Source organism: Gastrolobium bilobum, unplaced genomic scaffold (genome assembly GCF_033153095.1).
Source record: "Gastrolobium bilobum isolate Gb01-03AN ecotype WA unplaced genomic scaffold, APGP_CSIRO_Gbil_v1 utg11809, whole genome shotgun sequence".
In the NCBI taxonomy this organism is placed as follows: Eukaryota; Viridiplantae; Streptophyta; class Magnoliopsida; order Fabales; family Fabaceae; genus Gastrolobium; species Gastrolobium bilobum.
Window position 1 is genome coordinate 107339 of NW_026897907.1, and position 60948 is coordinate 168286.

General features: G+C 33.3%; 3 protein-coding genes and 1 long non-coding RNA gene across 4 annotated transcripts; 2 read left to right on the forward strand and 2 right to left on the reverse strand.

Annotated features, from left to right (window-relative positions):
• Window positions 1–2077: 2077 nt before the first annotated feature.
• LOC133311334 (3-deoxy-manno-octulosonate cytidylyltransferase, mitochondrial) lies at window positions 2078–6948 on the reverse strand. The gene is made up of 8 exons (XM_061512357.1): window positions 6595–6948; window positions 5076–5121; window positions 4392–4478; window positions 4186–4310; window positions 3779–3918; window positions 3581–3632; window positions 3355–3465; window positions 2078–2554 (listed from the first exon to the last, which is right to left on the reverse strand). The coding sequence occupies exons 1-8, from the start codon at window positions 6868–6870 to the stop codon at window positions 2462–2464; spliced, it is 930 nt and encodes a 309-aa protein (XP_061368341.1). The 5' UTR covers window positions 6871–6948; the 3' UTR covers window positions 2078–2461.
• A 30473-nt stretch (window positions 6949–37421) lies between these two features.
• LOC133311320 (uncharacterized) lies at window positions 37422–39390 on the forward strand. Its single transcript, XR_009751550.1, has 3 exons — window positions 37422–37526; window positions 37609–37703; window positions 39273–39390. It is a non-coding gene; the product is annotated as an uncharacterized LOC133311320 (long non-coding RNA).
• An 11288-nt stretch (window positions 39391–50678) lies between these two features.
• On the reverse strand, window positions 50679–53388 carry LOC133311321 (uncharacterized). Its single transcript, XM_061512343.1, has 5 exons — window positions 52948–53388; window positions 52205–52882; window positions 51828–52162; window positions 51531–51630; window positions 50679–51488 (listed from the first exon to the last, which is right to left on the reverse strand). Exons 1-5 carry the CDS (start codon window positions 53386–53388, stop codon window positions 50679–50681), a joined length of 2364 nt encoding a protein of 787 aa, XP_061368327.1.
• Window positions 53389–57526: 4138 nt separating this feature from the next.
• LOC133311322 (putative RING-H2 finger protein ATL19) lies at window positions 57527–58132 on the forward strand. Its single transcript, XM_061512344.1, has one exon. The coding sequence runs from the start codon at window positions 57527–57529 to the stop codon at window positions 58130–58132; it is 606 nt and encodes a 201-aa protein (XP_061368328.1).
• Window positions 58133–60948: the final 2816 nt, after the last annotated feature.

Below are 60948 nucleotides of genomic sequence, written 5' to 3' on the forward strand. Positions count from 1 at the left end.
GTACTGATAAATATATCTAATATATTTGGAAATGATTTATGGATGTGTTGATATATATATATATATATATATATATATGTGTGTGTGTGTGTGTGTGTGTGTGTGTGTGTGTGTGCAGGTGTGATAATGTGTACCTATATGAGATGGCGGTGCCTGAGTATAGGGTGTGAGGGGAATCTTTATACATTTGGTATGTTGCAAACGTGCACAATGCATACTTTATTCTCTGGCCCGTAGATATTGATATTGCACATATTAGATGCTATATATCCAACATTATGCATATTATTATTCTATTGCACTTAGTATGCCTGTAAGTAAACTTAGGGCGAAGTGATCCTTCAAGAACCCTAGTTTACTGAGATTGTCATCTCATCTCGTTTGAGAAACATTTTTCAGGTGCTGATATTCATGAGATGAATGCTTCTCGAGGCAAGAGGCCGACTTAGATATTTTAACATGACATGCATAGATCTTATTTTATATGCTTGTATATACTTGGGACATGATTATTATATGTCAGACTATGTATGTTTTATTTGATGTGAGCATAAGGGTTATTTATGCCACAATTAAATAATCTTGTGTTATTGTTGATTCGAGGACATCTTACACCATGAGTATGGATGTTGTCATGACTACTTGATAGACTACTTGATGTAGGAACATGATTAGTATGTTATTTAATGATGTGAGGCAAGATTTGTAATGATTGACATTATTTCATATATTGCAATACATAAGGTAAAAAGGAAAAAAATGTATACATTGAAAAGATATCACATAAATGGATAATTCAATATAGAACTTTTGCGTTTATTTAATTAAACATGCTACGCATTTTATCATTTGTATGATAATATACAAGCGGCCGACGAGATGTTACAACTTTTGTCTGTAATTTTTTAATAGAGTTAAACATCTTGATAGAATATTCCATTTACATTTTTCTTTCTTGAATTCTTAATGATAATTTTTTAAATAGCATTTTAGTAATAAACTTTTTTAACATATAGTCTTGCGCCTTTTTTTTCCTTTTGTTCGTCCCCTTTTCATATTATTAGTTTTTACAAATTTAATTTTCTGAATAGTATAATGCAATCATAATCACGGATGAATTTTATATAATGGCACTACCCTCTAAACTACTATAAATCAATATCCTTCATGATGTATTATTTATATCAGCAAAATTGTCCTTTTAAAGAATACAAATTGTGTCATTTTAGTTTTTAACACTATATATTACAAATAGTACATAATTATAATAAGAAAAATTACTTTTTTTCTCTCCTCAATCATTTTTAGCTAACGTGAAAAGAGAAGAAAAAATAACTTTTCATTTTTTAACTATGAAAAATATTTTTCTCATTTCATTGGAGATAATTATCTCATTTTATACATTGGTCGAATTTTGTGTCAGCTTTTTTCATCTCTTTTTTCTTTTGTTTTAAAGTGTGGACCCCACATTTTTATCTCACACATGAAAAAACTATCTCAAACAACATGAGATTAGTAACTTTTTATAACTATATACTACCTGTAATACATAATGTTAAAAACTAAGTGAACAGATACTTAACCCATTATTTATATGGGTTTTATAAGAATAATGTAAGAAAAATTTGTTATGTTATGCTGAAACAAAAAAATTTGTGGGGCCCACTATTTCTTTGAAAAAAAAAAGAAAAAATGCTGGTGGCAATTTCTATGTATGTGCGTGGCGTGGAATTGCTTTACTGCAGCAACATGACAAAACAATTCCCCTATTTATATTAGGCTTTAATATTTCTAAAGTGAATGTAGATAAATTATCTACATTCGCTCTCAAAACGACGTCGTTTTGAGTTAAAAATTTATAATAAAAAAGACTATGATAACTTTGAAATAAATTATAATTACAAAAATATTTTAATTTTCGCCTCAAAATAACGTCATTTTGGACTCAATCAATATAAATAATTATCTACATTGACCGTAGAAAAAGCGAAACCTTTATATTAACCTAAACTAATAATCATATCAACAAAGTCCCAATGCAGTTTTTCTAAGATAAAGAGATTCATACATACCTGTCATTATATGTATATCTAAAATTTTCAATCTCATTTGTATCGTACATTAACACTCGTACATGAAAAAGACAACTAATCCTATTGCCAAAAAACAAAAAAATGACTTAGCATTAAACCCCAACCCCAACTAACTAGGATAATTCTAGTACACAATTTTACCGTTTACATATTTCAGTGAGATTATTTCCGGATTCAAACTCATAACTTTAGAATAATATTACCACTCCAAGCTCGTCCTCCTAAATCTAAGTCCGACTGCTGATGCTAAAACAATAACATACATTATAAACTATAACACTCCAACTATGTCGAAAGCAACAAAAAGAATCTGAGAGGTGTTGTGCTAATGGTTAATTTGCAGATAGTTTCATTGCAAAACCGAGAGTTCAAGACAAGTTCCTCTCCCGCATTAGAGATTCTATCTTTTCAACATCTTCAGGAGTGTCAACACCATGGGCATCGTGGTCAACCTTTATTACCTACAATAGATAACAAAAATTAACTGAGACATCTTTACAAGGTAAAGTGCACAACAATGATATGAATGGTGTCATCCCACATGAGATAATTAAAACTTCTGTTATCAGCTACAACTCAGAGCATATAATATTACAGTAATTAGTAGCAGCAATAATCTTGAGGTAAATGTCACTCAAAGTTAGAAGACCATTTTATGAAGAGTCAATTTTTTTTATTCCAAGGCATTTATATTAATGAATTTTAGTGGAACTGTGAGAATTTTCTTTTTTCTACATTCTTATGCAAATTCTTATACACTAACCACCCACGTGAACAATGAACTAACAATATTAAGTCCTAACAATACTCCTACCGACTACTGCAATTTCTTGGCATGTGTATAGTTCCTTCTCATAACAACTTGTCACTCCATTGTAGAACACATCTAAGTACACCTCAACCAAATTTTTGGAAGCTATAATCAGGAACAATTCCACTTTAGAAGGAATTCAAGATTACTGAGTGCAGATGAACATGATAGTAATACTAAAACACCTTATCCACTATAGCTAACACCAAGTTTTCAGTTCAACAATCAGACAATTTTTTCGGTTGTCATCAGTGGCTAAAAGCTATAAAGTGTTTATTTGAATATCTGAGAACCTGAAGATAAGATGGTTTCGGACATCTCACATCTAATGGTAAGTTGGCAACCAGACCTTATAATCGGATTTGAACGTTAAAATAGTCAAGGGAAAAACGTGCAAGTCAGTCAGATATACATAAATTATTAAGGACTTGTATTAAAAGCTGATGGTACCTTCATCTTATAGCCATTCTCAAGGACTTTAAGTTGCTCCAAATCCTCCTCGAGTTGCAATGGAGTAGGTTGAAGATCTGGGTATATCTTTAGAAATTTTGCATCATAGCTCTGGTAGAGATGTGTAGACAGAAAAACATTAACTCACAATGAAGCAAATAATGGTAACAGACTAATGAACAACAAACAATGTTTGTTATTACGGCCAATTAATTAACTATAGTACCTGAATCCCAAGATGAAGCAAATAGGGGAACTGTTGATTGACCTTCCCTGACCTGTAGCATGAATGCAGACATTTATCCAGTTTTACAGAATATATTCATTACAGAAAAATATATACGACAATTTCACAAAAAGTTGTTTTGTAAATGCAGGAGCAACTAAGACTGAAAATCAGAACTTTAAAATATTTCTGATTTACTTGTTGAATGGGATCAATCCTCGTGAAAAATAGATGGCATAACCATGATTATCTACCACACATTTCACTCTATTTGGATCATGTGCATCTTCAGGCTTTAAAGATGTGACTGCAGTGCTGAACACTGCATCTGGAGCAGCCTGTAAGGAACATGATAGGTCACATTAGGACCGGAAGAATATAAATCCAACAATGAGATATATATCATAATATTTCCTTTTGGCCATTAAGTTATATACTTCAATGCAAAGATTTTCAAGATAACCTGGTGCTATATTAAATGAGTGATTTGGAACAATTGATTCACCATTTTGATCAGAACATTAGTGCACATAGAACAATATTTGCATTTTTCAAGGTACAAAAAGAATCAATTAAAAAAATAAAAAATAAATAATAAATCTTACCTGCAAAGCTTTGACAACACCATCTATTATTTCAGGTTCAATAAGAGGCTCATCACCCTGAATGTTGACAACAATATCATATTTTTTCCCAAGCTTCTGTAGGGCTTCATTGCAGCGCTCAGTACCTATTAAGCCAAAATAAAGTATGAAACATTGCAGGGAAAAAAAAATCTTGAATGGCTACAAAATGCAAATAACTTGCTTACCATTTCGGCAAGATTCTGATGTCATTATGACATCAGCTCCAAATTGTCTACAGCAGTCAGCAATCTTTTCATCATCAGTTGCCACAACTAGAACCAGAAAAAATTACCAATCAGACATCAAAAAGCAACACAGATGTGCACATGCATGTAAGCATCTACCAAATTGTATTATTGCAAAACTATTTATTTTGTTCTTGAATATGATACACCAGATGACATGCACAAGAATGCATTGAAATCTGCCTATACCACAATCCAAACCAAATCATGATGTTTTTGAATTAGTTTGTCAAGAAAGTCTGAAAAGAAAGCAATGCATAGTTGTTAGATCTTGGAAACATTGAGAATTTCTTCCATTTGAAAAGCCAGCAAGGGGTTTTACATTAATGAACACATGCAGACCAGTACAAGTTGAAATAAAATGCAAATCATTTACTCATCCAGTTCCAGGACATGATTGTGTATAAATAGTGTCACTATTCAATGCCCCTCAGAAGCAACACATATTGGACATGCATATGAAAACAGAATTAAAACTTCAGTTACCCTCAAAGCAAAAATCTCCATTTACCTTAATAAGGACTTCTGTGGCCAAGTGCAACAAATAAGATGTGAATCTAAGTCAAGTTTATATATTAAAGCTATTCATGCAAGATTGGAGGAAGGTCATATGGGTAGACCTACCAACATGATCCAATGTAGCAGCCAGCTTTGCCCTTTCCCATGTTCTCTGTAAAATTTAGCTAAAAGTAGGTAAAATACGTCATAATTTAACTATTGGAGACCAAAAATTAAAAGAAAAAGGTGCTGGGAATAGTTTACTCTAATATGAACAATTTTTTTTTGTAAAGAACCAATTCAACTCAAAACCTTGAATTGGTTCTTTACATGGTATCAGAGCCATTCGCTGTTTCACACTCTGAATTAGTTCATACTTACACATGCATGGCTTAATCTTTGAGACAAGCATATGACTACTGGCAGGATCAACTAGGTATACCATCAAACAAACTATAACTGATTTAATGAGCTATTCTGCGAATGGCTCTAATACTATGTAAAGAACCAATTCAACCTAAAACCTTAAGGTTTTGGGTTTAATTGGTTCTTTACACTATTCAATTAAATAATGTATAAACAAAGTACTTAGCAAGTTCCGAAAGAAATATACAAGCAACACAAGTGCAATAGACAAGAGATGTAAAAACATGAGATTTAGGATTAAATCTAGAGAGAGTTCCCATCAAATCAGTATGGTTCGTGTTATGCATGTGTTCACCTTCATTATTCATTTAACTTTTCACAATGTAGGTTTCACACGGAAATATTATTTTCTATTTTCCTCAAATAGAATGATAACCACATGTTGAGTTTGATGCAAATTCCGTGTTAACTCTGTAGTCATCAATAGCTTTATTGATCCAATTATTGAAACTAATGAAGCGAAGTTATTGAATAAAGACAAATAAAACTAACCAGCCTGCAAAGGAAGGTTCAAATTTGTCAAAACTTACAGAAAAATGCCATAAACTTAACCTATTACCCATCAAAACTTCAACACATAGTTCCTTATTTTTAATTATGAAACCACACATTCTAAGCCAAATACATTTGAAATTTTCTACATCAAAATAGAAAGCTGATTGAATCAACGCCATGTCATTATTGTGAACTTTATGAACAAAGTAGATGAACAAGTAAAACAGAAGGGTGCAACTTTTTCAAAAGATTAAAGCAAAAGAGTCACAATTTTTATTTATAAAGTAATCTTCAACTTCAATTCACAAACAAAAGCTATCACCAATCCTGTCCTCTGAAGATCCAGAATGCAAACTATGTTTGCATCAATTTTTATGCAACATTTATTATTAGTATTATTATTATTATTATTATTGGTACATAATCCCTTTCTAATCATATCAAAACATTCTCAAAAACGAAAATCGATCCTTCACCCCTTTTATTCACTTCCCAACATCTGATATAAATGGTAAATTAAAAATTGTTCAAGAGAATTCACAAAAAATCACCATTTCAACTTAAAAAAAAAAAAAAAAAAAGCAAACTGAGTCTAACATGAGAAAGGAAAAATCACCACCAAAGAGCATTAAAAAAAAAAAAAAAAGGTTGAAATTACCAGACATAATTTAGAAAAAAAATTATAAAGAAAACTGAAATTTAGAAGAGAGGAAGAAGGAAAGACCTGGATCATGGGCTTGCCAAGGATTTGAACAAGAGGCTTTCCCTGGAACCGAGACGAAGCGAATCGGGCTGGTATGATACCGACGACCCGGCTCCGAAATTTGTTGAATCGGGTCAGGTAAGCGCGAGCCCCGGCAGCTGCTGCAATTGCAACTCCTACAACAATGCCATGCACGATCCATGCCTTTGCGTTGTTGGAAGAGCCAAACGACGATGCTGATGAAGAAGAAGAAGAAGAAGAAGAAGAAGAAGATGAAGCTGAGGAACAAATTGCCATGGCACCAAGAAGGAGAAGAAGAAAGAAGACACAGTGGCAAATTCGACAATAATTCCAGATCTGCCCCACTTGACAAATTATGGTCTTATGTTAGTATTTTTAGCGATCCTGCACCACCCAAAATTGGGTGTTTGTTAATATAAATGGGAGTGTAAAAATAAAAATAAAATAAAAAATTACGAGAGAAAGAAAAGGAAAAGAAAAATTAATATTAGATAGTCCCTCAGCGTATTAAACTTTTCCCTTATGTTGTATTACGGTATAAGACTGTTTCACTTTTGCTTTTTCTTTTTCTTTTTTAAGGGAAAAGTTTAAATATTCATGTGATCTGTTTTTAAATCACTTATTCTTTTTTTTTATAATATTTTTTTTTGTATTTTTTTAATCCAAATTTCTCATAACAGTATTAGAGTTAATTTTTAATTAACATGGCTATTATATTATTTTTGTATTTTTATAAAGATACAATTCACTTATCTTGTGTCATCTTCTTCAGTTTGTTTTTAAATCACTTATAACTATATTTTTTTATTATTTATCTTTATTTTATTTTTCATCTAAATTCATTCTTAACAATATGGGTGGGGGATGAGAGCATGTGTTCGAATCTCCTCAGTATTACCTTTAAGAGGGATTTAAAGCCTTAATCTTGGACCCATCTCGAATCAGATTAGTTGCGAAGCGATGGACCGATTAAAATATTTCAAAAAAAAAGAGAGAGTTAATTTTTAAATAGTATGACTATTATATCCTTATTATTAAGATACAGTTCAACTACTTGTATAATATTCTTCCCTAGCTTTATAAGAGTGTTTTATTATACAAAATTTCACGAGTTTTAAATAAAATTTATAAAAGTTCCTGTAATAAAGTAATAAGAACAAAAAACAAACAAACCATTAAAAGTTAAAATATATAGTTGAGTCAGTTGTAGTTGAGCCATTATTTTTTGGCATAAAATTTTACTTTAATAGCTTTCATTAATTAATAGTTTATAAATTCATTTGTTTACTCAATAACACTAACTAATTAAATAAAGATACAAGTAATCGTACAACTCGTGCAGTCAACATGCAACTATAACTTTTCGTTTTTTTATAATGTAACTATAAATTTCTTATTTTTTTAAAATACAATAAATATTAAAAAAAAATTGTTCCTCCTTATCCGAGGATTAGAGATATTTCTTTTATTTTTTATTTTTTCCACACATATCCTTTTTTTTCGTAAAAAAAATCTTTGGCAGAATTGTTTATTTACAAGCCCTTATGAATAAAATCAAGCTTGTCAATATGAAAGCTTCAATTTTTACCTTGCACTATTATAGGTGTAGTTGAGCCATTATTTTTTGGCACAAAATTTGCTATAATAGCTTGAAATTTTATGCATAAAATATTTGGGCAGGCAGGAAGAAAAATTTAATATCTTATTAAAGTAACATCACAAATTTTGTCTAAAGAGAAATTTTGTATGGTAAAACATTATTGCAAAATTTGGGGAAGAAGATAACACAAGGTAGTTGAGATATATCTTTGTAAGAAGGGTTGAATAAGTCATATTAATTAGAAACTCTAACAATGTTGAGCAGGGAATTGAGTGAGTGAAAAATATACAAAAGGTAACTGATTCAAAGGCAAACCATGAGGGTTATTTAAACTTTTCCCTTTTTTTTAAAGAGTTTAATCTCTCTCATATAAAATTATCTCATAGACAAAAAAAAGTATGTGAGACTCAATTTTTTTTTTTTTGTCTCTCTTTTTCATATGCCCCACATATGTTCAGAAATAATTTTATTTTCTACAATATGACAAATATCAAACCTTTTTTAAATTACCATGAAATTTATTTACCACTTTTCATAAATAAATAAGTTGTACTTTTTTAAGCATTTTTTAATATATATTTTTTACAAAAGTATTTCTGTAAGCATTTATGTAAAATTAGCCTAGAACACCATAATTATTATTCATTTTTCACTTTTATTGAGCACCTGAGATTTCAAATGAGCAAGATGTTATTCACCAAAGCTTTACTCAGGGACAACGCCCATACTTTTATCAAAACAAAAGTTGCTGGAATGACACCTCTCCAAAGTCGCTATAACTGCCAGCATGTTTGGTGATGCCATGTGGCACATTTTCTGAGGCCACCAAACTCGTTGCTAGATGCAGCGAGTTTAGTGGTAAAAAAGCTCTGCCCTTTTCTGCAAAAATGTGACATGTGGCATCAGGAGACAAACTCGCTACAGGGTAAAGTGAGTAAAGTCTGCAACGGTCAAAAATTTTGAATGCATTTTTAACACGTGGCAACTCCTGGCTATACTCGCTATCAGTAGTAGTGAGTACAGTCACAACGGTCAGATGACCTTACTCGTTACGAGCTATTTTGCCTTTTGTTTTGCTTTCCACGCCTTCCCGCATGATATACTCACATGTTTGCCTCCTGTTTTGCCTTCCACGCCTTCCTGTATGATATATGAAACTCATGATTTGTTGCTATCCTTTCTTGGATTAGAGCAATTTTAATATTGGGCACCTTCCTTATCATTTCTGTATGATAACAAAAAATTATGTATTTATAACTATTCGTAAATAAACCCTAAAAATTTTATAGTTGTCATACCTATATCATTGAACAAATGAATTTAGAGTCCAACTGCTTGTGATCTTGGGAAAGAGTTTGGCTAACGCATGTATGTTCATTAACCCATTAGTCGATAACCCATTCAGTGCTGCCCTTTTTCATGCGTGCCATCACCCTTTACGGACAACCGTCATTCTAATTTTCACATAGAATAATCAATCTTTTGATATCAACTTTTTTAACAACGGTTGTGTGATAGTCTGCATGCAAAACTGCTTTACTGCCATCTGCACTTCGTGCTTGCACTGAAACACTGGTCCTTATACATCTCTTGATCAATCTGTGTAATACCCCATTCCGGACTGATTTGTTAACACGCATATGGTACTAAAGTGCAGCGTAAATTAATGCTGAAGCAAAAAACTATACTATATGTTTCATGTTTATTCTAGATAATTGCGTGAACTAACTTTTTACTCTTCTTTTCCAGAAAATTCCTAATTGTATAATCTCATACCCACACAACAATCATACTCAAATCCCTGTGAACCATAATGAAAGGTCAATGACTACCCAAATATGATAACATGTACCATTCTAAATAGAATCTTACGAACAATATAACATCTGAAAATTGGACAACCCAGGGAATAGTTCCCACAATTTAAAGGGTACCTAAAACTCAGAAAAATCCATATAGACATATAATACATAGTCCAACCAATGGACATAGAATCCATCTATGGATTCAAACATAAAGTGGCTTCATCTAACATCCTTTATAGTTTATTACTATTATAGAGAATATTACATTATTTCTTAAAGTGTATTCTAATAATAATAATGATAATAAATGAAAATATAAAAAAATTAAATTTAGGAGAATTAATTAGTTAAAACTAACATCCTTCATTTATATAAACATGGATGTGGATTCGTACTGAAACTTATATATGCTACCAATTTTACAACATAGTCTACTTTCTAACCTACATCACTATTTTACACATATCCTATATCCTACATCAAATTACATCACTTCATTATATATTTTACATCCTAAAATCACACACTAATACATGATTCTCATTTAGTCTAAAGTATATGCATAAGTCTCCACCTTGTCCAGATAGAGTACATATACGGCTCCCTGATTTCCCATCACAATGTAGTATTCCCAATGGTCATCATAAATATAAATAGTAATATTTCATCCTTCTTCGTAAAAAGATAAGCTAAGCATCTGGAAAGGTTAGCAAAACAAATAAAATGCGAGAAAATCTCAATAACATTGAGGTTTTCTAACTATAACCATTCCAGCCGTAATAACGAAAAATATCACTGTCAAGTAATTTTATAAAATAATAACAAAAACAACCACAAATAATAAATTGTGCAATATTTTGTTGAAGCTAATTTAATTCCCAATTCATTGGGTCTTCTGCATGTGAAAAGTTATGTTATGACAAAGCTCAAGCCATGATAAGGCGTTCCTTATCCTATATCTATCTGAACCTAAACCTTTACAGGTCAATTCACAACAGTATCATATAGTAAAAAAATATACAATCTAATAAGAGGTAGGTTATACTTACAATCTTTTTTTTTTACAACCTCTTACAATCATATCTTAACACCGTTAATTTTCGCCAATCAACGGTTATGATTTTCGCAAATTAAATTCATTAATTAATTATTAATTCACAATAAATGATAATCGTTGATTGACGGAAATCAACGGTATTAATGCATGGTCGTAAGAGGTTGTAAAAAAAAATGTTGTAAGTATAACTTTTCTCATCTGATAATATTCACTACAAAATAAATCTAATTTAAGAAAGAAAAGAGACGAAGGGAATGATTTATTTATACACTCAACATTACCTCCACGCCAACTTCCTTCGCTGAAAAAAACTTTCTCTTCCCATTCTCTTGTTCTTTCGTATTCTTTTCTTACGGTTTTCTACTATGCACATCTATTTATAGTAGTCTTTTATGATTATTTTATTGTTTTCTTTTGCTTTAATATAATATTTTGACAATATATTCTTCTTTCAAATATTTGCATGTGGCATTCTAAATCACACCTTCTTTCCTTTAAATCATAGTTACTTGGTTGACTAATATTCTAAGACTAAAAAGCTTCTTCTGTCACTGCAAGAACCATCTTCTTCTGCTACTCTCACATTAAAAATTAGATTTCTTTTCTTTTCTTTTTTTAAATACGACAGGGCCAATTTTCTTGAGTCAGCTGTATAAAAAATTCTTGTACAGTAGCGGAAGAAGTATAAAACCCATATTCTAAATAGTTGAATTCCTTAACTATACATCTAGTTGCTTTGTAGTTAGATTTTAACTTATTTTACTATTACAATTTCGTTCCTCTTTTTTCTTTTTCTTTCTTGTTTCTTTTTTTTTTTTCTAACTTAAGATTGTGTACTATTTTTATCTTTTAGTTACATGTCCTTTTTGACAACTTTATTTATTTTTATTTATTTTGTTTTGTTGCTTTTTTATTTTAGCAATAAGAAAAATTAACATGTTCTTAATTACATATCTCAAATACCATCTTTAAAATTTCCAATATTAATATCTATTACCCTATTATTTACTATAATCATTTATTGTTATTTTAAATATCATATATGTATTTTGTTTTATTTTTTGTTTGTTTGTTTTTCATTTCTTATATTTATATTATATGTTATTACTATTAGATTATTTTATTATATATATATATATTTACTTATTATTATTAGTATTATATTATTTTTTATTTATAATTTTATTACTTTGATTATTATTATTATTATTTGATCCGGATAAAATATAGGCCCAGTGACATACGGAGAAGCCCAAACCCATTAAGGATCCAGAGCAAGCGTGATGGACAAACATAGCCATAAGATGCGATGCACTCATCGCGCTGGACAAGACACGATGCCCATATCGCGGATAAAACCCCCTTAAGGAAGCTATCCTAAGGCCCAAGGCAATCCCACCGCGCATTTATTCCTGCAGCCCAAACCAGGCCATAACGCCTTACTAAGGCGGCATCATAACCGCTATATAAACAAATGGTACAACACCAAGGTACGATCATCCTTTACAGTAATAACATAAAAACTCCTGCCTTTGATACTGACTTAAGCATCGGAGTGTCTTCGCAGGTACCCCTCATTCGGATCCAACGCGCTACAACAAAGGATAGAGACAATCTCACTTCCACTTCATACCCAAAACCAAGGACAACAATCCACTTCTCAACCGTGTGGGATTAGGCTCGATACATATTGGCCAGCCAATATTGTATTTGGTTTGATCATTATTATTATTATTATTATTGTCTTTTATTTGAGTATTGCACTTTATGCCAGCATTCAAATATTCTAACAGATCAACAAACATTCATATATATATATATATATATATATATATATATATATATATATATATATATATATATAGTAGCGGAAATAGAAAATTTTATTTATGTGTGCATATTTAATCCAAATATTTAGTGGAGGAGATTTGGGGGCAGTGCTTCCGAAAAAAAAATTAAACAAAGTTTTAAATGCATTAAAAAATAAAAGAATATAAAAAATAATTTTATATCCCTTATATTACATGAACCAAATTTTTTTCATGTTAAGAAAAATACAAGACCAATTTCATTCATATAATATGAGGGATATAATCCTCAAACAATAAAAGAAAAAAAAACTTGAACTTAACATAAAAAAATAGTAATCAACTTAATGATATAAAACCACTAAAACATAAACAGTAAATAAGATGCATTTCTTTCTTAATGTTTGTGCTTTATTTCTGGTAATACAGTCACTAAAATTGCTCCTTAAGTGACACTCATAATTAATTAAAATATATATCTTTTCTTTACTAAAAAAAATGTATGACCAAATTTATGTATGCACTTGCACACATAGAAACTTAAAGCCTAGTTTTTACAACTTGACATCACTTGAAATGATGTAAGAAATGACTTTCAAACACCACATAAGACTAAACATGCTTCCAACCCATTTCTCCATTAAATGGCCAAAAATTATATACTATGTAATTGTTGTGGAAATTGTAATCAATTAAATCAACCACACAAATACGTAAGTGCACGTGTCACAAGTAATATACGGATGTGTGAGTCCAAGTATCATTTCCACGAAGATAAGTATAAAATGTGAACTATTTAAGTAAAAAAAATTAGGAAAATGATTGATTTTGATGACTAGGTTTATAAAATAAAAGACAATTAATAATAACAAAATAGTAAATTAAATTCAAAGGTTTAAAGATGACGGATGAGATATAGGTCAGGTTCAATTTTCCTGATACAGAAATACTGAAACGATGCTATAACGATGCTTTATCAATGCTTAATTAGTAACCGAACACTAAGGTATGCTGGGACTTTTGGCCAAACTAACATATATACCCAATAACTAATTCCCACATCTCTATGGTCAAACCAATTACTGAATTGTTAAAGTTCAAGTTCAAAGGTTATGTGGTGTGAATGATCTCTCTACCCATAATTTAATCAAGTTAACTTTCTTAACCTAATTAATCCACACAATTCAACAAGGGTCTGGATTCGGAAACCTCTCGGCCCCAACCTCCTCAATATCATATATGTATCTCTCGACATGCATACATGAATAAGAATAAGCAAACTCGTTGAAAAACTAATTAAACATTAATAAAAACAAAGTTTAGGCATACATCTCAATGTTACATCATAGGTACTTTCTCACCTAACCTATAGAGCAATTTAGCTCATAATGGAATTAAAGAAAATAGAGAAAAAGAAGAAAGAACTCATTGGAAAATAGAAAAGATGATGAAAAGAAATGCTGTTGTAAAACTCTGGCACAGTCTTGCTCCAGCAGCTCTTCCTCTTCCAAGAATCTTACTTTCTCTCTCTAAAATGACCCTTCTGACTTGACTTCGCTTCCTTTGACTTATTGACCTCTTTCTTGCTTGTTCTAACCTTTCTGAATCCATGGGGGACTCGCCTTTTTATAGGAAACGTGGTTGGATAATTAGTTCTCACTTTTGGAGTGAAATTCCATGAATTGTGCTACTGCAGCCTTATCTTATCTATATTTTCTTGGGCTGTTGGCACTTGGTTGGATAAGATCTTTATCTTCTTGAATTTCTTGTACCAATATTGTTGTTGACTGAATACGAGTTTGTTGTCCTTGTTCCTTGGGATTTTGGGATAAGAATTAATCTTCAAGATCGTCCTTGATCTTTGCTTGCTGGTGTTTCATCCAATTGTTGGGGAATAACTAACTTTTGAATTTCAAAAATTCAGTTGTTCCCTTGTCCACGTTGTCATGTTGTATCGATTGCTATATCATTACTTCGTCAGCTTCTCTGCTACAGCATTCCGACGTCAATTTTTTCTGCAAAGACAAACACTCAACAAGTCATCTTTTCTTACACAAAATCAAGGAATATTGTCTTTTTTCCATACTTAGTCATCTCAAAGAGCTTAATCATAAATATACAACAATTATCTCAATTATCATGCAAACAAGACAACTTATATGGAATTTATGCAGCAAATTCATCATAAAAATACAAAATTAACTTCATTTAGGAGAGTTAACAGTAATCATCATAAAAAGTTATACAAAAGCTATGATTTCTTATCTTAATTATACTTAGTGTTGTGTAACAGCTCATTACATATCGGTGTTGTTAACATTGATTATGATATTAAGCGCAGTTACAATCACAACAGTTCATTTAAAAATGAGAGTAAACTTTTTCCTTTTCATTACGTAAGCATTTAAAAATAATAATAAAATGTAATGATAAAAGTTGTGATCATAACTGAAATCTAAATGCAGAATAATTAAAATAAATGCCTAAATATCATATCGTGCTTCTCTTAAGTCACTAAGGGGTTCCCATAAGCCCACTTAGCATAAATCTCACTTTTACGGTTTTTACAAAATCGAACATGGTTCAGTCTTTTGAACATTGTGCAAAATCAACATGCTACAAACCTCTCATCTTTTAGTATGTTATTTTAGACTCAATTAAATTTCCAACAAGATATCACAGGCCCAATAAAGTTCTTGTTTGCTCTGGTTATCACCGTTTGAAGTTGGACAAACAAAACTGCCAGCCAACCCAAAACAGGGCACCAAATATACCTTACCATTTCTACGATTCTGGACAAACCACTCAACCAATTACTCTCAAAATGTCATACAATAAACTAGACACCTTAAGCTTTAATTTTACATATCATGATCCTAATTTGAGTAAGAGTTGAGGTGAGAATAATTTTCCCAAAACTGAAACCCGACAGCCCCCATGTGCAGGGCATTCTGGACAGTCTTCACTCAATTAAGTCTACAGGTCGCTACACAGCCTCAAATACTACAAAATTTTGATACCATATAGTTGACATCTCAAGCTTCAAAATGATGTATGGCACGTCTCTATTGGACCTCTGTGGAGGGAGATATTCTCTCCTAAAGTTATCCTAAAAACTGCCATTTTAGTATAAATTTCGGCAGCGTCTCCTTCGTTTATTCAACCTATCTCACTTTATCAAAAGTGTGTTATTATGCCTCAAGGGTACCTAATAAACAAGGGTGGCACTCAAGGACCAATAATGCCTTAGTGCTCTTACAACCCACAATAATTCACCATATTCTCGTCCATTTACAATCCATTTGCTAACTTTGTCAAAACTTAAATCATTTCAATCACATTATTCCTTTTGCATGCATTATTAACATCAAGTATAAAATCATATCCTAGAATAGGCTTATTGCTCTTTCATCACATACATGCTTTAAATATTATACAACGTCCATAGTTTACAAATTTACAATCCTCCAAACGGTAAATATAAATACAAATAAATCCTCAAAATACAACATAATAAACCATCAACTAGACTTAGGCAAAATATGGCATGAACAAATATGACAGGATGCATACTCCCAAAGCAATATACAATGTTCATGCCCTAATATAGCCTATGCCAAAAGTGGCCTCAAAATACAAAAATAATCTCTAACTCCAGGTGCTCATCCTATGGGCCTCTTGCCCACGACTCCAGTCCCACTGAAACTACTTGAAATAAAGCCCAAAACACGAGGTGAGATATACGAATATATCTCAGTAACTCAGAGATTCTGGAGATCACTCCGCCCAATTACTCACTCAAATGTAATATCAATAATGAATCATAACAACCAAAATGGGATAAAGCAAGGGATTTAGTGAAGTAGGGATGCATAGGGAGAAAACATACGATGAAGCTGGAATGGTCATTGCCAAAACCACGCAACATCCGGCCTATTGACCTCGGCATATAGCCTATGGGCTCTCATCCAAGAATGTGTTCCCAGAATATCATCCAAGGCATCCATCACCAATACACCTGAGACTTTCCTAGAGTGCTCCTCAACGGATAACAGCTTTATGACCCCAGGTCAACTGGAACTCCCTCACGGAGACCTATCCAGTGGAAGTCCGTAACACCATAAGGCAAACTATCTATTGACCAGAGATACGATACATCTTGTGTACCCAATACACACACAAATGCATGAGCATGTTATGACTACATTGCTGACATACAACCTCCAACCACTACCCCCAAGGGGCATGGTGGAGCACACACGGGAATTAACCCCAGTACTAAAGGATTACCTTATTGAAGCTCTCTCACTAGGCAGCTCCAAAGCAAGATACACCTGAACTTGGTCCAACCAGAAATGCTTACCCAACAGGTCATTCTATCAATTAGAACCACATAAAACCATACACTTGATTATTCAAGCACTCTTGCAATTTAACATAAATAATTACCACAATCCTTTTGGTCAAGCACCAAAGGCAATCCACCAAGCTCACTGCTCAAAGTTCAAGTCCGTGGGAGGCAACCTACAGTGATCACACAAGGATCATCAATTCAAGTTGAATTGCAAAGAACATACCCACACACACACATAGGTTTGGCCATCATGGCCTAAAATCCCCAATCATGTTGTTAATTTTCTTTCAAGGTTCCTATGGCTTCCCAAGCTCACCACAACACCAATTCAAGTCCTTAATTCCATTCCATTACAACTCAACATCATTTTCCCTAATTTCTTCCTCTAGGCCGAATTCAAGCACTACACCCATCCAATGATTTTTCTTCCAATTCAAATGCATCACACCAACACATAATCTATTTAAACTTAGCTCCAATCCTCACAACACCAATTCCATGAATTTTACATCATCCTTCCTTATTTCCCCTCACTTGGCCAAAATCTACAAGCATGTATACCCAAGGGTTTTCAATTCAATTCCTATAATTAACCCATACAATTACTTCACAACTCAATTTACAATCCCACCACAATTCCAATTCACAAAGTCATGCATATCCATCACAAAATTGGCCCAAGTTATCATACTTTTCATCAATAACTTATATGATCTCAATCATCATAAAACATCATTCTAAGCCACTTTTATCTCATACACATTTTCAATTTGAGGTCCCCAACCACATCAATCCATACAAGCATGCTCTAGGATTCATGAATTAAATCCAACAAATTATAAAATGAAATATGTTGAAACTTACCCATAATCAAGGCCTAGTATAATAACCCTAATTACATGATTTTTAAATTAGAGGGTTATGATGAGGACATTATGGTCATAAATAGAATGAGAATGAAATTCTAAGAATGAGAATGAAATTCTAATAATAAATTGTAGAATAGCTCCAGTACAGTGAATTTAAGTTAGAGAGCTATCCTAATGATATGAATATCATAAATGATGTAAGCATAAGATTTGATCAAGTTTGATACCCATATTGGGGGTATTCTGAACAGTTGAGTTTTGAACTGTTGTTTTTGACTGCTGACGCAGTAACAGTCTGTAGAATAGCTCCAATCTAGCAAATCTGAGTTAGATAGCTAATCTAATGATATAAACATCATGAATGAGGTTAGTATATGAAATGGTGAAGATTGATACCCATATTGGGGTACTTCTGAAAAGTCACTTTTACCAGATATTTTGTACTGCTGTTGCAGCAACCGATAGAATCTCAGAATGGAAGAAAGATTAAATAATGGAATGAAAGCCCTATATATGCCTAAAAAGTAATAATTAGACCAAAAATGTTAAAGTTAAGAAAATTATGAAATTCGGGTACAGTTAGGAACACCGGTAAAGCATACAGTGCAATTCAACTGCGGTAAGTGGATATGTGATCTACTAATTGAATTTGTAAGTTAAGAACATGATAATAACACAAAATTAATATTAATTACTTAAATTTGGGATCTTGGGGATTTTCGAATAAAAATTTAATAACAGTTCAAAGAAAAATTACACCGGGTGTCACGAAATAACAGAAAGCCACTTAATGACATGGAATAAACCCTAAAAACATAAGGGACCCTTTCCCTCATTTCTGATCAGCACCCTAGCAGCCCCCTCTCTCTCTAAGTTTGAGTTTTCAAATTTTCTCCACCTTCTCTCTAAGATTCCACCACCAAAACTCCATCAAATCACCAAACTTTTTTCACAAAACTTGTTCCTCTCATCCTCCTCTTCAAGAACATACCATTTTTGTTCTTGGAAGACAAAATTTTGTGGCTGAACCTCCTTTATACAGCAGCTCCATTTCCTTCATTTTATGGCAAAAAAATGGTGGTTGAAGCTCTTTGTTGAAGAACACAATTCCCTTGGTCATTCCTTGAGTTCCTAGTGTAAGTTCCTTACATTTTCTTCTTGAAAAACCCTACCTTTACTCTTTTAAATTCATGTTCTTGGTTCTAAATCCTTGAATATTTCATGAAGATGTGTTCTTGGTGAAAAAGAAGCATTCTTGGCAAGAAAAGGTTGGAGCGTGAACTAAAGGAGTCATCTTGGAGACGTAAGGCTTGAATCCATGAAAAAGATGACTCCAAACCCTTCATCCTCCCACTTTCCATTTCGGTAATAATGATTATACGTTGATAATGGTGTTGTAAATTATTAAAAATGGGGTCTTGATGGTTAAATGTGTTGGTGGAAGTCTAAAACCCAAGAAAGATGAAGACTTGTAAGAAAAAGTGTCACATTTGGCTTGTGTGTGAGTTGTTCTTGATGTGGATGAACTAAGAATCATAAAAAACCCATGCTTTGATTCTGTCCTCTTCATTAATATTAGGGTTTAATGGTTAAAATTAATATAGATGACACCTTTGGGGACTAAAGACATAAAGGACTTAATTAAACCATGAAAGTTTATTAAAAAGACAAGTAAAAACCTTAATCTTATGACTATGCAATTAAGCCATATAGATATATATATTAGGGTTTGATATTTTAAAATGGCTCTATGACTTAAATAGGACACTAATGAAGGGATTAAGTGAGTGGATTAAGCATAATTGATTAATTAACTCTTAAAAACCTAAAATTTGACCTAATTAGGGTTTAGGACCATTAATCATGTAATTAGTGAAGTAAATGAACTAATGCATAAGTGAGGATGTCAAATTACATAAGGGATATAAATAAATACAAAACCCTAAATTCATGTTCACTTAGTGTTTCCAACTCAACCTAATTAGGATGTGCTAATTAAACACACTTTGGTTAAATGACCAATTTTTAGGCTACCTTGAGAAAGCATATCTCCCTCCACAGAGGTCCAATAGGGATGTACCATACATCATTTCGAAGATTGAGATGTCAGCTATGTGGTGTCAAAATTTGGTACCATTTGAAGATGTGTATCATTCTATAGGTCCGATTGAGTGGAGACTACTCAGGGAGGCCATGTGTAGGGGCTGTACGTGGCTGCTTCTTCCACAAATTGTTTTCTCCCTCATATCTTACTCAAATTAGGCTCATGATATATCCAATTAAATCTGAAGGTGTCTCATGATATATCCAATTAAATCTGAAGGTGTCTAGTTTTCTGTATACAAATTTTAGAGCAATTGGTTTAGTATATGTTCCAAAATCTCAGAAATGGTGAGAGATGTTTGGGGCTCTGTTTGGGGATGGCAGACAATTTTGCTTGTCCAACTTCAAACGGTGATAACCAAAGCTAAAAACTTCCAAATGAGGCATGTGATACCTTGTTGGAAAGATAATTGAGTCTAGATTAGCATACTAAAAGATGAGAATTTTATAACAAGCGAGTTGCACACAGTGACTAGAAAACATAAACGTGTACAGTTATAGGAAAATCGTAAAAGTGAGATTTAGGCTAAATGGGTTTATGCAAACCTTAGTAACTTATAATAATTAATGTTCATGGTTATGAATGACATATATTGATGATAAATGTCTTGATTAGTTGTAAGTGAATTTGAAAATGCCTTAATGTAAGAGAGTTTGTTAATGGACTAAGTGTCTAATGAGTTATTGTGGACTTAGGGAACAATTTCTTATGCACTAAAAACGTGTAATTAAGTAATAAATGGTCTAGACTTGTAATGGGCATATTATTGGCATGTAAGAATGAAATATGGAATCATTAAGTTATTGAGTAATAATGATGTAAATGATTCCTGCTTTAGGTTTGCTTAGAGGACTTGGCACTTGAGGATTTATTGGAGCATACGTGTTTTACTGTTGGAGTTGGGCTTGTGATAAGCTCAGTGAGGTAAGCTCCTAGTTCCGGTTGCTCCTCTCTCTTGTGGTCCCACCATGATGGTCGGCATTATGGTTGTATTGTATGGAAGTATGCGGTATAATGTATATGTGCATTCATTCACATTCATGTAGATGTTATATGATTCTTGATGTTATGATGATGTATTGATGATATATTTTATGAGAATCCTGGCCAGTGATTATGGTATGCAAGTTGCCTATGACTTGACTCTGGGAGCTATTTCATACAGAGGTTATGTTGACTGTCTATGGCTTGACCTTAGAGTCACACATGTGTAACCGTCTATGGCTTTGACCCTGGGGTTACACAAGGTTAAACATCATTCAAAATAAAATAAGAAAAGAAGAAGAAGATGAAAAGAAAAGAATGCAGAATTTCGAATTTCAAAGAAAACTTCAAACAATTGTTCAACTCAAAATATGACTGCCGAAGGGTTTCCTAACGTTTCCCTTAAAAAACCCACATTCAGAACGAGTTAAGGTTTCACCTCTTCGGCCCATACATAAAATAAAAAATTAATAAAATAAAATAAAACATTAAAACATGGCGTTGGACCCTAAACACATTGGGTTTTAATCTAATTTACAAGTCCAATCGTCAAAATAAAATTCCAGCAAAAATATGTCATCTTGAGCTCAGATTTAGACCATCTTCCCGTCCGAATTAGGCTTCAGTAGATGAAATAGAGATTGTATCCCTTCCTGTTAGCTGCAAAACACAACAAGAAAGGAGTCAATCGGACATCTGTAGAGTGAGATATGGCTAAAATAAGAAAGTAGTGTAAATTTAGAAAATTCTAACGAAAATCAATTATACACAATTAAAATCTAAAATTCTGATTTGACCCAAAAGACATTTATTTAACTCAAATAAATCCTAAAAATACCAACTAAGAGTAATAAACAAGTGTACAAAATGTGTTATCAGTAATCCCATGTGTCTTTAGTCATTTTAAGGGGGGTAGGTCCCGCTGCCACCTCGCGCGATTCAAATTAATTCAAATCTCCCGCTTAAACTACTAAACGTCCATTAATTTCTAGACTATTTAGAAAATTCAAATTTTAACATTCACCAATGTCTTTTAGTTGTCCTTGATCATATGAATCCGGAGTTTTCCGGTCGTTCGGTGAAATCACAGTTTGAAGCTGTTATGTGCACTGTGGGCACACTTTCCCAAAAACCCTAATTTCAATCAATTTTCATCAAAAATCATAATTCTTAGTCCTATGTACCATTTATAACTTATTTCCAAATTTAGAGCTCAAAATTCATTCGGCACGCTTTTCGGTGCAGTGAAAATCAAGAACATTCAAGAATAATCAAGAACGCAAGAAAAATATATGAATAAAGATTGTAATACGAAGTTGTAGCCAGGATACACTTCACCTTTGATCCTCATGTAGAAATTTGAATTAATTCTTATCATTAATTAACTCAATAGTGCATACAATTCATCTTTCTCTAATCAATTAGTTAAACCTTAATGTCTTAATGTGTTTAACCCTTTAACTCAACTAGAATCCTAGTGTCCTAGTAATTCCTCTTGAATCAAGCATTAAGTGGATGAATTCAAAAGTCTGCAATTCATACAAGCCTATGTTTAGATCACGCACAAATTGTTATTTTACCCTTGTCGGGATTAAAACCCCAATATGCCTATTGTGAGCTTTAACCCTCAAAACCCTATAAAATTGATCAGATCTAATAAAGATATGGAAAAATTCATTCAAGGTAAAAAAAACTAATTGAATTAAAATAATTATAAAAATAATTCAGAAATCATGAAGGGTTCACATCGGATCCATGATCCTAATTACATAAGAAAATTAGCCTGACATATCTGACTTAAACAATTCAAAATAATAAAAAGAATTCATGATAGGAAAAGAAAATAAGCTGAAGATGAAAGAAAGAATCAATTGTCTTCAATCTTCAAATTCTTCGAAATCCTGATCTCCAGCGTGAGCTTCCAAGAACTCTCTCAATTTCTTGATTTCTCACAACTCCTCAGCCAAAGATCTCCCCTTTTTTATAACTTTCAGGTCAAATCTACCTTTATCTCCATCAAATCTTCGCATAGAATCCTCTTCAGGATACAATTTGATTTATCTTTGAAAATAATTTCGTTCTTCTGGCGCAAGTGGTGTCACATCCGCGCTAGAAGCGCGGTGAAACAGAAGAATTATGTTATTCTTCTTCATTATTAATTGATGATTTATGGTTGTGCTTGTCGTCTCTAATGATGTGTTACATTTTATTTTATTTTTGATATAATTGTAGCACTGGTAATACATTAACGATAAACATATTTAATATACAATATATTCTCGATAAAAATTTCTTAAGACTTTTTATACACCATATTAGGCACACAATGAGAGACAAAATTTCAATATTCATTTGTTGAATAACAAGGAAAAAAAATTGTCATTGCTATTGCAAATGTCAATAACATGCTCATCTCACTAAAAGCATGCAAATGTATCACAAAGTTTTAATGAATTGTATGCATATAAATTTGGCTTTAAGGTTTCTACTTTGAATGTAGATAAGTTATTTAGATTCACCTCCAAAACGACGTCATTTTAGGTTCAATGTAGATAACTTATATACATTGACTGCAGAAAAAATGAACTCTATAAATTTTTGATATGATAATCCTTCTTAAGAATCACCTTCGAATGTTTGTTAAAAGTTTATATGATTTTTTTAAAATCTTATAAATTCATATTGCGCTTTCAAATCTTATAAATTCTATTAAAATCATTTAAAATCCAATCTTATAAAATCTTGATTGTAAAAAAGTCTTTTAAAAAGTCTTTAAAGTCACTACAATTTTAAATAGTCTTTTTAAAATTTATAAGATTTTTTATCTCAAAATAGTATTTTAAAATCCTAATCCAATACACCCCCTTAAAAAGTTGATTTAGTAACAATTTTTTTGAAAGACTAATGTAGTGACACGTTAATTTTTTTAGAAACTAATTTAGTAACAAAACTATTTAAAAGGCTAAAGTGATGACATTTTAATCTTTTATAGATAAAGTAAAGGGTTTACCCTATTCTTTGATATCAATTTTCCTTTAATAAAAATAATTCTATGTTTCCACCAAAATAAAATAAAATAATTCTATATAACCCTTCAATTACAATTAAAAAAAGTGAAATTAAGTCCCTAGGAAAATTCAAACAGCTTGATATAATTCAAAATTTTGTAATTGGGTCTTCGATTTCGATAAATTTGTAATTGGATTCTTAAATTCATTTTTTGCTTTAACAACATGATTTTAATGGAACAATCAAATACTCCATCCTAGGTGTATTGCGTTAAACTTGCTATGAAAGTACATTAGTGCATGCTAATGTTGCGACACCTTAGAGTCCATGCACCTTGTTACAAGCCCAAATGATGTTGTTGCAAGTCTAAACAAAGCTGGCCCAAGTGAAACCTGATGCAGAATTATAGGGAAAGTAGGCTTTCAAGAAAATGCGGAAGTTTTCTGCTATATTATTATTCTTCAACAATCAAAAGTCTTCTTTCACATCCTTCTAACGAACCTTTTAATTAGACAATACAAAAAGTAACTGACAATAAAGGACCATCAATGGTCTTTAAAACTAATACAAAACGGAAATAACCATAAACCAAATATAAAAGTCACGCAAACTGAAACGTCTGCAATTATTAAAATTCATAAAAGGCCTTAAAACTAAAACATCTGCAATTATAATAACTTATGGTGACTCAAGTGCATCATCCTCCCCCGCTAGGAAAAGAGTCGCCCTCGAATTGCGTCGTCTTTATTGACGTCAACTTCTTTAGGTGGTAATCATGGCGGCAATTCTTCCGGCATTACATCTGCGAATTCTGTCAGTTCTGAAATTTCTGACTTGGACAGCAGAGAATTCTTCGCTTCCTTCCTCCAATCTGAAGGTGCTAGTGTAATAAGGTGACTATCCTTTTTGAAGGTGTAAGTATTTTTGAAACCATCATGTTTTGTCTTTTTATCAAACTGCCATGGCCTGCCTAATAAAATGTGACAAGCATCCATAGGAATGACATCACACCATACTTCATCTGAATATCTTTTCCTAATTGAAAAACACATGAGGCATCTTTTGGTTACCTTCACTTGATTCCCTTTTTTTAGCCAAGATAGCTTATACGGTTGTGGGTGTTCTTCTATTTTCAGCCTCAATTTTTCTACCATAGTGGTAGAAACCACATTTTCACAACTCCCTCTGTCTATAATCACACTGCATACTTTCCCCCCGCTAGTGCGCTTAGTATGGAAAATGTTGTTTCGAAACCATGTTTCATAATTCACCATATCCACATTCAAGACCCTCCAAATGACTAGTGATTCTCCGGTATCAGCATAGACGATCTCTACCTCTTCAGATTCTGCTTCTTCTTGTTCATCTACATTGTCATAGATTGGTTCTTCATAAAAAAATTGGAGCCTCTGCAAACGTCACAATCTGTTTATTTGGACAATCTGCAGCAAAATGTCCAATTCCTTGGCACTTGAAACATCTCTTCCCTGTACTACTTCCTTTGCTCGACCCCTCCTTGTTGGGAATTTTTTTTGAGGCGTAGAACTCTTTCCAGTAAGTGAAGTTGTTGATGAACTCACTGATTTAGCTCCAAATTCCTTTTTAGGAAATCTTGTTTGAAACTTCGAATTGTCACCCTTTCTTTTACATTGTCCTTCCACCTTTAAGGACAGATTGTACTTCATAAGACCAATATTGTTGTAGGTACACAACATCAAAAATTTCATCCCGCAATCCACCTAGATATCGAGCAATCACTTGTTCATCTTCTTCGACCATGTCAGAACGCATTCGAAGACGATCAAATTTAGTGGTGTACTGTTCCACCGTAAGGTCATGTTGCCTGAAATTTTGATACTCAATAAATGCCTCTTGTCTATATTGAGCGGGCAAAAATTTTTGTAGCAGCAATTTCTTCATCTTGTCCCACCTTTGAATCTTAGACTTTCCATCTCTGATTCTTTGTTTCTTGACATGTTCCCACTAGATTGAGACATGTTTCCTCAATTTAATTGCCACTAATTTCACCTTTTGCTCATCTGTGAGGTTTTTTAAATCAAAAACCCTCTCGACAGTGTGTAACCAGTTGATGAATACATCAGGGAGAGTTGATCCCTCAAATTCTGGAATCTCGATCTTCATCCCAAAATTGGATGTGAAGGGCTGATCACCGGTTCGACCTCTCCTTGGTCTTTCGCGGTTCCAAAATAGATTTTCGTCCTCCTCTTCCTCTGGAGATGAAAGTTCAGATTCATGTCTCCCTTCTGACCCGTGCAACTGTGCCTCTGCAAGCAGTTGTTCGAGTTCTTGGATCCGTCTGTCCTTTTCCTCAATTTCAGCATCTCTCGTATCAATATAATAATCGTCATCGGTAGGTTGACCGCGTCCTCTGCTGCCACGACCTCTTCGTCCACGACCACGACCTCTGCGATTTTCCTGCTCAGCCATTATAGGGAAAGTAGGCTTTCAGAAAAATACAGAAGTTTTCTGCTATATTATTATTCTTCAACAATCAAAAGTCTTCTTTCACATCCTCCTAACAAGCCTTTTAATCAGACAATACAAAATGTAACTGACAATAAAGGACCATCAATGGTCTTAAAATCTAATACAAAACAAAAATAACCATAAACCAAACATAAAAGTCATGCAAACTGAAACATCTGCAATTATTAAAATTCATAAAAGGCCTTAAAACTAAAACATCTGCATTATAATAACTTATGGTGACTCAAGTGCATCAGAACCATTAGAAGAAGAGTGAAACCAGTATCATTAAAAGATTACAAGTGAAGACAGTTAGAATAGTTAAATGCTGACATGTGTATTAGGTGGTTAGTTTGTTAGGGAACACGTGGGTTATATACATGTACATAAACTCCTTGTTGTAATGTTTTTGATTCATTGTGAATAATACAGAAGTTACTTTTCCTCTCTTATTCCTCTTCCTTTTCTCTTCATTTTCGATACTGATTGTACCATTTGGTGCTTTCACTTTGAACTCTAAATCACCATGAGAATTCAAGAAGTTGCCGAAAAACTATAACCTAAATTTCAATCAGAAATTAAATCTACTCATTCTGATCTCACCCAAAAACTCGATTAACTTACTGAGTCAGTTCTTGGTTTGGATGCTCGATTGTGTGAATTCATGTCTCATCCTCTTAATTCCACCCCAACCAGTTCCAAAAATCATAATTCCAACTTATACCTAAATCATCCTCATTTTCACACACCTAAAACATTGGAAGAGAGAGTCTTGAAGTCTATCAAAGTAGAGATTCCTCTTTTCAGTGGTTCTGATCCTAATAATTTGATTTTCAAAGCTGGAATGTTTTTTCATATGCAACATGTTCCTCCTTCCATGAAAGTTCAGCTTGCAGGGTTAAAAATAGAGGGTCAAGTCGCTCCATGGTTTTAATGGATGTATACCACTGAGTTAATCAACCAATGGGATGATTTCACATCTGCGTTAAGACAGAGATTTAGAGCTTCAACTTTCATTGATATTAAAAAGGCTTTTTCGAAGCTTTCTAAATCTGGTACTTTGTTGGAATACATTACGTGCTTTGAATGATGAATCAAGTTCCTGGGTTTAGAAATAATGTTTTAATGAGTTTTTTCATCTCTGGCCTTCAATCGAATCTCATGGGTGCAATCCAACTCCAATGGCCAACTTCTCTCCACCATGCAATGCAACTTGCTTATGCTTTTGATACACATTATGAGCATTTGTGTTGCTCTTTGTCAAATACTATAAGAAGCCTTTTTTTAATTTTTCTCAAGTTATAACCCATTTTAAATAATCCACTTCCACCACACACAACCAACCTTCGAACCCAGTTACTACTCATAACCAACCTTCCTCCTTAGCCAATACAACTAAACCAAACCCATTTACCATGTCATCAACCCTTCCAATAAAGAAACTAACAACAACAAAAATTCAGAGACGCAGAGAATTGGGGTTGTGTTACAACTATGAAGAAAAGTGGAATTCCAAACATAGATGTAAAGCAAAAATGCTTCTTTTGATTGGAGATTTGGAGGATAAATAGCAAGAACTGGAAAAGGAAATTCTTTGGTCCCCAGAAGCTAAGGAGGTATGCATTCTTTATCAGGTTCCCTCAATTAGAGCTTTGCTTTTGATTGTTATTATTTTCATTCATAAACTACGCGTGTTGGTTGATTCTGGTAGTTCACACAATTTCATTAATTGTGAGTTAGCTTCAAGTTAAATATACATATGATTCACTCATAGGAAATTATGATTTTTTGTTGTGTTAAAGAAAGTGTCTTGGGGTTCAATTGTTGATTCAAAATCATGTATTTGTTGTTGATTTCTGGGTCTTGGAATTACATGACATCAGCATCATACTAGACATGACTTGGTTAGCTAGCTTGGGTCATGTCACTCATGACTATGTGCAACAATCTATAGAATTTATGATGGACAGTCAGTTGATCAAATTGCAAGAAGTCCTTGATCAACACCCTACGACTACAACCTGTTGTGCTAATTTGTCATAAGCTGATGTGCAGATAGTCCCTGAACTTAAAGCTCTCAAACTTACTCTTCAACCAGAATTATGGAGTATTTTAGATAAATACAAAGTTGTTTGTCAAACACTTCAGACATTACCCCTTTCAGAGGTATGGAACATTCTATCAGAGTATCCATTTGCTGGAAGGTGCAAAACCAGTGAGTATTAAACCTTGCAAGTTCCCTCATCATCGAAAAGCTGAACTGGAAAAATAAGTTTCTGATTTTCTATCATCTGGATTTATTCAACACAGCATCAGTTCTTTCTCATATTCAATTTTATTGGTTAAGATGAAAAATGGCTTATGATGTATATGCATTGATTATCGGGTCCTTAATGCCATTACAGTGCCTGATCGCTTCCCTATACCTACAATTGATGAGCTATTGGACGAATTACTATGTGCTTCGATTTTCAATAAGCTAGACCTTAGAGTTGGGTACCACCAAATCTGAATGCTACCACAAGATGTTCACAAGACTGCTTTCAGAACTCATGAGGGTCATTATCAGTTTCTTGTGATGCCATTTGATTTGACAAATGCCCCTGCAACCTTCCAAGCTGTCATGAATCATATTTTTTGCCCTTATTTGAGGAAGTTTTTCATTGTCTTCTTTGATGACATCCTTATATATTGTGCCACATTATATGATCATATTCTTCATTTGGAATTAAGGGGGTATCTGGTACAGGAAAAAAAAATTTACCCGGGAATCATGACTGTTGGGAATATGGTGGGAATGTTACCAAAAAGTTGTTTGGTGGGCTAAAATTTTCCTAAGAATGTTAGATTAATTTTTTTGATGCTTTTTTTAGTTTATTGTAAAATATTGTTGGAATCTTGGATAGAGGGTATATTTGCCTCAAATTTTGCTAAACATTTTCCCCCTGTGTAGAAAAAAATACCACAACTTGGATAATATTTGCTCATGGGAATCTGTAGTGTAAAACTAAATGATGGGGAAAAAAAATTTCTGGGAATATTTTTACTCTTCCTCCTGCCAAACGTGAGAAAATAATTTTCCCCACCTCACTTTACCAGGATTTCAAAAAAAAAAAATCGCGTAACAAACAGCACCTAACACTTTTATGTTTGCAGCAACACAATTCTTTTGTTAAACTTAGAAAATGTGCATTCAGGGGTCTGAGATCTCTTATTTGAGACATATTGTTTATGTTGATGGAGTAAAGGCTGATCCTAAAAGATTGATGCAATGGTAGATTGGCCTCAACCTCATTCAATTAAACAGTTGCACGCCTTCCTTGGTTTGACTAGTTATTACAAGAAGTTTGTGAATCAACATGCTACTATTGCTTAACCTCTTATTGACATGTTGAAATCAGTAAAACTATCTTGGTCACTTGAAGCAAATGCTGCCTTTTTGAAACTGAAATGTGCTATGAGCTCCACTATGTATTAGGCTTACCTAAAGTTTTTGCTCCTTTTGTTGTGGAAACTGATGCATCTAATTTGGGAATTAGTGTTGTTCTGGTTCAGAATGGCAGGTCTATTTCATTTTTAGCAAAAAACTGGGTTTCCAAATGTCCAAGACATCCACTTATGTTCGAGAACTGTATGCTGATGGGACGTAAATTTGTTCCCATCTAAGCCCATTTTGATGGCAAAATATCACACGTTCCCTCAACTGATGAGCAACTTCAGCATGAAAATCACTTGTTTTACACATTTGTGATAAAAACACAGTGGGGGAACGTATAGAAATGTATTCCTTTAAAATATATTAAAAAGGGAACAGACTGAGATGCATTTAATGCACCTGCTCCACTCATTTAATACCTATGTACACTTTGCAGGAAACATGGATATAAAGTCTTCTAAAAGCAGAGGAAGTGCACCACTTAAGCCCCAGGAAACGTGAAGAGCAGAGAATCAAGAGTTCTCATTGGCCAAAGAAGAAAGCAAGGCATGGGGGGACTGCAAAAAATGGCTAATCATCAACAAATCCTGTCCCATCCAGCAATTTGCACAGCTTCTATACTCTGCTGCCACCGACCCGTCCCTTCACGCAAGAACCCAACTCCAAAGGATTTCCAAGATTGCCACTCCTCTTCCACCTATAAATAGGACGCCCCACACACAAAAACATCATCGAATCTTAGAGGAATTGAAGTCCTAAAGGAAGAGATCACCTAGTAGTAATAGTAGCTTAGTTTTATTTTATTTAAGTTGTAACTGTAATTAAGTGACAACCCTCTTTCTCTTCTCTGTATCAACCCCTAAGACTCCTCACGAGCATCAACCATCCTTCTCCATTTTCTGTTTTCGTTGTAAACTGTCTTTTAATTTAATATAAGTATTTTTCTCTTCATTCCATTCGTTATCTCTAAACTGAATCTCGGGTCTATGAGATTTCAGTTTGGAATAATTATGTTTAAAATATCAGCCATGAGCTGAATTATCTGTGGAACGGGTAAACTGCAAAACTCTTAAAGAACTATTTTCAAAACTCTTGACTGAAGCTTTTTGTATTTCTTTGGCTAAGCGAGCTATATTCATTGTGTATCAATGGAAATTGAACACATACTAAGAAAGGAACTTCCATAAGGAAGGGATTTCAGACAGCTCAGCCATTGGGGGAAGGTAGTGTTATGGAAAAAACACTATTGGTCACCTTAGGAATAAGGGGCCACTTCGTCCATTTTAAGGTTCTGTACTGAGTACCTGTTGGAGTCAAGGGAGCCATAGGAATATGGAAACTTGTGAGCCGTCTAGTGCATGAGCTGAGGAATCAGAGTTGGCAGATAAGAAACTGGGACAAAGCCAAAAAGTGCTAGGTCATGAGCAGAGAAAATAACTATTTAAGAGTGGATCAGTGAAACCGTTCCTTCTGTTAAACTGTTTTAAAACCATCACCATGTTGTCTCTTGATTATAGTTATTTCTGTTTAGTAGTTTTACTTTATTTAATCTTGTACCTATTTTATCTTACCTTCTTCTAAACAGGAAGGACCACATACATAACGCAGCGAGTAATTGTTTGCCATCAGATTGAACCTACTGTTCCTGAGGAACGTTGTCAAAACAGTAGGAACGTTTGACCAGACAGTTCATTTACTAACTTTTCTTCTCTTTTCATTCTTTATAAAACAGTGTAAGACAATATTCAGAGTTCTATCCTCGTGGGAACGATAATCTGGGCATTAATACACCCAGTATTACTTTATGCGTGCACTTGCGCACTTGGGTTGCAAGTGAGGGAACGAATATGTGTTCTATAAGAACAGAGGAAAGTCCCCTATCAGAACTTATATTTTTCCACCATCAGCAAATCACCCAACATATGCCATAATAGAGGCAGTAAAAAAATGGAGACATTAATCTCTTGAGGGCTCATTTTATAGTCAGAACTGACCATCAAAGTATCTGTGAATTGCTTTCCCATACCAATCAAACTCATGAGCAACACTAGTATGTCGATAAACTTTTGGGCTATTCTTTTTCCATTGAATATAAGCTTGGTACATCTAATGTTGTGGCCGATGCTTTGCTAAACCAAATTTTGAGCTCATTGACCGGATAAAGACAAAGAATGGGTCTGATCCAGAGCTATTTTCCTTGCATCAAAAGTTGCCTGATGGTCTTTTACTTGATTCATATTTCTCCTACAAGGATGGTATCATTTACCACAAGGGGCATTTTTATTTAGGGTCTCAATCCTTTTGGAGACAAAACTCATAGAAGAAGCACATTACACTCTATTGGGTGGATATGCTGGATCCCTTAGAATATTTCTCTATTTATCTACTTCTTTCCATTGGAAGCATATGCGTAGAGATGTCACTATTTTTATCCAAGAATGCACAACGGGTCAGTAGATTAAAACATCTACATCAGCACCCTTGGGTTTACTTCACCCATTTCCAATTCTGGAAGTTATTTTTAAGGAATTAACACTGGATTTTATTACTAGTTTTCCTCATTTGAATGGCCTTTCTATAGCTCTAGTGGTTGTGGACCGTTTATCAAAGTATACACACTTTGTTGGTCTACAACAATTGTTTAAAGCAGTTGTTGTGGCTCAAGTTTTGTTTGAACAAATCATCAGGCTACATGATTTTCCCCATCCCCTTGTTTCTGATTAAGACCCGATTTTCATGAGTAAGTTCTAGCAAAAATTGTTCTCATTGAGTGGTACCAAGCTCAAGATAAGGTACAACTACCATCCCTAAATCGATGGTCAATCTGAAATGACCAACTGTTATTTTGAGCAGTATTTGAGGGCATTTTGCTCTGAGCAACATCAACATATGTCTTTATTTCTTCGCTGGGCAGAATTGCACTACAATTCTTTAGTGCACTCGGCAATTGGCATGTCCCTATTTCAAATAGTTTATGGGCGTCTTCCACCAATGATACCATATTATCCTCGTGAAAAGCAACCTGCTGTGTGCTCAAAATAGCATGAAGAACCAAGCTGATAGGCATCGACGTGATATCACTTTTGCTGAGGGAGACTTAGTGCTGATCAAATTACAACCTATCGTCAGCTTTCTGTGATTCATAGATCTAATTTAAAGCTTGCTAAACGCTTCTATGGCCTCTTTGCTATTAAAAAGGTCATTAGTTCGATGGCTTATCAGTTGGATTTACCTGCCACTTCGAAGATTCTTCCCACGTTTTTTGTTTGAAGCCATTTTGTGCTAAGTCAGTTGTTCCTTTACCTCCTCAATGTGCTGACAATAAACCAATGCAGCTTCACATTGTAATCCTGGCAACTTATACTATTCCTGTTGGTGGCAAGGACTAGTAGCAATTCCTGGTCCAGTGGTCTAAGACAGTTCCTGAGCATGCTAGTTGGGAGTCAAAGAAAGTTTTGAGTGCAACCTACCCACATCTTGACCTTGAGGACAAGGTCTCTCTAGAGGGGGGCAGTTGTTACAAGCCCAAATGATGTTGTTGCAAGTCCAAACGAAGCTGGCCCAAGTAGACCCATCAAAAGAAGAGTGAAACCAACATGTTTAAAATATCACAAGTGAAAACTGTTAGAATAGTTAAATGCTGACATGTATAGGAGGTTAGTTTGTTAGGGAACACATGGGTTACATATCTGCATATAAACTCTATGTTGTAATGTTTTGGATTCATTACAAATAATACAAAAATTACTTTTCCTCTCTGATTCTTTTTCCCTTTCTCTTCATTTTTGATATTGATTGTATCACACCTCTCTCTCTCTCTTTCACAATTTCTTTTGTTCACAATTAAGAAGCACAAGGCTACTTTAACTTTATTAATTGATCATATCATTTTTAAGTAATTTGTAATCTGAAATGATTGTGTATTCATGTATGATTTAATACTCAAGATTTATTCATCTGCTCTTTATTTGCCCTTTTATAGAAAAGGAAAATGGTCAATAGCAATACATAAAATCAAAGGTCTAAAATGAGATAAAAAAAAGTTTTATACTATTGGTATGCATTCTGTTTTGTCATGCTTATTTTTAAATCATGACAAGGGGTTTAATACTTTCAACTGCAGAAGTCACCGCTACTTTGATTGATACTTGTTCTCCAGGAAAAATCAGTATAGATTAATGTCTTTGGATCATAACACAATAAAAGCAGGAATAATCTATTATATAGAACCAAAAAAGCTGATGTGTCAAACTCTCATGCAGTTTCAGCTTTGTGTTCACACTTGCATGTCAATTTAAAAAAAAAATACATAATAAGTTTTTAATTAAATCAAAAATTGAAATTAAGAAATTAGTGGGAGACATCTAATTAACGACCCACTATCATTTTTACATTGGAACCTATAAGGTTTTTAAAAGACAAATAAATAAATAATAATAAAATAAATCAAAATTCAAAATTAAGGAATTAGTGGGAGACATCAAATTAATGTCCAACTATCATTTCTACATTGGAATTGTAAGGTTTTTAGTTGGAAATTATTGAAAAGTGGAAAGTCTATTAATGATATTGAAAATTATACTACCTAAAAAAAAACTTTTCAGTTCCTCCCCTCTCTCAATTACTTTTATAAATACCAAATTCTAAAATGGCATCTTTATTTTTCTCAACGCCTTTCTCAGCTTTGATTCTTCACCCAAACCCCATCCTTTCCTTTCCCCTCATCCACTCTCATTTTGTTTCTCATTTTCTTGAACATTAGTCACGGACCCAGTTACCTTTTTCTAGTCAAAGAGGAAGCAAGATGGGATCTTTAGCAAAGAAGGGATCAGACAAAAAAATTATTTGAAACAGCTCCAGCAACACCCTTTGAGAACCAAGGTCCCTCTTCTTTATTTATTACTGCATTTATCTAATTTTTAATTTCCCTTTACATGGCTTATTTTCCTTGCTTCTTTTTTTATCCATTTTCATTGACCCATTATTTTGTTAGTCCTAAAAGAGCTACCTTTAATGGTTCACGTAATAGATTAGTTATAGGTGGCTAGCGACTAGCATCTTGGAAGAATTTATAAGAAACAGTCTAAAGGTCCAACCTTGCACGCGAAAGTTAAAATCTATGGGTCACAAGCCTGAGTGTGCTTTGTGGGAGCGGTATGTAGATCAAGTATAAACTTTCTTAGCATATAATCAGTCTCATCAAAATGTGGAAAAAGGATTTTAGGAGTTTTTTTATAGTTCTTTCTTATTTTATGCTTATGTTTTAGGGTTATCAGTGAGGAAAACGTAAAAAATGCATAATGATGGAAAAGGAAAAGATCAAGGCTTTATAACGGTGAAAGCAGTGTTATTAAAACCGGATCGGACCGGCTGGTTCAACCCGGAAACCGCTAAACCGGACATGTAACCGGCCGAGTTACACAACGGATCGGTAATGCAATTGAACCGGTACGGACCGGGTTGACCCAACCGCTTTTATCAAAACCGGTAAACAACCAGCGACTCGACCCGGAAGAATAAAACGGTTTTTTAACACCCAAGGCCACGTGGCTGTTGTAATCACATTGCACTTAAAGCATGTCCAACAGTTTATAAACGTTATACTTCTCCCTGATTTGGTCGATGTGGTACCTTTAAATCTCATGGCATCGCCAACTACACATGGAAAGCCTAATAGAAGTGTTTCAAAGCCAGATATTGGTAGAAGCCCAAGACACGATGTCCTGTTAAGATTTTCACCTTCCTCTGCATGTTTTTGGTTGAGTTAGAGTATAATATATTTAAACTTGATGAAAAAAATCTGGTTGATTTATTGCAAGAAACAACCTCCCCTAACGCACAAGGAAAAACACAGGTCTCAGGGGCTGCATCTCGCTTTTCTCGTTTTGGTTTTGGCTCACAACTCGTTTCGGTTTTATTATGATGAAAAGCTGAAGAGATGGGTAGAGGAAGGTGCTGAACTTCCAGCTGAAGAAGCTGCACTGCCACCACCTCCAACAACTGCTGCTTTCCAGAATGGTTCAAACGAGTACAACTTGAAATATGCATTGAAGACTGAAGGTTCACCTCCTAATGAGGGCTCTAACATAAGAAATCCAAGTCCTGAACTTTCTTCAGGGATGCCACCGATACCACCTAGCTCAAATCAATTCTCTGCCCGCGGACGCATGAGTGTAGGCGGGGGTTTACTTTGTTTTTTTTTTTTGGTAATCAGTTTACTTTGTTTTTAATTATTTGGGGAACAACATATTTTGCGTGTATTGTTAATATAAAAAGTCATATTATTTCAAAATTGGGAAAAGAGGTAATGGAAAATTGTTATTATATGTTGTTATTATATGTTCCTCAACAAAGAAAAATAATTATTTAGGTGTATATTAATCAGATTATTAAATTAATATTTTTAATATTTATTTTTTATATATAACCGGTTCAAGCGGTTCAACCAGTGACCCACTGGTTTAACTAGTGACCCATTATAACAACCCTCATTAGTAAGTTAAGGGAAAGGAATTAATTAGGTGGTTAACTAGATTAAATACTTATTCAATGAAATTGTGAGAGTTAAATTAATAGATTCAGGTGATAAATAATAAGAGAATACAAGTCTAATAGGATTCAAATATAATTATTATATATAACTAAGAACATAAATATTTATATAGAGTAAGTTTGTGTTTACCTTGGTAATTAGGCCTAAATATAAATTAGGTTGAATAATTAATTAGTTTAGAGAAATTAGTAAGTTCAAAGTATCTTTAAATTATTTAAATGATGCTTGGATTAATTATTAAAATTAAGGAAAAGATGGATTAATTATTAAGCAATAAGATGAGTTTTGATTAGTAAAAAGTCAAACAATATTCTTAGTCTTAATTATTTAAGTTGCAATGTTGTGTCTTCTTTAAATTGTCATGTACGTAACTTTAGTAAAAAAGATGAGGAAATTTGATAGAATTGAACCAATAAATATTTAAGATGATACTTGATTAGTCAAATGAAGAATTAAAGAACCAATATTATTTAATGTTGACAAATCTATATTTGGTGGAATTGAGTACTTTATCACCAAGTTTCATTAAAAGTCATTCACCAAATTGTTGTACGCTGCTTCGTGAAGTTTTTATGCTTTCTTTTCTTTCTTGTCACTTATGTGGGCCGTAGAGTTTAGGAAGAAAGCAACAAGCAAATAGTTTGGTTGTTTAAACCAATGAGAAAGTGACATGTTAGTCAAAAAAATAAATAAATAAACTAATACTACTTGACTTCAATTAGGCGGTCCCTTTTCCTTCGTTCTTTTTTTTCACGCTGCACTCCCCCTTCTTTCTTCTTCCTTAGTTCGTGACCTTCAATGGAGAAAGGGCAAGAGAGAACTTGATGAGTTAGTCACCACTTCATCTAGACTGCAACATAGAAAAGGTAGCTTAGCACCCTATCATCCTAACCCACCATTTTTCTAACTTTGGGAAGCTTTAAATCTCTTCTTTTCTCCTCTATACAGCAGCGCCTGCACTTGGAAAAGGGGGAGGAAATGGATTGATTTCATAGTTCTAAGCTTAGGCAAGTCATCACTAGTTCTTGGTTAGGTTATCTAAGGTATTAAACCTTCACTTCCTTGATTAAATTCTTAGAAATGATGATGATATTACATGATATAGGGCTGTTTATGATGTGTTTTACATTAATTATTTGATGAGTTTTATGTATGGTTGTTGGTTGTTTAAAGATTTGATGTCAAACTAAACATAGGAAAGCTTTAAATTAACAAAGGAAATTGTTGTGAGTACAAGGAACCAATTGGCCATGGCATGAAAATTTATGTAAACCAAGTGTTTGTTAAAATGTCTAGGTGAAGCTACGATTTTAATTGATCAAATAAGGATTGGTTTAATAAATATTGAGTGAAAGTTAAAAGATACCCTTGGAACTCTAGTGTAAGCAACACAACCACACACTTTATGATTAGTGAGGATTGTTATATTAATTATGAAAGTTGATATAAAGGATGATAGGAACATATATGGTTGATGAACAAAGTAAGCTATAATGTGTTTAAGTGGTGCAACCATGTGTTTGTTAGATTGTCTAAAAGAAATATTGATTTCAAGTGGTTGTTTGATGGTTGCTTTAATTAAATTAAGTGGAAATTGTGAAGGAAAGTTTATAGAATTATATATGGGCCAATTCGGCCAAGTGAGGTAAGATACACAAGACATGTTTTGATTTTGTTCTTATGTGAGTGGGTGACAAAAATATATATTAGAAGGTTACTTAGCATGAAACAAGTTGGTATTAATGTAGTGAAGTTGATAGAATTCTCAATATGTCTTATAGTTACTATTCGGGTATGGTAGTTTAAATAGGTACATGATGTGTTTGATTAATTTTGCATATGAATTCATGTTCAATGATTTGGTTAAGATTGATGAGAATAAAGAATAAAGAGTAGAGGTGGTGAGAAGATCCTTAAAAATCCATAAGTACCAATCGGCTATTTCATGAAAGTGGATGGAATTATTTTGTCATTAAGCTAAATGGTGTTGGAGATTCCTTGAATATGATGTAATTGATTGAAAGCTTGAAAGAAAATTATGGAATCATTAAATAGGCCAATCAGCCATACAGTGCAAAGAATGATTATTGATCATATATGTATACTTAAAGAATGCTTGTTTTATAATATAAAAGTTGATGAATTGTGGTGGAACTTACATGGACACATTTCGGTTATACATGTATTTAGGCCAAGGAATGGTGTTAATTAATATTATGAGTGTGTGATGTTCCTCGCAATTGTTAGTAACATGAAGTATGAATTAACTAAGATAAAATGGTAAGTCCATGGGTATGTAACTATTCGACCAGTATGTATTACATGGCTAAAGAAATTGATGTTAGTTTTATGTCAAGTTAATGGAATTATAGTCTACGAATGCTTTCACAAGAGTTAAGCTAAGTAAACATGATGAAATTATATATGTATGAGTTCGGTTAGTATGAGAAGTGAATTAGAATGAGATTAGATGAATTGTAATAAATAAGGAATATGGATAGGATCTTATAAATCACTAAGTTAATGATCGAATGTAACCTACAGAATGTTGTTTACGTGTATTACAAGTAATGTAATTAACTGTCATTAACAATACATTATAATGGTACCAGTGAAAACCAAGGGGTGTGAATCCAAGGGATTCGAATCAAGTGAGGCGGACTATGCGTGGATAGCTAATTGCACAAACTTCTTGGATAACAAGTTGTAGAGACGAAAAGCGTTCAGGTAAGCTTTCGGTTTAGGAGTCTTCTCTGTCTTTAATTGTTCCGCCATGATCAGTGGCGATTATGGTTTCCGTATGGATATAATTGTTGTTAATGTTGATACTTTGCGTAGTTGCATTCATATAGTGCATGCATATGACATTATTTATGTTATGACAAGTTAATATGATATGATCTTCAATAAGATAAAGCCTTGGAAGCATAAGTTATGGTTTTCTGAACAGAGGAAACATTTATGGATATGATCACGGTGTATATAAGGTATAGCCGAGGAAACTTTAGTTCTCTGATCATTATGAGTATGCTATTGAATATGATACGATATTACGAATATAAGATGAAAGCCTTATTTATACATAAGACATGAACGTAATTAAGATTAATAAGAAAGCACGTTATAAGAATAAATGAGAATTATCAGAAAATATATATGATACGGAAATTCTAATATGGATTATATGGTGTTATCTATGTCTTGGTACTTGACATTTTCTGGCAGGAAGTGGACTCTTGGGTGGAGACTGCTCCATAAACCCCAAGTTTATTGAGATTCATTCTCACCCCGCGTTATGGGGACATATTTCAGGTATCGCAGCAGTTGACGATGGTTCTCGGGGCAAGAGGCCCGTGGTTGAGGAGTAGATATGAGCATGGATGTTGCCTACTTATTTTGGGAGTCTGTTGTATTTATATTTACACTATGATGTATTATGTTTATGTAGGTTGATGTAGGATGTTGTAGTTATGACACATAGCCACCTTTTAATGTGATATATGTGGAGTTATGGATCATGCATGTATATTACTGTATATGATATGGAATTGTTGTATATTGTGGGTTGTAAGAGTCCCAAGGCATTGTTGGTCCTTGTGTGTGCCACCCACTGATTATTAGGTACCATTTGAGGTCATAGACCACTTGTACAAATTTGGGAAATGTTGGAAAAACAAAGGAAACTCTGGCGAATTTTCTGTAGAATTGGCAGATTTTAGACGAACTTCGGGAGAGCATATCTCCCTCCACAGAGGTCCGATAGGGAAATTCCATACACCATTTTGAAGCTTGGGATGTCCCCTACATGGTGGTAAAATATGAGGTTGTTCTGAGCTAGGCGCTGGACTTGGGAGGGCTGTGAACACAGCTGCCCTATTTGCCCTGCACTTGGGGGCTGTTCTGGCCGGTTTTTGAGGAATTGTTTCCCGCTTCGTTTCTCAGTAAAATTAAGCGTATGATATATCAAATTGAAGGTTGAGTTGTCTAGTTTGTAGCATAAAAATTTGATAATAATTGGATGAGTGGATTTTCTGAAGAAATTCGTGGAGTGAGAGAGGTTTTGAGCTGTTTTGGGGTTGGTTGGCTGTTTTGCTTATCCAACTTCAAACGGCGATAACTGGAGCAAACGAGCTCCGATTAAAGCGTGTAATAGCTTTTTAGAAAGGGAATTAAGTAAGAAAAAAAATATAATTCGAGAGGAAAGTCTGGTTTTAAGCGGTGTGTTCGCAAAAAAATATTTAGTGAACCATGTTCGAAAAGGTAAAAACATAAAGTTGAGAAATTGGCTAAGTGGGTTTATGGGAACCCCTTAGTGACTTATAATATGTAAAGTAAGATGTAAAAATAGTTAAAATAAGTATTCCGCAAGAGTTTACAGTTACGGTCACAGCTTTTAATTATTACGCTTTTTATTGTTTTAAATGCTCGCGTAATAATTCGAAAAAGTTTATTTGCATTTTTACAAATGAACTGTTGTGATTGTAACTGCGCTTAATATCATAAATAAATGTTAACAATACCGGTGTACAACGGGCTGTTACACCCATCAACCCAGTACCCCGACCGAGTCATTGACCGGTCCAGGTTTTATAACATTGGGTGAAAGCAAGCAATCTACCATGAAACCAATATCATCAATGAATTTAAGGTTAAGAAGAAGAAGAACGGTTTCTGCGTATATTAGGTGGAAGATGAAGATATGGTTACCTTCTTTCGATTTTTCAATTTTTCGATTTTGCAGCTTCCCACTTTTTTCTTTTATTTGAATATGCAACATGTAATTGTGGCTTCGTAATAATCAAAAGGATATATTATTATATATTCTTTCATTTTCTTATTTATTCTTTATTTTTTCTCCACCGAATATAATTATTAATATCCTTTGTATATCCAAAAAAATAATGAATTTTTTTATTTTTTGTATGACTTTTATGATGTATCCTTTGTTTATCTTTTTATTTTCTTTTTATTCTCTAGATAAATTAAATAATATTCAAAACTTATTTCGATAAAACTTTCAAAAATTTAATATCCTTTAAATGTGAATAAAATATTGAAATTCCAAAAACATCTCATAATAAAAGAAAATAACATTTGAAATTGTGCAAATAACCTAAAATTTCTGTTTGTTTATTATTTTTGTTTCTTTATATTTCCATCTTCTCAAACTCTACTTCTGTAATATTTAAGTTAAAATTGTGCAAATAAAGGAAAATAACTTTTGAAATTATGCAAATAACTTAAAATTTCTATTTGTTTATTATTTTTGTTTCTTTATATTTTCATCTTCTCAAGCTCTACTTCTGTAATATTTTCAAATAAAAAATGGTATAAAACAAAAATACATATTAAATAGAACACATGCAAACCCAAAAATATGATCCAAGTAATTCATCATATAGGATATGATTTGGAATTTCTATTGTAAACCTGAATGGGTTAAAAGATTCAAGGAATTCCGATTATAATTCTGATTGCGTGGAAAATTTCAAAGGTCACTGTAGACATTTTCAAAACACAAAGTAATTATATTATGAGGAGTCTTTTAACAGTTAATGAAAAATAACAGTAATTAATATACCTATTAGGAATAAGTTATTTACTGTGTAATTGCTAATGCTAATAATGAGATGCCAATTCGATGAATAAAAGTGGGTTGTTAATCTTAAGATGAATGAGATATGAATGGAATCCTCATAAAAATGGAAGTTGCCGAAGCTCATAATGATAAGATGGAAAATGAAAAATAATTATACGAGATATAGAATTTAAAATCATAAATGAATGAAAAAAAATTTATTTTAATTCAAAATTTAAAATATTTAAACTAAATAGTTTGTGCGAAAAGAGTTTAGCATTAATTAGTGGCAAACATGTGCATTAATATCTCATTTCTTTTTTAAAATTCAAAATTTGGAGTTGATATAGGTGAAAAAAAGGGTTTAACATCTTCTAGTAGGAGACAACTGTATTAAATCTCCGTTATTTTCTCCATGGGAATTGTTAACCCTTATTTTAAAAAAATATTGAATGCTTTTTTTCATAATTATCGAAAAATCAAAAGACCCAAAAAATTGCTGAAGTTGCATATATATATATATATATATATATATATATATATATATATATATGAGAAAAATATTTCTCAAGTTGCTTGGGATATATTTATCTCCGGCCAGCTCAAAACTACGTCATTTTGTTTATTTATTTCCTTGTATCAATATTCACCTTTGAATGATTATGATTTCCATTTTCTCTCTCTTCCTTCGTCACCATTGATCCATCTTCGTACGATTATGATTTAGTGGCCGAAGATATGTGAAACCAAAGAAGAGTTCATTTTTACAAGGGTTTTGATGATAACAAACAAGCTTAGAAGCGAAGTCAAAAATAAGACAACTCGCAACAATCAAAAGTCCAAGGAAGCAATTCAACAAGACAACAAGAGCAAATCATTCAACACACATGATCAAGATCAAAGATCAAGATTGCAACATATCCTTGAGAGCTTAGATCTAAATGTAAAGGTAATTGATTAATGATGCATAAATGAGCTCAAAGGATATTTAACTCTATGCATGCATTATCCATGTTGTAACATCCCGAGCGCTGACGAGGGCGGGGAGTGATCGCCGATGCGCAAGGGCACGGACAAGGAGCGGCTCCTGGCAGGCTTCCAGCGGCGGAGGTACATGAATGAATCAAATAACACCGGAAAGAGAGGGATTCAAGAGATTGTGCTGGTAGAGGACAACACATCTAAGGATAACTTATAAGAATTAATTGGTACTACCTATACTAACAAGATGCATCTACTTTTCGGTAGCACTGGATCGGAAGAACTCCACAGTTAAGCGTGCTTGACTTGGAACAATTCAGGGATGGGTGAACTCCTGGGAAGTTTTCCCGGGAAGTGTGTGAGTGAGGACAAAGCACGCTAAAAAGTCTCGTGTTAGTGTGTGAGGATAGTCGTTGATCCTTGTAAGTTGCCAGGCGTTACACATGTCATCAATCACTTGAAAGCTTTAATATTTATGAAAAAGACCCTTGACATATTTCGTAACCTCAAAACGTTTTCAACAAGTCAAGGAATTACATTAAAAGTTATTAGACACAAATATAAATGCTTTACAACTCAAAAAACTGCACTGTTGATGTTCTGTCAAGAAAGTATTCGAATACTTTCTTGACTGTATTCGAATACTTGTGTTGTGAACAAAGTATTTGAATACCTTGAGAAAAGTATTCGAATACCAGATGAAGTATTCGAATACTTCACGAAAATTATTCGAATACTTACTGGACAGTAAGCAGTCTAACGGCTATAAACAGCTAGTTTCGTGCCAACACCTATATATACTCATTTATTACGAATCAGCAAGCCTAGGTTTACTGTTCCATTGGTTTGGGAATCATTATTGATCATTTTCATTGAATCAAACTCATTCATTGCTGGTTCTTACTCATATTGATCATAAAACTCCTTTGAGCTTCACTCTTGTGTCATTAATCAATACCCATAAGCATTAGCGGACCTACATAGTTTTTTATGTGTGCAAGTGCAGACACAAAAAAAAAAATTCATTTGAAATAACTTTAAGAGTAAAGTACCTTTTGGTCCTCAACAAAAGTCACAGGGCCCATTTTAATCGATTAGAAAAAGAGTAAATACCTTTTTTGGTCCTCAGCAAATTTTACGATGCTCGTTTTAGTCCCTAGCAAATAAAAAGGCCCATCGTGGTCCCTAAGAAATACAAAATGAACCCATTTTAGTCCTTTTGAGGACTAATATGGGCCTTTTTTGAAATTGTGAGGGACCACGATTTCAACTAAATTAGTCCATTTTGAATTTCTTAGGGACCACAATGTGCCTTTTTATTTGCTAGGGACTAAATCGGGCATCGTAAAATTTGCTGAGGACCAAAAAGGGTATTTACTCTTAGAAAAGAAAATTGACTTGTGACCCTTTGAAATTTAAAATAGACACAGTTAGTCGAAATTGTGATCTTTCTGAGATTCAAATAAGACCCATGTTAGTCTCTCAAAAAAAATAACATAGGTCTATTTTAAATTTCAGAGGGATCACAGATCGACTTTTTTTTTTCCTAAGGGATTAAATTGGGCCCCAAGATATTTGTTGAGGAGCTAAAATGTACTTTACTCTAGCTTGAAATAGCATTTAAAAAATGAAATAACATAGCTTGATATATGTGAATAGTTTTATTTTCTCTTCTTGTTTATATTCTTTTATTTTTTAATGTATTTAAAAATTTCTTTTAAAAAAGGTTTTTGGAGGCAGTGCAACCCCCGCCGCGCCACTAAGTGTGCAGACATAAATAAAATTTTCTGAGTCCGCCACTGCCCATAAGCTTCAACTTGTATAATCTTTACTTCAAGAGTACATATCCATCTCTAAACACTCTTATTCTGTTTATTTGAGTTAAGGGTAGTGAGACCCTAGTGAAAAGGTTGCAGCGGTTTGTCAACCACCCTTGAAGCTTGATAATTAGTGGAAAGTTGAACGACCGGCTTCAATCTGGACATAGGTCACGGTGGTGGTGATCGAACCAGGATATATCGTGTTTGCAATCTCTCTAACTTTTTATCTCTTTACATAAGCATTATTTGAATACTTGAGCTTATTTAAATTTACACTTTGCATACTACTTGCTTGTATTAATTTCTATTCGTTAAGTTTTGCTTGTGAAAAAATCATATTAACTCAAGAAAATCTTTTTCAAGAAAGAAAGTGAGGCATTTTGAAAAATAATTTTTAAAACTCAATTCATCCCCCCCCCCCCCCTCTTGAGTTTGAGGTCACTTGTCCAACGAGATAAAGTTATCTCAAACAACTTGAGAAATAATAAGTCATATATATATATGGTAAGATCATTTCTGCAGTCGTTTTACGTACAACACGACATGTGTATGGTTATGATTCTCCACATTTAATGCTTTCATCCTTTGTATGGTTATGATTCTCCACATTTAATGCTTTCAAATATATATTTGGCAAGTATTTGATTGTTGCACGTACAGCAGCTATAGAAATGTAAACCCATATATATATATATATATATATATATATATAGACATGATCAACTTACACCGGTGTAATAGTAATACCTCTTACACTCAATCTTAATCGTTGATTTCCGTTCATCAAACGACTATAATTAATTAGATTATTCTCATTAATTAATTATTAATTATAACCGTTAGATATTCGATAATCAACGGTTAAGATTGAGTGTAAGAGTAATTGAGTGTAAGAGTTATTACTCTTACACCAATGTAAGAAGATCATGCATCATATATATATATATATATATATATATATATATATATAGGGTGAGGATCATTTTACACCAGTGTAACTTACACTCTCAATCTTGTCCGTTAATCCCACTTATATCTAAGGGTTCTAATTTTTTAGTAACGTGAGTCATTGGATACAAGTGGATCAATGATCAAGATTGAGTGTAAGACTTCTAACTCTTACACCGGTGTAAGAATATCATGCCCCATATATATATATATATATATATATATATATATATATATATATATATATATATAGGTAGGTAGGTAGGTAGGTTCTTTTTACACTAGTGTAAGACTAATAAGTCTTACACCACATCTCAACCGCTGATGGACGAAAATCATCGGTTGGTATTTGTAGTGTAATTAATAATTAATTAATATTAACTAATTTGTATGTTATGATCTTTGGAAGTACTGAAATCAACACTTGAGATATGGTGTAAGACTTATTAGTCTTACACCGGTGTAAAATGATCCTGATCCATGTAATATATATATATATATATATATATATATATATATATATATATATATATATATATAGGGGCAGGATATTCTTACACCGGTGTAAGAGTTAGAAATCTTACACTCAATCTTGACCATTGATCCACTTGTATCTAATGGCTCACATTACTAAAAAATTTGAGCCCTTAGATTTAAGTGGGATTAACGGAGAAGATTAAGAGTCTAACTTACACTAGTGTAAAATGATCCTGACCCATATATATATATATATATATATATATATATATATATATATATATATATATATATATATCGAAAAACAAAATCATAATTATCAGAAAACCAACAGATGTTTAGAAAACATGCAAGTCAAAAATGTGTGGAATCTTAATTATATTAATGATGTCTTTTTGTATCATTTGAAGTTTTAAATTTTGAATTTTTAAAAAAAAAAAACGCAAACAAACATATTGAATGAAATTTGAAAAGGCAAAGAAGATCATTAGTCGTGTCATTCAAGTAAATGCATTAAAAAATCAAAATGATTAAAAAACAATGATAGCCAAAAATGTTAGGAATATTAATGTTATTAATGGCCTTCTGTATTATTTGGATTTTCAATTTTCAATTTTTTTTTTTAAAAAATAAACAAATAGATTGAATTTTATTTGAAACCATTAATTTAGGTCATTACTTCGTGCCATTTCAGTAATTAAGTGCATTGAAAAAATGAGATGATTAAAAAAAATGATGATAGCCAAAAAATTTGAAATTTTAATGTTATTAATGATGACCTTCTGTATCATTTGGAATTTTAATTTTTGGCTTTTAAAAAAAAATAAAATAAACAGATTGAATTGAATTTGAAAATCATTAATGCAAGTTATTAGTTGGATATGTTTGAATGTGCTAACTGATGTTAGTATTTTACAAACTACTTTAATATTTCCTACTACTTAATTTTTGCATTTGAAATTATTAAGCCTATTATTAATATTTATTATTATGTTTATTGGGTAAAATTATTTAATATTTAAAATTCAATTTTTTTATATTTGAATTTTAGACTCTTTTTTTTCTGTGAACTGAAGGGGAAAACCCCACAGAGCCTAAACAAAGGAAATTCTACGCAAAGAGCTAGACGCTAAAAAATCAGCTAAATACAGAAGCCAAATCCCAGAAGGAGGGGAAAAAAAGAGAAAAATTTTTGTTGTAACGAATGATCCAGCAGGTACTTAGATAACCAGTCCGCGCATCTATTACTTTCCCTGTAAGCATGAACCAGCTGAATCTCCCAATCCTTTAGTAACCATGCTCGAATACGAGTCACCAAACGGGACTCTCGAGCTGCTCCACCAGCTTTGGTGAGCAAAGTGATAACAGAAAAAGAATCACTTTCAAGAATAATATGTTTCCAACCTCCAGCCCAAGCAACTTCTAGACCTTTAAGAACACCCCAAAGCAAAACCTTGAAGCCAAATGACCAGAAGCATCCCGAACTACCCCACCACAAGCTGCTCCCCCACCATAATTTCTAGCAGCCCCATCTGTGTTTAATTTTAGCCAGCCATTAACAGGAGGAGACCTACAAATTGAAACAGCAGCATAATTCTTCGTGGAACCCGAATTATGATTAAAATCCCAAACAGACTCATATTCTAAAACAGCGGTCTTAATCGTTTGAGCATTATAAGCTTGACCCTCCGATAAATTCCCATGCACAATAGCATTCCTCCATCTCCAAGCAAACCAGATAGTTGTAGCAAAAATAGTGGCCCATGGAACATTGAGACACACACAAGAACTGATTCGTAGATTCTGCAGAAGCCACAGATTTAAATCAACAGCAAAAAAATCAGGAACAAAATTATGGGGGATCAACTCGTTCCAAACTTGTTTAATTTTAACACAATCCCTTGCCATATGAAGTATTGACTCATCCCCCATTTCACATAAAGGACAATAAGAAGGAGTTAAATGGCAAGCAGCAAGCCAGCTTCTGGTCGGTAACCTATCGTAAGCAATCTTCCACATTAGAAAATTGATACGATGAAGGCCTTTAATTTTCCAAACAAGCTTCCAAATCTCTTCATCATGAGTGCCATCTGCATCTTGATTCAGCACAGCAAAATAGATAAGCTTCACTGATATATCATTCGATTTGTTTAGATTCCAAATCATACTATCCGCGCCATGAGATGCATGTGGAGGGATCATACTCTTAATGGTTTGTATAGTATCATCTGGGAGTATGTTTCTCATAGCTTCAACGTTCCAATCTCCATCATGGGTGACATAATCTCTTACTGTTTTTCCTCTATCCGCTATCTGAATAGTATCCATAGCAATGCTAGACAAGTTGTTACTATGGTGAAGCCATTTATCCTCCCAGAAGATGATTGAATTCCCATCCCCAACTTCCCACACTAATCTGTGATGGAGCTTGTGCCAAACTTTACACATGTGCTTCCACAACCAAGAATCCCCATTTTTCGCAATGAAATGCTCAGAATAATTTTCCAATCTGCCATATTTTGCCTTTAGAACTTGCACCCAAAGTTGATTCGGGCAACTCATATAGGACCAAATAAGTTTACCAAGAAAGGCCTCATTCATTGTCGACATCTTCCTCAAACCCAAACCCCCTCTATCTTTAGGAGCCAAAATTGAATCACACCCAATAAGATGCATATTCTTCTTATTCTCAGAATCCCCCCAGATAAACGCAAGCTGTAACTTTTCCAATTGATCACACACCGATTTGGGAAGCATAGTATTCTGCATATGAAAGTAGGGAATCATCGACAACACTGATTGGGTTAAAGTTACCCTACCAGCTTGAGAAAGCATTTTACCTTGCCAACTTGAGAGTCTCATCTTAACTCTCTCAATGATATCAGAATAAAGATTCTTTGTAACTCGACCATGCTGAATCATCGCCCCTAGGTACCTGCCCATATTTGTAATCCTCTTGAAACCACTCTCCTCAGTAATCTTTGCAGCAATATCTTCTGGGGTATTTATAGAAAAGAAAATACTAGTCTTGTGATCACTAACCTTTTCACCAGATACTTCACTAAACAGATTCAGGCAACGAAGAAGAACTTGAAGTTGATCTTCTGATGCTTCTAGGAACAACATCAAGTCTCTGCAAAGAGCAGATGAGACACCTTAGGACCATCTCTTCCTGCATACATAGGCTTCCAAATACCACTAGCAACAGCCGTATTGATGATATGAGAAAGTTTTTCCATTGCTAGAACAAATAAATAAGGAGACAATGGATCACCTTGTCTCACACCTCGAGATGGTTGGAACTCATCAGAAAGGCAACCATTCCAAACTAGCTTGGTTTTTGGCGTTGTTACAGCAGCCATTATCAACTTTACCATTGTTGTTGGAATATTAATCTCATCTAGCACTTTTCGAATAAAGTTCCAATTCAGCCGATCGTATGCTTTGTCTAAATCCACCTTCACAGCCATATAGCATTTCCTACCTCGCATTTTCCTCATTGAGTGAACTAGCTCTTGGACAACTATGATATTGTCTTGTATATGCCGACAGGGAACAAAACTAGATTGAGCTGGGGAAATAATTTCTGCCATGATAGGCTTAAGTCTTCTCACAACTAGCTTACTAATCACTTTGTAAATAACTGGGCAAAGGGATATGGGGCGGTACTGACTCATATGAGTAGGAGTGTGAATTTTAGGGATCAAAACCAAAAGCATGGAGTTGATTGAAGCTAGAATATCAGGATTCTTCCAAATAAGGTTGACTAAGGAGCAAACTTGGCCCTTAATCATTCCTCAATTTTTTCGATAAAAAGCAGCTGGGTACCCATCAGAACCAGGGGCCTTTAAAGCCCCCATCTCGAAAACAGTTTGCTTAATCTCCAGTTCATAAGGGAAATTGTAAATCTTTTCTTGATCACCAGGCGAAATTGTTGGCCAAAGACAGCCTGACGAAATCCATCTCCTATCTTTAATCTCTTCGTTGAAAAGAACTTTAAAAAAATTACAAGCCATCAGCCGAAGATCATTTGGATCTGATATCCAAATGATAACATCATTCCTAAGCTTGAAGAATTTATTAACACTCCTTCTCATAACCGTATTAAGATGATAAAAGCGAGTGTTTCTATCCCCATCAGCAATCCACTTTTGTCTAGACTTTTGGAACCAAAATAATTCTTCTTCATGCAAAACAGTCATCAAGTTCCTCTGCTAATTCTCTTCAACGCATTTAAGCTGATCAGAATCATGGTTTTCTCTTTGCTTCTGAATGTTATCAATCTTGCTGATAATATTATTCTTCCTCCTATCAATATCGCCAAATACTCTTCTATTCCAAATCTTGATTTTTGGGACTAATCTCTGCAGCATATAAGGTAGATCAAATTCTTCCTCCCAGTTGGCTGTAAGAAACTCATTAAATTTATAATGCTCTTGCCATGCCACAAAGAACCAAAAAGGTTTATTAACATGACCCTCTTTATCTTCAAATAATTTAATCAATAAAGGATTATGATCAGACAAAAGGCGAGGAAGAGCAGAAACTCTAGCTTCATCAAAAGACATTCTCCAAGAAACAATAGCAACCACTCTATCCAATCGCTTATAAATCTTGTGCATTCCTCCCCATTTTGGGCCTTGCCATGTAAAAGCTGACCCATCACACCCCATGTCATCTACCTGGCAGTCCCGAAGAACAGAAGCAAACTTACCACACTTACTTTGATTCGGTAGAACACCACCTTTCTTCTCATTGGTGAAAGCAATTTCATTAAAATCCCCACCCAAAAGCCATGGATCAGAGATAGAAGCGCTTAGACATTTAAGCTCATCCCATAGTTTATCTCTAATAGCTTGAGCAAGATTCGCATAAATAGCAGTAAAAATAAACTGATGGGTACCTGGGAACTTGACCTGACAATGGATGAATTGGGATGATTGGAGCAGAGGAGAGATTGTAACCTTAGCACTGTGCCATAGAATCCATATCCCTCCCGAAAAACCAATTGCTTCTTCAACCAGCTAAGAATCAAAACCAAGCTTCTTAGCAAGCTTCTGACAAACACCACTGTGAGTACGAGGTTCAAGGAGAACAACAACTTCCACTTTATGCTTGTGAACAAGAGATCTAAGGGTACCACCAAATTCCTTTTTAGCAGCACCTCTAACATTCCATATGAGTAAAGACATTAATAACTTATGGTATTGGTATTAGGCTTAGAGGGATCCTAAACCTTTTCCTCCGTTATTAAGTCTTCTTTTATTTCCTCCATAGGACAAGTATTGTCTCCCACAACGATTTCGTGATAACTCTCGATCATCATAGGATCTGGGGGCTTAGGATTCAGAATTCCATGCTACATATTACTGCTCTTGCCTTCGTCAGCTACCTTATTCGCCTGACTACCTTTTTTCTTCTCAACTTTCAGCGCCCCAGTTTGAGCCATTACTGTTGTCTCACGAGGTGGCCCAGTAGAAATTACAACAACATTTTTTGTCATTTTCTGCATGGAATTTTTCACGTGATTATTCATTTTTTTACCACCAGCTGCTAACTGCTCCCTATTACTTCCTGCCTTATTCTCAACAATTTTTCCTTCTTCATTATCCCCTTCAATCATAAATCTCGAGGAAGTTTCTATCAATTTAACCTCCTGAGACATGACTTTCTTCTGTCTTGGAGAGGAAGCGGATACCTGATTATTGGTGTATGAGTCCTCTTAATCCGTAGAACTTACTTCAGTTTCTAACATCTCCGTACTTTTCAAAGCTTCGAATCTAGTACCCAGCCTATCCTTCCCTGCAGGCACCACGCTACCTTTTCCTTTCTTTCCTTCTCCTCGAACCTGATCAGCATTCCCTTTCCCATTCCTGTTCCTTGAAACCAACATCCAACGAACAAAATTATTGTTGCTCCCTGACCGTTGAGAAGAGTGTGAATCCTTAAGGTGGCCCTCATTGGCTTCTCCATCTTCCATACCTAGATTTCCTTCCTCACTCTCTTGTAAAGGTTTATTAGGACATGCTTCACTCCTGTGACCATACTTCCCACACTCATAACAGATGAGATGTAGTCCTTCATATTCAATCCTTTTAATCTTTCCTTCCACCTTATAATCTGCTTGAAGTTGTTTGGTGAGATCGATCTCCACACATAACCTTGCAAATCTTCCTCTTGCAAGGGTTGTTGTAGCAGCATCCACTCGAACAAATTTACCAAGCCAATCACCAATGCTCTTGATTAAACTTGTATTCACGTATTCAACCGGGAATTCTGGCAACCGAACCCATGCCAAAATACGATTGATCGTTGCACTTCGCGCATGGAAATCAGGCTCCCAAGAACAGATCGCCAAGTAGTGCTCAAAAATAGTCCAGGGCCCCGCTGTTAGAGCAAATTCGAGGTCTTTCTTCTCCTCAGATTTCACCAGAAAAAAAAATCATTCTCCAAATCAGTCACAAAGATTTTTTCGTTCCTTGCCCACATATTCTCTAAGCGCTTTTTCATAAACGCGTGAGACAACTTTTTCCCCAGAAGTTTCACGAACACTGAATTATGCCATCTTTGCCAAGCTTTCTTCTTAAAGCTAGCAGACAACCGGAAGTTAATTCTTCCGTCTTTATCTTCCTCCAAAACATCCTCGGGGTCATTTAATTTGTCACCTTCGATTTCTCCCTGCGCATCCTCCTCACCTTCTTCATTCATTTTATTCAGTTCATCTTCCAGAGGCCATTCTCCATTGTGTCTCATTACCATCTCCTTGAATGACATGTTCTCATGCATCCAGTTATCATCTCTTGACACCAAAGCCATAGTTTGATCATGACTAAAAGCCTTATCTCCTTCTTTACTCTTCTTTCTGCTTCTTTGGAGGAGATCAGATTCCTCCGCCGAACGTGAATGGCCAGCGGCCGACGCCATTAAAGAACCGTTAGAAACCCTATTTTTTCAAAACCCTAGCAGAGCGCACTGTCCAAAGTCACTTTGAATTTTAGACTTGATAGGTGAGAAAATAGTTCAGTATTCAATGTTTCTGTAGTGAGAAAAAAGATATATATAATAAATTTAAATTTAATATAAAAGATTATAGATCAAACAAAAAATTTAAATTATAAAAATGTATGTATAGTTGATAAAAATAATTTAAATTTGAAATTTAAATGAAAAAAATAAAAAATTACATATTTATAAGAAAATAAATGAAAACTTAAACTTAAAGAAATAATACAAAAAGAGAAAAATATTTCCTTACAAGTATTTTTTTAATTTTTTTTAACATAAACGTTTTAAATATATATGTATAACCAATATTAAAAGAAAAAATTACTTTTTAAAAAGTATGTATAATTAATAAAAAATATTTTAAATTTTAAATTTTAAAATTAAATAAAAAATGACATTTATCATTCTGTAAAAAATTAAAGTTATAAAAATATAATCAGCATAAAAATGAATGATCATTCAGTGACCATCAATTGGTGAAAATAAAAAGTCACAAGAAGAATATTACTTGAAGAATGTGGGCAGCGTTCTATGCATGTGCTTTGATTACCATGTATATTTGTGAGGGTTATAATATTAATTTTATTGTCAAAATGTATGCAAAAATTGTGTTTGGAAAAGGAGGGTTAATGTGGCAAGTCATTTTAGTGGTATAAACAAGTTGTCCCTTAACATTTCTCAGTTTGGTATTAAGAAATCTTATCTTATCTTATCTGTATATAAAATTTCAAATCATTCTTTGGAAAGTTTGTTGATGTCTTGCTAATTCTTTCAATATTCACTTTCTGTTCACACTTAAAACCACTTTGAAATGTTTCGTCTTTTAGTAACTTTTAAAATTTAAAATTTAAACTTGATAAGTTGGAGAAAAGTTCAACATTCTTTGGTGGCAAACAACTGTATTAATATCTTACTACTTTCTACATGGGTAATTGCTAAGTCTATTAATAATACCACTACTTTCTGTATTGAAAATTGAAGTCTCTTAATAATACAACTACTTTCTACATCAAAAATTGTTAAGCCTAATAATAATATTTATTATTATGTCTATTAGGATTTAAATTAATTTTTTGGGACTACAAACGAGCCAATGATCATTAGGATTAATAACACCATTATTTCACAAATTACAATTGCAATAGTATTTGAATACAAAACATATTAAATCAAATTTTTTATCATATTTAATAAATCATGTGTACTTAATAGAGATTTGAATAAATAAATCATATGTTAATGAAGAACCCCTTTTTTAAAATATTTTAAAAAACAGGAATGTCATACTCATATCCACACAACCGATAAGAGTAACAATGAATACATCAATGCCTTTCGTATTATATCCCAATTGCATATATATTGTTGTGTGACAAGTTTCATGAGTCTAATGAAATTATGACATGTGTTGGTTATGTGCTTTTTGTTTGTTTACTTCTTTTCTTTTTTTTGGAGTTACCCAACCCTAATTATCTCTTTGAGACGAGTTGGCTCCCTCCGGTATCCCCACGAGCTTCGACTCTTTGAGCCGGCTATGGGACTAATCCGGAGTGCGGGGGAACAGTGATGGCTAAAGGTTCAGCCCCCTCCCCAAGAATGCATTCAGCGGGAATCGAACACATATTCAACCCCACTAACTCAGCGCCAAGTTACCAACTGAGCTGCACCCATTGGGTAGTTTGTTTACTTCTAGTAGATGATAAATACTACAAAATACATAAAAAATAGCTCTAGCATGAAGAATTGTTCTTTTAAAAATGGATCCTTGTAGCAGTTTAATTTGATATACTAACAATAGAAAGCAAAATAAGTGTAAAAGTGACTTAAATATCTTTATTTTGTTATCAATGCTTTTAAACTATATATATTTCAGTTCAAGTTAATTTATAAAATTATGCAGGATACCAAAAAAAAAATTATAAAGTCTATTCTTTTTAAAAAAATTATTCAAGTAAAAATATTAAATGCAAGTTATGTATACTAGCAAATATTATATATATATTTTGTTTTAAATACAAAACTATAAGTAACAAAAATATTTAAGATTTTGTGAGAATAAAAAGTTTTAATATAAAAAGTACACTTTTTTTAATTGAAAGTACATGCTAATGTAAAATGCTAACAGTTAGAGGTGGCGAAATGGGCTTGACGCGGAGGGCCGACTCACCCCATCCGCTAAAACCTTTTTTTTTATATTTACTGTCTAACAAACCCGTCTTTGTGTGGCTAAGATCATTGGATTTACTGCTGATATAAAATGATGACAGTTAGAGGTGTCAAAATGGGCTCGGCCCGGAAGGCCGACCCATTGCGCCTGCCAACACATTTTTTTCTTCTTATATTTATTGTCTAAAAAATCCATCTTTGTGTGGTTGAGATTATTGAATTTACTGCTGTAAATATTTCAGAAATAAGTATCGAAACAAAATGAACAATCATATTGAGACAAGCTAATACAAAATGAACAATTCATCTGAGAAATATTGAGAGAAACCGAGTCAAACTATGTAATTTATGAATGACTAAAGGACAAGCTAATACAATGACATCTACTAACTAAAATATTTGCCAACTCTACATATACAAAAAGTTGGAGTTAGGCACCTCATATGGTTGATTTAAATAAAATTGCACTAACATACTTTTATGATTTGTGTTAATTTTTACGAAACAAATAATTTTTTTTTTCCTGGCACATCACACGAGTAATATTCTAGTATCTGATTAATACATAAACATATAGAAAAATGATAAGTCTTCCCTATTAAAGCAATTTATTTATGCCAATGGGTGGCGCACTTGGTTAAAGATCATGCTACTAACTCATAATGGCACGAGTTTGAATTCCATTAATTCATGTGAGGATTTTATCAGTGGTGCGTTTTCCAAAAATCTTCAAAGAAATTGTGTCTGCCTTGGCCCAGGTCAGATACCGACATTTAATCCCATGTAAGCTTTTTCATCAACTAAAAAACAACAATTTTATAACTTTTGTAAAAAATGTTTAGTCTTCGGATAATTATTTAAAGACGATGGACTCTTTAAAATAAATTGAAACTTTCAAAATTATTTGATGCATTTGTGTTGAAGGTCAATGTTAAATTTATCTCTTCCTACTTTAAAATTTTGGAGGATTGTTAAGCTACCTTAGGAGGAAAGGAAAAAACTTAAAATATAAGTATTTTTTTATAAGAAGATATAAAAGTATTAAATGCTCATGCTTTTTTACCCTTTTTATTTAAAAGGACTATTAATAATTTAATGCTTTAGAAAATTAAACGTTTTTCCAAAAGATATTATCTTATAATTTTATTAGTATAATTTATAGGAAACGTAATGGTCAAATTTTTATATAGAAGCACAGTTATCAGTTACCATAGCAAAAAAAAAAAAAAAAAAAACTTTTATATAGAAGACTCATCATGTGTATATATAAATCATATGCAAGACATGTGTATATATTTATTTTTAAATGAATTCAAATCTTTGAAATTCTTTTTATGCAATGTACCATAATAAATTTTAAGCACTATTCAAACAAAAAATAAATTATAAACATAAATGTCTTGCAGATACATATCATTTTCACAGTCGTTGTCATGACTTTTATGATATAAGATATTCTGAGATTAATCAACCTGTGCACTTTATGGACATATGAGTGTCCAAATTGAAACATTACATTAATCTGTGTCACCTATTTCATTCCTTAAAAGAAAATGCACTTTAAACATAAATTTAAGGCATGATGAAAGCATTCTTTTCATTTCAACTGCTGACTCAGACAACCTATGAATTTCTCTTGATATTGTAACTGAACCACTTTATTTGAGAGGCAGAGTGAATGCTTGCGTAGACCAAGATCAGTTTCCTCTATCCATGTTTTTTCTTTTCTCTTTTTTTGAAGAGAAAGGAACCTCTATCTATGATATGTGCCATTAATTCTATAGAAGACAAAAACGAAGAAAAATGGGTTTTGGAAGTGATGCAATTTTCCAAGACAGAAAAAACACTGAAAATAAAAACAAGCCATGCCAAAGTTTCCAACAATCACACCATGGAGGACAATAACAACAACAACAGCAACAGTAGCATCCTCAGAACTCATGTGTCACCATCATCACCACCACCTTCTCCTCCTATGGTTTCCTTCATTGCTGCTCTTGCAATTGCAATGCTAATCTTCATGTGCATCTATGTTTTTTCAACCATTGTTTCTGTGGCGATAGTTCTCACTCTTTGCATCATTAGTGTGTTCCTTTGCAGGGTTATCCATAACAGGCGTGGATTGGATACTGAATTGAGAGAAAGAACCAATTTTTATGCACAAACCCAACAAAATAACCAAAGGGTTGTGAGAATTTTTGATAAGCTTTTCTGGGTTGTTGAGGAAAGAGGAAACCAGAGGGTGATAGGATCTATTGTATGTTTTGGAAGCCAAGCAATGGCATCATCAAATAGCAATGAGTGTGCAATTTGCTTGGAGGATTTCAAGAAGGGAGAAGAATGCTTGGTTTTCTCTGTTTGTGGCCATACTTTTCATTTTGATTGTATCAACCATTGGATAGAGAAGAAACCCAGTTGTCCAATTTGTCGTCAATGTATCCCATCATCCATGGTAACAAAAACTAGAAGTATAGAATTCTTGGCCAATTTAGTTTAATGTTTTGCTGTGATTTTTGGTTTATATGTTTATGTGAATTCATAGTTTCAGATCAATTGACTTTTTTCTTCTCTTTATTATATCTTTTCAACAATCTCATCCTCAAGGCTTTCTTGGGTACTGCTTGGAAGTTTAAATGAATCATTAACCTTCATAAAGAGCCTTATAAATTGTGGGACATGTGAAACATGACAGATTCAATTCAAATTGTGGAACATCAATTGAATAAGACCAGATTTTAGGCCTTGCAAAATGGGCATGTCATAAGACATTATTGCTTTGTTTCTATCATCTGACATCACCATTGCATTGTTAAAATTTTCATTTGTTTCCATTGTTTCTAAATGAGCTTGCCAAGCCAACAAAGGTGGGCACAGTTGCTTAAGGGTTTGGTCCATACCTCTCAAGGGCGTGGGTTCAAATCCCGCTGGCCGATGTGAACACTTTGTTGGTGGGTGATATGTAATCCCTCCCAGAAATCCTCAAAGAGGTTGAGGGTCTTCCCTAACCTAGTGGGATACCGGTGTCTAACCCCACTTAAACTTTCATATACTAAAAAAAAAAAAATGAGCTTGCCAAGCTCAAGCTTCTAAGCCAACCCCATTGTTTCCATCATTTTTCCATTTTTCTGCAATTGTTCACAAGGATGTTGAAGCCATATTCATCAGTTAGTCCCAAAACACTTCTTTTTACAAGAGTTTTCCAACAATGGAAAGGCTATTAGTATATAGGAAATATTTTTCTGATTGAAATAATTATCTTATATTACATACTCATCGAATTTTGTGCTAACTTTTCTTTTTTTTTTTCTTTTCTTTTTTTAAATTATAAACCCCACATATTTGTCTCACCGACATGAAAGTATTATCTCAAATAACATGAGACTAGTAACTCCCTTGATATATTTGGGTTAAAAAAAATGTACAAACGAAGCCTATTAACCCAAGAAACTTAAATAGGTATAAATACATAAATTTAGCCTATTAAATTATTTATTTATTTATTATTTAAATACATAATTAAAAATTATAATAATCATATAAATCATTAATTATTGAATAATATAAAATGTTTTTATAGAGAATACGATAATTTTATTAATAATTGGTTTGGTTGAACAGGTGACCCGATAAACTAATATCTTGAAAATATAAAAGTTGGTAATGCTGTTATCAAAAAAAAAAAAAAAAAAAAGTTGGTAATGCAACTGAGATGGACATAAAAATAAAACACATCAATCGAAAGAAAACCTTATTTAAGTTTTAAAAATAATTTTATTTCGTAGAATTAGCATCTCTCCTCCTTCAAACAAATTATAGGATTGAAAGTGTAAAAAGGAATAAATAAGCTCCCTAATGTATCTAAACAATTTTGAGCCATCTTTGTGATGGTACTATAATGAAAAAGTTAGGAAATAAATTATAATTATTTTGTGTTACAATTAGTACACATGCTACAATTCGTGGATCGTCCAAGATTATATTCTTAGCACATATTTCTTGAACATCAATTAATATTTTCTTTAGAAAGATCATCACCATTCATTTTGAGCACACCTACATAAATTTAGGCATGCCATAGTAAAAATAATAATAAAAATTTTGTGATACATGCATTAATTGCTACTCCAAGCTAATTAAATAGATTTTTTTTTTAAATTACCTTTTCTTTAATCACCATAATAGTGATCAAAGAACAAAACCATCACAAAAGCTTCATCAAATCAGTCATTTTCTTTTCATAGATAATTTTTCGATTCCACCACCGAATATTGTTTATGGTCTCTAAGTGGGCAAAAAAATTTAAATATTGTTTTTTGGAAAATTGTTTATCCTTTTAAATGACACAACTTATGTCATTTTACTCTCACAAAGAGGTGGGACCCAAAACCTTTATATTTTTTGGTCAACTCTCTCTCTCTCTCCTTTATCTATCTCTTTCTCTCACTTAAAATGACACAACTTTACATCCTTTAAAATGATACACAATTTTCATTGTTTTTTAATAAATAATTACGCAAATGTAATCGTTTTGAAACTATTTACGTAGGTATAGCAGTCAAACATGCCCCACAGGGGCATGACTGGTTGGAGAGAGACACGCTCCCCATTGGGACGTGTTTGAGGAGAGAGACACTCCCATGTTGGGCATGTTTCACCAGGTGCTGTAACGTGGCACAAAAGTCAACAGTTTGACCGAAAAACTTTGGAAGTCTATAACTTTTGACAAGGGTGTCCGAATTAGGTAAAAAATTTTGGATTCCACATAACTTTTCGAGATATACGTAATGAAACCTCATTTGGCATATTTCGTCTCTCGCAAAAATATTTGAATTTACAACAATAATACTCTAAGAACGTTTAAACCCAAATTAATAAAGAGAAAATCATTGTCATGATTAGAAACATTTCTAGTAAAGATCCTTATGATTATGGTAAGTTATGATAAGGTTAGGTTAGTTGCAGAAATGTTGTCATTCCCATTAATCGCATGCAATGAATATGACTTATTATATCAAAATTAATTATGTATGTTATTGAGGTATATAGTAAAAATTTGAATGAAGAATTTTATTAAATTTATAATTTTATTCGGTTAACGTCTGTCGGTGAGAGAATATCGAATAATTTATATTAAAAAATTAAGTGAGTGCTTTTCATTTTTATTTTGATTTTTAAGTTTTTGTTAATGATTATAAAAATATTAGATTATTTTTAGTAATAATTATAAGGTAACAATTTTATAGTTATTTCCAAAAAGAAATTATTAACCTGAAAAAAAAATGGAGCCTAAATAGTTTGACTTGTTCATATCAG

What these genes read in the sequence shown, in the direction of transcription:
- LOC133311334 (XM_061512357.1), bottom strand. Translation starts at nt 6,870, where the DNA reads ATGGCAATTTGTTCCTCAGCTTCATCTTCTTCTTCTTCTTCTTCTTCT. An exon ending in TTGGCAAGCCCATGATCCAG is followed by an intron (nt 5,122 to 6,594) that starts GTCTTTCCTTCT and finishes TAAATTTTACAG; the next exon opens with AGAACATGGGAAAGGGCAAA. An exon ending in TGCTTCATCTTGGGATTCAG is followed by an intron (nt 3,466 to 3,580) that starts GTACTATAGTTA and finishes CATCTCTACCAG; the next exon opens with AGCTATGATGCAAAATTTCT.
- LOC133311321 (XM_061512343.1), bottom strand. Translation starts at nt 53,388, where the DNA reads ATGGCGTCGGCCGCTGGCCATTCACGTTCGGCGGAGGAATCTGATCTC. An exon ending in GAAGGCAAGAGCAGTAATAT is followed by an intron (nt 51,631 to 51,827) that starts GTAGCATGGAAT and finishes ATGGAATGTTAG; the next exon opens with AGGTGCTGCTAAAAAGGAAT. An exon ending in AACCTCGTACTCACAGTGGT is followed by an intron (nt 51,489 to 51,530) that starts GTTTGTCAGAAG and finishes TTTGATTCTTAG; the next exon opens with CTGGTTGAAGAAGCAATTGG.
- LOC133311322 (XM_061512344.1), top strand. Translation starts at nt 57,527, where the DNA reads ATGGAGGACAATAACAACAACAACAGCAACAGTAGCATCCTCAGAACT.